At 35.9% G+C, this 70,455-nt stretch overlaps 8 protein-coding genes across 12 annotated transcripts in view; 2 read left to right on the top strand and 6 right to left on the bottom strand.

Moving 5' to 3' along the window:
• Positions 1-17,051: 17,051 nt before the first annotated feature.
• Positions 17,052-19,875, bottom strand: LOC130232125 (low choriolytic enzyme-like). 2 transcript variants are annotated; one of them, XM_056461844.1, is made up of 9 exons: positions 19,777-19,875; positions 19,187-19,271; positions 18,865-18,874; positions 18,662-18,727; positions 18,431-18,574; positions 18,122-18,239; positions 17,741-17,919; positions 17,572-17,653; positions 17,368-17,500 (listed from the first exon to the last, which is right to left on the bottom strand). In XM_056461844.1, exons 2-9 carry the CDS (start codon positions 19,256-19,258, stop codon positions 17,368-17,370), a joined length of 804 nt encoding a protein of 267 aa, XP_056317819.1. In that variant the 5' UTR covers positions 19,259-19,271; positions 19,777-19,875. The 2 variants fall into 2 exon arrangements, with proteins under 2 accessions (XP_056317818.1, XP_056317819.1); XM_056461843.1 differs by lacking the exons at positions 19,187-19,271; positions 19,777-19,875 and adding an exon at positions 17,052-17,155 and having other exon boundaries at positions 17,376-17,500; positions 18,865-18,889.
• Positions 19,876-22,741: 2,866 nt separating this feature from the next.
• On the bottom strand, positions 22,742-24,857 carry LOC130231441 (low choriolytic enzyme-like). Its single transcript, XM_056460776.1, has 10 exons — positions 24,847-24,857; positions 24,646-24,721; positions 24,500-24,506; positions 24,327-24,330; positions 24,139-24,227; positions 23,908-24,051; positions 23,484-23,601; positions 23,129-23,307; positions 22,953-23,034; positions 22,742-22,874 (listed from the first exon to the last, which is right to left on the bottom strand). Exons 1-10 carry the CDS (start codon positions 24,855-24,857, stop codon positions 22,742-22,744), a joined length of 843 nt encoding a protein of 280 aa, XP_056316751.1.
• Positions 24,858-27,540: 2,683 nt separating this feature from the next.
• On the bottom strand, positions 27,541-32,883 carry npsn (nephrosin). 2 transcript variants are annotated; one of them, XM_056461846.1, is made up of 9 exons: positions 32,779-32,883; positions 32,652-32,685; positions 32,467-32,526; positions 31,535-31,687; positions 31,333-31,450; positions 31,049-31,227; positions 29,507-29,588; positions 29,289-29,410; positions 27,541-28,102 (listed from the first exon to the last, which is right to left on the bottom strand). In XM_056461846.1, exons 1-9 carry the CDS (start codon positions 32,845-32,847, stop codon positions 28,098-28,100), a joined length of 822 nt encoding a protein of 273 aa, XP_056317821.1. In that variant the 5' UTR covers positions 32,848-32,883; the 3' UTR covers positions 27,541-28,097. The 2 variants fall into 2 exon arrangements, with proteins under 2 accessions (XP_056317821.1, XP_056317820.1); XM_056461845.1 differs by lacking the exon at positions 27,541-28,102 and having other exon boundaries at positions 29,251-29,410.
• A 2,167-nt stretch (positions 32,884-35,050) lies between these two features.
• c6ast1 (six-cysteine containing astacin protease 1) lies at positions 35,051-38,972 on the bottom strand. The gene is made up of 9 exons (XM_056461847.1): positions 38,891-38,972; positions 38,505-38,592; positions 38,355-38,385; positions 38,193-38,258; positions 37,931-38,083; positions 37,730-37,847; positions 36,796-36,974; positions 35,621-35,702; positions 35,051-35,521 (listed from the first exon to the last, which is right to left on the bottom strand). Exons 2-9 carry the CDS (start codon positions 38,568-38,570, stop codon positions 35,389-35,391), a joined length of 828 nt encoding a protein of 275 aa, XP_056317822.1. The 5' UTR covers positions 38,571-38,592; positions 38,891-38,972; the 3' UTR covers positions 35,051-35,388.
• Positions 38,973-40,544: 1,572 nt separating this feature from the next.
• On the top strand, positions 40,545-51,376 carry mtch2 (mitochondrial carrier homolog 2). The gene is made up of 13 exons (XM_056461848.1): positions 40,545-40,696; positions 42,354-42,438; positions 42,568-42,674; positions 43,406-43,429; positions 43,570-43,626; positions 43,859-43,916; positions 44,010-44,061; positions 44,154-44,213; positions 44,383-44,476; positions 45,684-45,731; positions 46,958-47,025; positions 47,792-47,867; positions 50,517-51,376. Exons 1-13 carry the CDS (start codon positions 40,610-40,612, stop codon positions 50,601-50,603), a joined length of 903 nt encoding a protein of 300 aa, XP_056317823.1. The 5' UTR covers positions 40,545-40,609; the 3' UTR covers positions 50,604-51,376.
• Positions 51,377-53,280: 1,904 nt separating this feature from the next.
• psmc3 (proteasome 26S subunit, ATPase 3) lies at positions 53,281-58,346 on the top strand. 2 transcript variants are annotated; one of them, XM_056461849.1, is made up of 11 exons: positions 53,281-53,350; positions 54,103-54,183; positions 54,269-54,394; positions 54,490-54,594; positions 55,039-55,101; positions 56,147-56,284; positions 56,372-56,515; positions 56,626-56,871; positions 56,955-57,100; positions 57,607-57,688; positions 57,998-58,346. In XM_056461849.1, the coding sequence occupies exons 1-11, from the start codon at positions 53,309-53,311 to the stop codon at positions 58,106-58,108; spliced, it is 1,284 nt and encodes a 427-aa protein (XP_056317824.1). In that variant the 5' UTR covers positions 53,281-53,308; the 3' UTR covers positions 58,109-58,346. The 2 variants fall into 2 exon arrangements, with proteins under 2 accessions (XP_056317824.1, XP_056317826.1); XM_056461851.1 differs by having other exon boundaries at positions 53,289-53,344.
• Positions 58,347-59,024: 678 nt separating this feature from the next.
• On the bottom strand, positions 59,025-62,311 carry aplnr2 (apelin receptor 2). The gene is made up of 2 exons (XM_056462874.1): positions 62,147-62,311; positions 59,025-60,802 (listed from the first exon to the last, which is right to left on the bottom strand). The coding sequence occupies exon 2, from the start codon at positions 60,601-60,603 to the stop codon at positions 59,377-59,379; it is 1,227 nt and encodes a 408-aa protein (XP_056318849.1). The 5' UTR covers positions 60,604-60,802; positions 62,147-62,311; the 3' UTR covers positions 59,025-59,376.
• A 7,044-nt stretch (positions 62,312-69,355) lies between these two features.
• LOC130232898 (CD59 molecule (CD59 blood group)) overlaps positions 69,356-70,455 on the bottom strand; it is a 2,840-nt gene continuing 1,740 nt past the window's right edge. For both annotated transcript variants that reach the window (XM_056462875.1, XM_056462876.1), the window contains exons 2-4: positions 70,415-70,455; positions 70,217-70,318; positions 69,356-70,121 (exon numbers count right to left, since the gene is read on the bottom strand). The exon at positions 70,415-70,455 is cut by the window's right edge and continues 39 nt beyond it. In XM_056462875.1, the coding sequence (XP_056318850.1) occupies positions 69,922-70,121; positions 70,217-70,318; positions 70,415-70,455 (343 nt within the window). In that variant the 3' untranslated portion in view covers positions 69,356-69,921. The remainder of the gene's footprint in view (positions 70,122-70,216; positions 70,319-70,414) is intronic.

The following is a 70,455-nucleotide window of genomic DNA, read 5'->3' on the forward strand; positions in this document are numbered from 1 at the left end:
TAACCCCACAAAAAAACTGAATAATTGTAATTCATGTATTAATATTTGACATCTTAAAGACAATATGTACAATAGATATTCTTATAAAATGAATAATGTTTTCTTTGGGTCCATTGATACAGCCATAATCTTTTTATGATACAAACACAGATTAAACTGCTCTGGTCATGCGAATGTTTGCACTAACTATTGACCTTATTCTTCAATGCAGAAGTGCGCTCGGTTTTCCGATTGTTTTAGAACTTCCGATTCAGCTGCCTATGGAAATAATGACTAGGAATAATAAATGGCAGAAAACAGTCAAACTAGTTACTCTACAAACAAATGTTTTCATGACTATACATACAAAGTGGAATAATATAATATGAAAACATCAGTTTGCAACACCAAGCAGCAAAACGAGCTGTTTTTAACGTCTAAAAATGAATGGAAGTGAATGAGACCGGAAGTCGAGCCAAAATTATTCCAATAACTGCGCCCACTCGTACACGGAGAATAAGGTGAATACTGCACATTTTTATTAACTTAACATTAACTTATTAATAACTCCCTATTTCTGCAGCCCAGTGGGAAAAGATTTTTTTCAGCTCGAAACCAGATAAAAAAATTCAACAAGAAGCTGCCTAGGCATATCCACAGCTGAAGATTACTTCAGAAAGGCCTTCATAGCAATTTGATCCCAGTTCTGCTGTGGACGCTAGCTAAACTTCATACAGCTTAAATTATAAATAATTATTAAACACTATTTAAAAATACAGCTGATGTCACAGTCAAATAAAACCTAGTGTACTTGTTGTATTCAAACAACTGAAACTGCTTTGTTTTTAAAAATCTCCTTGTGTACATTTATTAGGGAAAAACATTATTTATTTTATACATTTTCACTGTGCTCCTAAAATTCTTTAATGTGCTCCTAAATTTTTCAACTTAGAAGCACATGTGCTCCTTCTGAAAGAAGTAAGCGTCAAGCCCTGATATAAAACCTTATATATAAAGCCTTAAAATAAAGTAATAAAGAAAAACAAGACCTATCTGGAACTACTTGATCTGTGCATTTACTGGAAATTAAATGCAAACTCTTTAGCCTTTCTCAGCTGAACAGAATCAAGTATTACCGAGATTAATCCAACTTAAGTATTTAACTTTCCACCATACTGTGATGCATTTGCATTTATTTTGATGCTTTGATTTTGAACACAAATGGCCTGTTTTGCCCTCCGTGTCTGTTTCTGTGTCTTTCTCTTTCACTCTCTCTCTCTGCAGGCACCATATGGACTGGGTCTATGTTCCTGTTTGCATCAGTGCCCCCCACCCTCCCCATCCTGATCGTTCTGGCACTGAACAGATTAATCTGTTTCCATTACACTCATTCTGCTCCTCTCTCATTGTTTGCTAGGATGATTGCTTGTATCTACTCTGGAAAATGAGCATTTGGGACAATAATAGCTATATTTAGTTATTATACAGTAGGGTCTTCTTGCGTAATTGATTTGAAGGTGTTCATTCGGATGTGAAATTGAATCGCTCCCTTTTAAAGTGCATAAGGCCGCCGCAGTCTGGAGGATTTCTATGACTTTCACATGGGTCATGTGGTAAGATGAGCTCTCGCTCTCGTTTCCACTCCTCCTGTGACTCAGTGCTGCTTGAAATGAGCATCTGAAGAAAACAGGTTGCTCAAACCCGTCCTCAAGCAGACTCGGCCGTGAAGACTAAACTGAAATGCTATTATGATGAAAGACTCTTTTCTGAACTTCAGTCGCAGCTACTTTAAAGCTCCTCAGCCATCGAGGCTGGCCGGTCTGAGCTCTTAATTGAACCCCTTCGCTGGAACAGGTGTTTATACAGCGATATCATTCTAGCTGTCAAACTAGAATCATTCTCCTATATTATTTACCCTTCCAAATTGATCTGTGAGCTCTACTGACAATAATGTCCTAATGTAAACTGCACTGATGAATCATTTTTGTTTAATTAATGTGTAACTATACGTTGGTCAAATACAAACAGAATAAAAACCTAATATGAGACTTCTTAAGTGGTACAGAAAAGGGTGTTTATTTGTAGATCTGACACTTTGCCCACACTTTATAATACAGAAATTGAAATAGTTAATCAAATGGGTAAGTGTAAACTTATTTTGCTTGCAATATATACAACCGAAGAGCACAAACTGAAGACAAACTCTAAGTTTCCCTTTAACAAACTGAGGAGGATTTAGATTGTGCTGAAGAATTTTTATAAGAATGAGGTAAGATGCCATTTATATGTGCCTTTGTTGTGATTGACATGACAAACAGACAAACTCTTCCAGAAATGTCATTCAGTTGATTTCTCTACATAAAAAAAGTTGGAGCAGAAGTCCCATAATGCAATTCAAAACACTTAAAACGCTACTAAATATAAAATGTTTCGTGAAAATCTGCAGTCGTAGAACTGTAAATTAACAGATTTGTTTTACAGTGTATAATCCATCACTTCCAGCGAACTGTAGGGCATTTATGACTTCACACTTGACCAGCGTGTTGGAAAGCTTGAGAGTAAAGTGACATTCTTTGAGCTTCAATGTCACTTTCATGTACACTGCATAATACACTTATAGAACTTAATACTTTCAACAGGTGTTGGAACAGTTGGCTTATACATGTGATGTGATGTATATATTTCTACAACAGTTCTGTCTGGCTCTCGAATCTGATTGGCTGATAGCCGTGCGGTATTCTGCAATAACAGCATTGTACAGCCTCTTCACCCTTCTGTATTACTCCGCCCACATAGAGTGACAGTAGATTAATGAACTCACCAGAGTTTGACAAATATTGCAGCAGTTGGACAACATCATGTTCTTTTGAGGCTTTTAAAAGTGAGAATGTAATTGTTTAGATTGCAACTATGCAGTTTATTTATAAGGATAGTTTAGATTTAAAAATATTTATAATTTCGGAGATACAGCACATAGGCATCCATCAGCCTGTCTTACTGAGCAAAGCAAAGATGGTCGACGTTCTGCCACAAGATGACAACAGAAACCGCATAATAAACCCTTAGAGAAGAAAAAAACATATCATTTCAAACTACAGTTGATCAAATTATTGTTAAACTGGTAAGTGAATTTCTAAGTCGATCTCTCTCTTTTGTATGTTGTAGTGCTTATACCATAGTCTGGCAGTTTTTTTGGTAGTGTTTGCTTTGCTTTGGCATTTTCAGGATTAATTATTGTGATATCCTGAGTGCAAAAGAGAAATACTGGGAAATGTCTCTAGACTGATGTCATTTCATGCCGTTCAGCTTTATAATCTTAAAATGTCAGCAAAATCACCTGTTTTGTCATCGCTTAAGACATTACGCTAGAGAATCATTCAAATACTAGCTCTAAAGTGATGTGTGTGAAGTAGCAATAGTTTCTGCTGTTCTGACATCAGCTGCAGATGTGAATGAATGGTGGAAGAAAGTAGTTCTTCTTACAAAAGGATTTTGAGACTCTCCGTGTTTGATTTTCTTTTTTATATGCACGATTATGCCATCGAACTGTTGTATAAACACAATATCACACTCGTAGCAGTGCAATATGTCTTTCGCCTGTACTGTAAATTGCTGTATATATATATATAATTGTATATCGCCTGCCACAAGTGCTGATATACAGCCATATAGCACTGCTATGGGTGTGATATTGCTCATATATACACATTTTCTATAGGATGCTTTCCAAAAATGTATTAGTATATATATTTTAGATTAGTCAGTACCAAAGCCAAGACTGGAACTAATCTAACAAAAAACTAACCAAAAATGACTACACCCAAATTAATATGTTGAGGAAAATATTAAATAAAATTTTAATAAACAGGAAAAATGGAGAGAAACATAAAAAAAGTAGAAATTTTTGCAATCTTTCTATTCCTAAAGATATTAGGCGACCAAACTCTTATTTTAATGGATATAACCGTAGAATAGTTGTTTACATTAAATTATATGCGTGTGTGTTGCTGAAACATTCTATTGTTTCCCTTAATAGTATTCTACACATTGGTTCATCATCCACTGAGTTCATCCGATTACAGTCATAGTAAATGTGCATGCTTAATGATGCTTTTGATTTACTATCCATTTGCATTATTTGGACCCCAAATAATGTCCTAAACAAAATTAATTTGTGTTAACAAAAATGTTAGAGCATAATGTCAACTGTTAAAATAACAAAGAACAGATGTTTATGATTCTATTCATTTTAGACAATAGTACACACACACACACACACACACACACACACACACACACACACACACACACACACACACACACACACACACACACACACACACACACACATATGAGGTGACTCATGGCTATAAGACAGCTATAATCTGTTTAGTCAAGAGCCAAACGCAAACTGGTGTTTAGCTTATTAGCATTGCTAGCAGCACTACTTGAGCGTGGCAGCCAGGGGAAGTTAACTGAGCAACATGAAATCAGTAATACATCCCCTCAATTTCACGCTCAGACCATGACAAGCTGCTCTGGAACGAGAGGTGCCAAACCTCATGCCTCATGGCAGCAGTCCATGACAGGAAATGTGCCTGTTCGTTTGTGCGTGTGCATCGAGTAGGGAGTGAGTGACGGAGAGGGAATTTTCCTTGACAGATCTCGCCAGTTACGGGGATTAGATGGAACAAATTTCCTGAGCTCCAGTTCCCCACCATCCTCTCTTTCTGACGCTGCTCATTTTCTCTCCATCTCCTCAGAATAACTCCTTCAAAGACAGTGAACGACCAAGATAGCAAGAGAGAGAAAGAGAGACGGAATAAAAAGATGTATGTTCTCAAGCTTAATCTTATGGAGAAAGAAATCTCTCACCTCTCCCTTTCCTTCTCACCTCATCAGTTTGTCACTTCAAGCAAAGGTGACTTTGTGTTATTGAGTGTTTGTGCCTTGTCAGGTGCTTTCTGTGAAGATGTGTGGAATTTTCTTTTCTCTGTCAGGAGGAATGCTCATTTTGTGACTGATTTATTTTTAGTTATTTGTGGCTGTTTATTCATTTTTCACTGAAAAAATGCAAACAAACTGTAGGTAGCAGAGTAGAAACTAATCTAAAAGTAACTAAAAGCTGGAGTTTTCTAAGTTGATGACACCCTGAAGTAAATCAACCCTCTTGAAAAAGGCCTTTTATGAAATGCAATGTATATATACTGTATATTAAGGCTGCACGGTATTGGAAAAATCGGACATTTTGTTTTTCTGCAATATATATTGCAATATGAATATAATTTCACAAGATGAATTGAACAGCTCTATTTGGAAAGATTTTATTCATTTAGATAGATTAGGATGATCAAGTCTTTTTCTAAGCAGTGCATTTGCATACATTATAATAAATTACAAGCATATATAAATACAACAGAGCAAAGATAAAAGTGAAATAAACAGTGCTTTATGGTTTTCTGGAGAGTCTCAGTAATCAGGTACAGAAATTGAACAATTAAACATAAAATAACATGGTCATCATTGTACAAATGATTTTAAAATAATGGCATTTGATGATGTCTTCATCTTTTCATCTTTAATAAATAATCTAATCCTGCAATGTGACTATTACAGAAACCCACATTGCGATATTGTTGCTAAAATGATATATTGTGCAGCCCTATTGTATATTTTCAGGTTTGAAAACCAATTGATATATTGTGATGTAATTGTTCAGCATCATTTTATATGATTTACTTTTATATTACCCTCATAAAGTGAAAGTAAATTATTATATGGACAATGTTAGCTTTGTTTTAAGTTGGCAGAATGTTTTTTTACACATTCACTCAACTATTCAGAAACATTTAAAACAAGCAGAACATATATATTTACTATTTAAAAAACAGAACTGTTAAAAGAATGCAATTAATTGGAATTAATCTGATTATTTATCTTTAGAAATGAATTAAATCAATGAACTTGATAACAAAGGCAATTTGTAGTGACAGTCATGGCCACCATATTGAAGTGTCATTCCAAACTGAAGTGTTCAAAACTGGCTACTTTGAAGGGCCCTTCAGAGTGAAGGCGTTAGAAGGGTACAACTGACGGACACTTCAGGCCCCAATGATCCTTTGTAAAGACGTTGTTTGTTGTCATAATCCATGCTTCATTTGGAAGGGCTCACCCCTATGCCCTAATCTAGGGGTGTCCACACTTTTTCAGCATGCGAGCTACTTGTAATATTGCCAAGTTAAAATTGTTTGGAAAGATAAGATAGAATAAAGATAAGATTTCAGTGATGATGGATGATAGGATGACGTCCATTTTTTAATGCCATGAGATCTACACACGCTTAAGAGCGGGGTGGGGGTGGTATGCGGATGGTTGCCCGTTGGGTTTGGTGCGCGAACATGCACCTGGTTTTAGGCTGGACTGTACCAAAAAGCTGAGGAGCGGGGTGTGGAATTCTGGGAGTTTTCCGGGAGACAGAACAATATGGCAGATGGGTCTGAAATATGGGAGACTCCTGGGAAAAACGGGAGTGTTGGCAGGTATTCCCTTTATGATCAACTGGTAGATTGGAATCAACGTATTGGGCACCCCTGCCCTAATCCCTTCAAAGCTGTCCCTGTTCCTCCTTGTTCGGGCACAGCGATGAGCCCTTCCAAATGGAACACAGTGCTAGAATGTTTCTATAGTTATTCATTGCTTAACTGATTATGTTCACCTGTGTCTGGTTTAGTGACTCGTCATCTTGTGTGCCATGTTTTTGATAGTCTTCTTTGCTTTTATTTTGTTTGTAAATAAAATTTACTAGCTGGAAATTAATCCTCACCTCCTCATCTTTGCCTGCCCTGCTGAAACATCTTACACATACAGTACATTGATAACTAATCATAATTATTCATGAGACTACATGTTCTTATCCTATGAGATCCGTATACTTTCTAATCCTTTGCTAAATTATTCATGACATCATTCATGTTGATTTCCTTAGACAGATATTCAAAGTATTACACATCTTACAGTGAATGAGAGATGATTACAGTGGATGAATCAAAATGAGTTGTTTCTGCTTTGTTAGAGCATAAACTGCCTTTACAACTCCTTGATCAAAGAACTCAATTGTTGTCAAATATGAAAAAGCAAGTTAATGCATATTTTTATGCAGAGTACAAATTTAAATGGCAGAGTACATATCAGAGCAAATCTGCTTTACATTATATCAATCAATGAATTTTTCTAGCCTACAAAACTATATAAAATATAAATGCTTTTTTTTTTGTTCTGTGTAAAACTGAATTGCAGAGTGCTATGTGGTGACGATTTGAACTCAGTAAAAGTGAAATGTTACTGACTGAAGCTAAAGATACTGTTATGCTGACATTCTCCCCAATTTTCCCTCCACTCCACAGACTTTTGTAGCATTTTTTTTTAAATATTGTGGTGAAAACTACCAAGTGCTAATATGGAGTTTCATGACCCTTTAAGTTCAGAAGATAACTTTAACTTAATTTTAACTTAACTTGAGTCTTGTGTTAAATACTTTTTCACAAACCACCAAGCGCCCCTGTCGTCCCTGTAATCTAGTTTTAAACAACATAGGCTCATTCTGAAAATGTAGCCCTATATACATTTCTGGAGGTTGTGAATTATGTAGCCAGAGCTACGTATGGCTTCATTTCGTCTTTAAAACGAACGCTACTGGGCGGTATGACGCAGTTCATTTTCTCGCTTACCAGCTGACTGCTTACCTGCGTATGGATGGCTTTTTAGTTGTTAGCAGTTTGTCTGGTAGCTGGACATGTACATTGGCGGACTTGAGACACAGAGAGAAGTTGAGCAAGACAATGGGGTTCGAGTCCGGCGAAGAATAATTTCAGAAAGTGGGTAAGACAAAAACAAATGCTAAAAAATAAAATAGAAATTAGGTAAATAACAGGGTGAGAATGTGGTAAAATCTGAAAACGTGGTAAAAACCAGGGGGCTTTTTTTTCTGTATTGCTTTTAAAACACTGCGTTGGGCCTAGGGAAGGGGGTGGGCGGGTCAATTGGTGCTTTTAAAAACACAATTGGTCGGGTTTAGGGAAGAGGGAGGGTCGGGGGATCGGTCGATTGGTCAGTCATTCATTTGACAGCAGTTTTTGGTGGGTTAAGGTGAGAACTCCAGGCACGAATGGCACTCACGAGAAATTTGAGATATAAAAAATTGTACACAGCGGCCTCTGGTGGATTCACGAAAACAAAACTGCAAAAAACATAGCTCCTGGGATGCATTTTGCTCTCTCCAGAAACGTATATAGAGGAATGTAATCAGAATGAGCCTGGGTTGGTTTTAAAATGTCCAATTATAGACCATTAGAATTGGGTTTACTTTTGTGAGTTTACAGGAACTAAATCCTACCATAATTGATTTACACAGTTATGGAAATGCTGTTTGTATTTCTAAGAGTGAGTCCAGTCAATGTAGATCAAACTGCAATCAATAACATTCATTCATTATTTTTTTTTCAGTGTAGTCCCTTTATTAATCTGGGGTCGCCACAGCGGAATGAACCGCCAACTTATCCAGCATAAGTTTTACACAGCGGATGCCCTTCTAGCTGCAACCCATCACTGTGAAACATCCATACACACTCATTCACATACATACACTACAGACGATTTAGCTTACCCAATTCTCCTATACCACATGTTTTTGGACTTGTGGGGGAAACCGAAGCACCCGGAGAAAACCCACGCGAACACAGGGAGAACATGCAAACTCCACACAGAAATGACAAATGACCCAGCCGAGGCTTGAACCAGCAACCTTCTTGCTATGATGGTGCTACCCACTGTGCTACAATTCTTTTGTATATAATGTACTTTAAATTGTCCACATAAATATGCACCTTCACATCTTACAATCAAAACTGCTAATAATACTGATCAGAGCAAAAACACGCCTCCCACTAGGCCAGGAAATCTCATTGATGTGTTCATGTGGAGTACTAAAAAAAGTCCCCTCAACAAAAATAACGAATCAACAGCTTCCCTGCCAAATGAAAATGAATAGAGAAGGAGACTTAGGGGACTCGCGATTGTTATGAGCATTTGTTTGAGTCTTGATCTGGTGCTCTCACTGATAAACCGCCATCTGCCACAAAGTGAGAGACAGAGAGAGCGCGAGTGAGCGCAAAAGATCAGAGAGAGAGGGAGGTAGCTTATCCAGTCCCCAGGGGGACTTCTCAAACCCATTCTCACCTCCTGAGGAGCAGATGGGGGAGGAAGAGGGACAGCATTGGATGAACTGGAGCACACTGTTGTCTAGAAGGAGCTGTAGAGGATAATTGAGAACCAGCCATGATATTCTGTGATATTTGCTCTATTTATGGAGAAGCTAATGAAAAGAGAGGGAATGTGCTCCCTGTATAAAAAGTGTGATGCGTGTGTGTGTTCATTAATTGTGTGGTAGGTGTGAGTAAATAGATCATGAAATTTTGCGTGCACATTTCATCGCCTGACCCATTTTTGACGGTAATTTGCTCATTGCTTTAAAACATTTGCAAATCAAGGCATTAAATCAAAATGACATGATCCTGCTTCTCAATTTTGTTCCACAGCAATTAATAGGAAGAATAATTGTTTCATCATCATAAAACTAAACGAGTACACCTGCACTTCAGCCTAACAGATGATGCCATAGCAAAAAATACCCTTATTAAAACTTAAAAGAGATACACACAAAGATGAACATCTTTTCACTGCCATTTCTAACCTGTATGGTGTTCTTTCTTCTGTGTAATATTAAATATATCTTTAAAGATCAAGATCTTAAAAGTATATTAAAGGTGCCACATTGATTTGACAGTGCATTGATTTAATATGTTAAATTGATATCTATGTAGTAGATATATGGCTTAGGTAAGTTTAAAAGTTTTCCAGAAATCCTTTTATATGCTCATTTATAAATAGCAGAAATACGTCTAGAATCAGAAGCTAAATACAGACCATATTTGAAACGGTTGTGAACATTAATGAGCTTTGATCTGAGTCAGCTTATCTCAGTCTTATACAACAGTTTGATAGCATCATCATGTAAATAAAAAAGAAAATCAAACACAGAGAGTCTGAAAATTCTTTTGTATGAAGGACTACTTTCTTCCGCTATTCATTCACATCTGCAGCTTACGTCCAAACAGCAGAGACTGTTACTAATTTACCCACGTCATAGAGCTAGTATTTGAATGATTCTCTAGTGTAATGTCTAAAGTGATGACAAAACAGGTGATTTTGCTCACATTTCAAGATTATAAGGCTGAACGGCATGAAATGACATCAGTCTAGAGACATTTCCCAATATTTCTCTGTTGCAATTGAGATATTTGAGAAAAAGCCAAAGCAGCGCAAACACTACCAGATTACTGTTGTGTTTGTGACAAGGAAAAATGCTAAACACATGCAGGCATTTCTTGTTTCTTTCTTTTTACTGAGCTTGTCTGCAGTAACACAAGAATACATACATTACTGATATGTGAGTCCCATCTCACACTCAATACACTACAATAACTATGGTATAAATACAGCACTGCAAAATAAAAAAGAGAGAGATCGACTTAAAATGCCACTCACTATTTTCATAATGTTTTGATCAGCTGTAGCTTGAAAATACGCCGATCCTTTCTCCTCCATGGGCTTTTATATCTTGTGGATGGACCACGTCAACCATCTTTGCTCTGCTCAATGACAGGCTGATGAATGCCGACGTGCTGTATCTCAGAAATTATAAATATTTAAAATAGGCACTGACCTTATAAATAAACTGCATAGATGCAATCTAAACGATTACATTCTTGTCTAAAAAAAGTGCATTATGTTGTCCAACAGCAGCAATATTTGTCAAACTGTAATGAGCTTATTGATCTGCTGTCACTCTATGTGGGCGGAGTAATACATGAGTGAAGAGGCTGTATTAGTTCTGATATTGCAGAATATCACACAGCTATCAGCCAATCAAATTCGAGAACCAGACAGAACTGTTGTATAAACTGAAATAAACGTGCAACATAATCAAACTTCATTTGTCAAAAATTATTTTAACAAATTGAGTAGATGACTTGTTAAAGGGCACATAGTTTACCTCTTTATTATGATTTAATATTAATATTATGGTTCTTCTGAGTGTGCCAGTTTAGGTTCAGTTCAAAACACAATTCAGATTTTTTTATTATAATGTGTTAAAAAGTGTCATGTTGGGGGCGTGTCCACAGTTCGTTGATTTATGGGCAGTGTTGCTTCACATGTAAATTAGTTTCGGCTTCCTGCCCAATGTAACAAGGGGGCGGAGCCATGAGCTCACCCGCTCTGTGTTTGCAGACAGGCAGACTGAGAGAAGGAGCAGGTGTGAGAGGATCAGCATTCACGGACACTGACCAAGCAGAGAGTACAAAATCATTTGTGTCTTTGTATAGTTTTACAGCCAACTGTGTGCTAGTTTCAAGTGCCGAGCTTGTACACAGAAACTAATAACCACGCACACTGAATTAACTTTGACTGAGGCACCGGATGCGCCGCTCGAAGCTGCGACACGGCACACCAGACACTCTCTGTGGAGCGGCAGAAACATGAAGTGTCCCGAATCGTCGCACCACGCATTTTTGAATTCTTAAACATAGGTTTTTATCAGGGTACACACAACGACGCTTCAAGTCGCCGGCTGTCCGCAGTGCCCAGCACCTAGTTAAGATCACAGGGAGCTTCTGTGATCGCGAGAAATGCAAATGGCTGAAGTATAAGGTAGACTCAATGAGAAGTACACATGTTTGCAAACCTACCTAAAGATACAACCAATAATTCCGATTACAGCGATAATGTGGAGAATATTGATCTTGTGTTGAGCCCAATGAGCCTTGCATCTAAAAATAGAGCTAGGGTGTTCCTTTAGTGATACTGCTTCGACTCACGCTGAAAATGGCAGACGTGAATCAACAAACTGAAGATATGATGACGTGCCTGTCAATCAATATTGGTGGGCGGGGGGACCCCTCTCCTACGTAAAGTTGCGGTTGGTTTGAAAACTGCTTCAATTGGTCCACCGTTTTTTATGTTGTTAAATTGAAAAAAAAGCACTGGGTGTGCTTATATCACCCCAAATATGACGATCTATACACCATACATGCACATATGTCTGTCCAAACAGCTTGAAAAGTAGATTTTTTTACCATAGGTGCCCTTTAAATCTTTTCAGCTTAAGTGGAAGAGAGGTTTATTTTAGCTATTTGTCTGTAATCCCCCAGAAAAATTTTTTTTAGTTGTGTTGCAGATGAAATATAGGCTAAATAATAGTTGCACTTAACAAAAGGGATCAACAGAGATGTATTTAGTATTATATTTTGAGGCTTTAACATCTATATAAACACAGCCAGGAATTAATATCAACCTCTGCATTAACAGATGACATTTAATAAAGTGTTTTGATATTCTTTCGCAAGAGCTAAGTGATATGGCACGAAGTATAAAAGTTTATAAAACATTTATACTCAGCAGTCAACATGTGATGGTTGCCTCATTACAAACAAACATTGCAAACTTCACAATATACACAATAAGCTAACAAAAGATACAATTGAACAAACGTTATGACTCTTCGTGGTGGCGATGAAAAGTCACATTTCTGTCATGAAGCGACTGGGTGAGTAAATGATAATGGGATTTTCTTTTTTGTGGTGAACTGAACAACTAATTAGATAGAGATCAAGAATGTTCAATGCTATATGTCACTCAAAGGTGAAGTATCTTTAGTCCTTGATTAAAATATCACAGACACTGTTAAAACTGTTATGATAATGCCATTATGTTAGGCCAGCTGTTGTGAGTGATGTGATGTTTAGACAAGGAAATCCCTCCTGTACTATCAACGTTATATCTCGTTTTGAAGATGATATTGTCATATCGGTAAATGTAAGATATATCACTTTGAAGAGAGAATTCATCTCTCATCTCTCCTGTACGTGTGCTGTTGCTAAGAGACCAGCAGTCTGCCACATACCACCTCATGCATCCCCCGCGTGCGTTGTTTCACACCCTCTGCCAGGAGAGAGGGAACTGTACCTTTCCTTCACACCACACACAGAATCTCATCTTACAGTCGAATCATGCTGCACAGTTCGCACACGCAAACATTCTCTGACATGCATGCATTCTACAATGAAGACATTTCTAAAATTCACAAGAAAAAAATGCTAATTATACTCACAAACAATGCTAAAAAAAGGAATTTTCACTGCAAAATCAAAACATGTCCTTTTTAAAGATATACTGTATAATTTATGGATGTCAATGCTTAACTTTTTCCCTATTTTTATTCATAAATTGGCTCAAAATGTGATGCAGGCACCTTATTCTCTAGGCCACAATGACCTCAGTGCAGATTAAAATTATTATTTGTCTGCTCTTTTTTTAAAAGGATCTTTCTTCTGTGTAAGTAGTGCCTAGACTACTCATTATTTTGAAGCTGAGAGCAGTGTTTTGGACAGCGTTTTGGAGTTTTGTTGCCAACATGAAAATGCTGTCAGTTCAAACTAACAGGATCGCTCCAGGAAAATGGCAAAGCAATCTACAGGGTGTCATCAAGAGGACAGACATCAGTGTCAATAAGGTTTTTTATAAACACAAGAAAATGGCTGTAATAACAGTGAATAAATGTCAAATGCTCTCTGGCTGAAAAATAAATTCTTGACATTTCAACTACTTTCAGATTTTATGCCACCACACGTCTTTATTATGGACCTTGTTTAGACCTGGAATTAAGAGTTTTTGTCAAATCTGATCATAAGTGGCCAACAATAGAGGCGTAAACAAGGTCTGAAACATTTTGAGCTTTTGTCACCATTTCCAGAGGTCCTTAAAAATGCATTAGACAGGACTCCTTTCTTATTGCAGATGACCATGAGGTTGAAAGCATCCAAAAAAGAGCACTACCACCTGCTGTCCAACTATTTTATTCTTTAAAATTACATCATATCTTGTTGAATTGCCTAGCCAGAGAGAATTTAAAGATGCCCTATTATGGGTTTTTAAAAATTATCTTCCCTGCAGTGTGTAATACAACTATAAGTAAATGCTATTAAAGTGCATAAAGCTATTGTCTTTTTAAAGAGTCGACTCAACGTTGTTTCAACAATTTCAAACATATTCCATTTTTATTTAAACCTTCAAGGAGCTTGCACATGCAGCAGTCAAAAACTTTAGATGAACTAATACTGAATGTATATGTCATTGTTATTACTAGGAGTTATGGTAAGAAAAGAAAAGTGGGTTGCATGGTTTGGGACTTGTGGAGCTGTGCATCGATGGATTCGCTCTTTAGTGTTTGGACTTTCAGCAGTGAAAATTAAACGACACTGAACTGAACTTCAACTCCAAAAATTGAACTGACAGTTTCAATCTACTAAAACTTCTATGTTCAGCTGCTTTGACACAATCTACATTGTAAAAGTACTTTAGAAATAATCATGAATTGAACGGAATTGAAAGTATGCTGGTGTAACTGCATTGCTTATAATGCGTTTCTGCAATCCCGCTCACACATGTACTCTGTAACATGGCTGCTTGTGCTTCAACATTGCCTTGACAAGATGTGATGGGCGTTTCTTTTCCAACACACACTACACACAGTTGGCCAGTCACAACAGACGAAGTCATCAGATCAATAACCACAAATTAGCGTTGTGCAATGGATGGGTTTGGAAAAATGAACTGCCTGCTGGACAAATCATATAGGAGGATAATTAGGGATAATTAGGTAAAACTAAATGCATATCATAAGACAACGAAAGTGTTTTTTGTCCTTGCATGCATATCAGCCTGTTGTTGGGGATCTCCAAAAAAAACAAAATATGACCTTTTATAATGCATAATAGGCACATTTTGAACTTTGCGATCTAAGTTTGGTTCGATAAAAAATCACAATGTTCTCTCGCCAGTCCTGATTTAAACACAAAACCGACAGCAGTTTTGTGGCTGTCAGAGGAGAAACAAAAGATTCTACTTTCCATATAATTTTCAATTGTCTCCTTTCTTTTCATTCATATATAAACCATGAAAGCCTATTTTTACAATATTAAAAATAAATATCACAGAAGGCTCATACACACGCCCACCCATAGATATTCTGCTCAAAAAAATCAGAAAAATGGAAAAAAGAAACTGAATAAAACTAACATGTCTGCCTCATCTTCCAGCTGTACAAAAGTAGAGACAAACAAGTAAGATTTTTGGGGTAAGATATGAAAATGTACCTCCCACAATACTCTTCTGGGTGACACAGATGTGGTTGTAACAGAAACTTCTCTCCCGAAGCAAACATCCAGATGATTTCTAGATCAGATCAGGATGAGGACAAAGGCCAGCATACATAGATCAATTTCCCCTTCCAGTCATATTAAAATTTAGCCTAAACAGTACAAATCATTTTACGATTTAATTTTGTAAAGAAATGACATTCTGTACATTCTGTAAATGATGGTGCTATACATATAAGCAGTATGTACTTATTCTCCATGTTTCCTGCAGTCAGATATACTAGATTATTTTTCAGAAATGCAGTTTTGCTTCATCTAGACAGCTCCATAGGTCATTTGATAAAAATACAAATTGCATGGGTGTTGACATTTAGGAGTATTTAATTAAAGGAAATTCAAAAACATTTTACTGTCTTTGTCATAAACCAAAGGCATATTTACTATTTATTTAAAAAATATATTTTACCCATGAATCATGCCATATCAATTTGACCATATTATACTTTCGTTTATCACAGTGTAACTTTTTATTTTTCTAACATTTTTAGCAAGTTCAAAAAACAATTTTATCGAGTATTTCTGACGAACTAGGTTTTGGGGAAAAGGTCAAGATTCCCGCTCAGTAGGTCGCGGTCACAAACAATTCATAACAATTAGAGAGCTAAATTAACAAACAGCAAGACATTTACACCCGTAGTTATATATGTCATTTATTTAGACACTTTAGTCAATATAATTTACATTAAAATATGAATGTCAAAAACTCACATTTATGGCAATCTGGTGATTGATGATCCCTGAGTACCAGGCTTTGAGCAGAGAACTGTTTTCCGTCGCTCCGCTTATATACTGCACATGGACGACGAATTATATCAAAATTTCAGAGCTACAATATCAGTTTTCCTACAATATCATTAAAATAAAATGCAATCTTCAGAGCACTAAAAGCGATGAGACTACTAGTCGTGGAAGTCTTCAGTATTAGCTGTACTGTAGGCTGCTAACTGTGTGAAATTAGCCTAATCATGGAGGGTTGCAGCGTCAACGTCAGTGATGGAATTATGGGAAAAGTTTTAAAAAGTAGGCTAGTACAATTTTTTTTAATTTGTATTTTGTAAATGTGTTGTTGTTGTTATATTTATTTTACATCAGGAATCCCTAAATAAATGTTTGATGTTGGTGGCACTTCCGAACAGGTTTTCTGTCAGGTTGTCTTTCACTGTGCTGAAGTGTCTGCTTACCTATCTTCGATACCTTCATGACTTTTATAGATAAGGTAAGTTAATAAGTTTTTACTTTTTTTCTGTAAGAATTAGGTAAGAGGCAAGCATTTAGCCCTTGTGATCAGAGAGACTTTAACAACACATTTTACTTAAACGGTCATTTCATTGATCTGCACAAACATTTATTGTTTTTGCAAATGAATTTTATATTAAGAAATTTACATTGTTGTCTGCTGTCTTCCTTTATGACCACAAATATATTATTTAATGTCCACTGTGTATTAGCAAAGGCCAAAAATTATCAATACTGAGAATTTTTTGTGAATTCACATTTTTGATGCATCAATGAGATTTTCTGTCTTTCAATTAAAAAAAAACTTTGCTCTGTTGGATGCCTGGGCTGGTCAACGATTCATTCACTCATTCATTTATTTATTCATTCGTTCATTTTCCTTTGGCTTAGTCCCTTTATTTATCAGGGGTTTGTGCGTGTGTGTGTGTGCGTGTGCGTGTGTGTGTGTGTGTGTGTGTGTGTGTGTGTGTGCACTAAGCATTCCTTCACAGAAATTTACACAAATTATTTTGGTTTTAAACATTTATTAATGTTTTGAGCTTAATCCATCTGATAGACGGATGGTTGTTCAGCAAAATCAGTGAGACTTTGGATCCTTTTTGCTGCTCCTAAAAGATGGATAAATTGGCAAAAGTAAATTTAAAGTTCCCCTCCCTTAACACTTAAACATAAAGTACAAAAAAAAAAAAAAAAAAAAAAAAAAAAATATATATATATATATATATATATATATATATATATATATATATATATATATATATATATATATATATATATATATATATGTTTTTTACAAACCATGGAAATGTAAATAAATGTGTTACTCACAGCACTGATAGAGTCTGTTAAGCCTGGTGATGTCATTCTGGCTCATCTGAGTAGACTTGCCCAGCTCAGCATTGTTGTTGGGAATGGGAATCATTGTGGGATAGCCGTTCTTGGAGAAAGCATATCTGAAAGCAATTGACAGTTGGATTACAATCTGGGAGACTTTAGAAAGAAATATCATCTTGAGCTCACCCACCTCTCGTACTGCATCACAGACTTGTAGTCATAAGGAGTTCCCTGGTTCAGGGTGTTGATTTTGTTGAAGTTGTACTTCATGTCTGATGAGAAAACAAAACACATACTTCTAGTCAGTAAACATACTAGAGTATGGGCTCTCCTTAAATAGTTCTGTGACTGAACATTACCATCAAGGATGTTCTCCCAGACAACCTGGATGTGATTGTCACGGTCGCTCCGGGTTTGTTCATGGTTGAAGCCCAGAGCGTGGAGCAGCTCATGCTGAACAGTGCTGTGGTAAAGACAGCCACTACGGGCCAGAGACACTGTCTGTGCATTACCCTGACGGCCAACGTATGAGTAGCATCTGTAAGATTAACAATATGTCAACATTTAAATGTCAAAAAGAAATTTGTGTGTTAATGTTTCTCAATAATAATGACAAGAAATGAGAAGAGTTCTAATTTCTTGTTATTATTAATGTGAAACATTCATTCTAACTTTTGGTGAAACATATTATGCACTCTACTTTGTGTTTATCTAATTCAAATTTTGGCTCAGTCACGTACCCGCTGCGAGATTCAATGCTGATGTAGTCTCTCTCATTGCTGCGGCGGAAGAAACGGATACAGGAGACAGAAGCAAAGGAGTCCAGACCACGCTGAATGATCTCCAGCTCACGGGAGGCTGAAAGGGCAAAGTTCAGACAGGTTGCTATGGAAATATCTGCCTTGTTTCACACTGACAAGCTTTTGCACTCATTAGAAGTCTCAAGTGTTGCATTCAGCTCTTTTCTGAAATCGCCAACAGAGTCTACCTTATACTTTATTGTGTTTGGACTCTAAATGAAGACATAAATCAGATCATTAATGACTTACAGTAGTGGTTGGCGATGACGTAAGGCACATAAATCTTGCCGTCACTGTATTTGGGCCAGAGACAGCTGTAGGAGGTGCAGGGATCAGCGTTTTTCTCATTCACAGCGATGTCGTCCAGTAGCTTGGGCTCATCAGCTTCAGGAACTAAAACATGAACAGGTCATTTTGGGTCTTTCAGTCATGAACAGTTGGGATATACTGATGTTGTGAGTAAGTGTGGAGTATACGCACTGATGCCTCTGTTGGCTCTAAACAGCAGTTCAGACACAGACAGCTCAGCAGACTCATCCACAGCAGCTATTATAAAAACACATTAACATGTTCAAATGATCCATTACTTCAATCAATCCAATATGCAGCAGCTGTCAGAACTGATCTGTTTCATCCCAAAACTGTCATATGCGCAATCAGAGCTGCTGAAGCGTTTGACTTACCAGGCTGCATCTGAATTATGCCAAAACACCAGACACAAAATGGACATGGAAAAGAAAGATACATGGTCAGACTCGCTCATTCATTAATTTTCCTTTGGCTTAGACAATTATTTATCAGAGGTCTCCATGGCAGAATGAACCGCCAACTATTCTGGCATATGTCTTACACAGCGGATGCCCTTCCAGCCACAACCCAGTACTGGGAAAATGGTCATTATATTTCATTTTTCTTTCAGCAGTATATAAAAGCAATATATTTGTGTATATCAATAAGCGCACTTGGGTGTGTGTGTGTGTGTGTGTGTGTGTGTGTTTGTCTTACCATCTCCTCAGCTCTAACAGAGGAAACCAGCATCAGGGCCAACAGGCCGAAAGTCACCTTGAATACAAGCATGGTGTCCAAAGACCTACGGAAAGAATCAGGGCACAGATGTTTAGGCTGAATGCCTCAAATAATGGTCAGCTTCAACTCTTTTGCTAATATGCATCAACACATGATAACATTTACGCTTCTAGCTTCTCCTATATGGTAATCATGAGTTGTTAGTCCAGTACAGAGCTCATATAATAAAAATGCACAAAATAAAAACAACTCTATATAGATTTTGGAAGGTACTGATCACTTATTTAAAACCACTTATAAAATACCAGTATATAACATGCTGGGTTGATTTAATCCAACGTTTTGTCCATAACTGACCCAATGTTGGGTTAAATCAATGCAGCATTTTGGTGTGTAATCTACATAACATCTAATGAATTACAAATAAGAAGACATTATTAAAATCTGACTTAGTGAAACAGCTCTACATTCTTCTAATCAATTAATACATAACCATTATAAATGTGTAATGTTACTCATTTAACAGTCAGACAATGTGACAGTTTGATAAAGTAGAGAGGGAAACATACCAGTTATTCTGTCGTAGATTTCCAAAGCCAATGCAAAACGTTGACCAGAGGCTTTTATAATGTACCTAGACTGTATCGATGCAATTTTTGCAGATAGTAGCACAGTAAACACGCTGACACATGGTTTGAAAGAGAACAGGTGTGAAATTCCCTCATTGGTTGCTCCATCGGTTCATATGTAAGACTCAAACCTGATGAACTGTCTGCCTGTTTCCTTTCTCAGTTGATCATATATTTATTACAGCACTCCAAAATAATATAAAAAATGATAGCAAATAGTTTAACAAAATTGTATGACAAGTTTAGGATATTAATATTTTGTATTATACAGAATACAGAACATGGCTTATTTTTATGGCTATTAAGAATAAAGAGAATAAATCTATTAATAATAAAACTGTATAACAGACTGCTTTTAGACATTTCTAATAGTAGGTTATTATATTAAGTTTCATTCATTAATTCTTTCATTGATTTTCCTTCAGCTTAGACCTTATTTATCACTACAGTGGAATGAACCACCAACTATTCTGTCATATGTTTACACAGCGGCAACCCTTTTAGCCGCACGCACACACACTTATACACTATGGCCAATTTAGTTTAATCAGTTCACCTACTGTATACCACATGTCTTTGGACTGTGGGGGAAACCAGAGCACCCAGAGGAAACCCACGCAAACACAGGGTGAACATGTAAACTCCACACAGAAACGGCAACTGGCCCAGCTCAAACCAGTGAAGTTACGCAAGCTGTTTTAAGTCAGTTTAACATTCAGTTGGAATATCAGACTCATAAGGTTAATTTGATTCAACTTAAAATTATATGGCAACCAGGATTTTTTACAGTCTAGTATTGTATAACTGTTTTCATTTCATCACCAGTCTGATATATAAATATATGAACGTTTTCTTTCTCTTTTTAAAAGATTACACATTTAATCTGCTGTTTTTTCAGCAAATATTTCTGTGTTGATTGTTTGATCTTATTGTGCTGTTGTCTGCTGGTTCTGTGTCAAACCATGGGGCTAAATGCTCCAAATGGATGAGGAAACAGTGAATTTTAAAGAATCTAAGCCATACCACTAAATGCTCCCAAATGGATGAAAAAAGCTGGATTTTGATGAATCTAAACTACACCAGAATCTCTAGTTCATCTGAGTTTTTGAGGGCAAAGGGCAGATGAGTCGATCAGTTTATGCTCACTTTCACTCTAAAATGCAACAGAAAACTAAAGGTTCTGGCCTCTCTCCCGCTACAGAGTCTGGCCTACGTTTTGTAATTAGCACTGCATGAGAACATACATGACTTACATACTGTAGTGCATTGTTATTCTCAGCAAAGAAGTGAAGAGGTTGAGCCTTGAGTCATGACTACCATTACAGAGCTTGTTGAGATCAACATCATTCAAATCTTCTGCATTTTGGACTCAGGTTTATGAATCTTAATACTAAATTTAATACATAATGGAATCATGTTGATCTTGTTTTTATGTTCTGTTTATATCAAACCACAAAGGTCAAAAATATGGTCACAGAGCAACAAGGGAATGTACATCCTTAATGATCAGAGTGATTAACAACTACATAGTGTGTCCCAATTAATGCAGTACACCGTGAGCTTATGTGCTTGTTTACTAAGCACTCAACTGTCTGAGTCTATGTGAAGTTTATAAGGTCACTTTTTCATTCAGTGCTGGAGTCTGAAACGTCCACCACATCCATCTACATCCAGTAACTAAATCTGTGATTATTGAGTGCATCAAGTGTAAAACATTTCACACTTTTTTGTACAAAATGTGTGTCATCTGGGTATTTAAAGTGCACTCTTTATTTTTGGGATTCTAAACACATTACTTAGATTATTTGTGCTTAAGTAGGAAAAAGAATAGTACTTAAATACACAAATTGGAATGCAGCTTATTTAAAACATAATTATAAACCAGTAATGGTAGATTGTGGCTGTTAAAATATCCTTTTTCACAATCACTTTTGATGTTTTTGTGACTGAAAGCAGGGGTGAGAGTAAATTAATCTATTTTAAAATAAATTAATTTATAATATGAGGAGATGAGGTTCTCAAAGTGAATGCGTAACTTGGCTCTAGGCATCAAACAACAAAAAATAAGGTCAAGAATCTTGCTGTTATTCTGAAGTCAGATCTGAGTTTCAGTAGTCACGTCAAAGCAGTAACTATATCAGCATACTATCATCTCAAAAACATTGCAAGAATTAGATGCTTTGTTTCCAGTAAGAACTTGTTCATGCTTTTATCAGCAGCAGGGTGGATTACTGTAACGGCCTGCTCACTGACCTTCCCAAAAAGACAGTCAGACAGTTGTAGCTCATCCAGAATACTGCTGGCAGGATTCTGACCAGAACCAGAAAATCAGAGCACATCACACCTGTCCTCAGGTCTCTACACTGGCACCCAATTACATTCAGAACATATTTTTAAAGTATTATTACTGGTCTAAATCACTAAATGGCCTAGGACCTTAATACATTACCAATATACTCACTGAATACAAACGTAACAGATCACTCAGATCTTTAGAATCAAATAAAGAGTTCCAATTACTCAAAAATTTAATTCAATATAAATCCTGGAAAATCAGCTGACAAAGGATTTTAATTTCTCTTTATTGGTGATTCAAGTAAGCACAGATTTAAACACCATCCATACTCCAGTTAACTTTTTTGTACTTTCAGATGTAAGGCATGGGTGCTGAAGCCAAGTTCGGTTGCTCCTATGAATGACAATAGCATCAATGTTAAACTGATGAAATACGAATTTTCTTGAACTATATTTTTTCATTTAAATAAGCCGTGCATTCACATGGCTTTTGATAATGTAATTAAATGTTTGTAACATCTATTAAAATCTTCAAATCCAACAAACATAATAGATTCTTTTGCAGGCACGTTATGATTTCTAGAATTAATAATCTACAGTATGTGTTGAGTCACTTACAGCACTGGTAGAGCCTGTTGATTCGGATGATGTCGTTCTGGCTCATCTCAGTAGATGTGCCCAGCGCAGCATTATTATTAGGAATGGGAATCATAGTGGGCAGGCCATTCTTAGAGAAAGCATATCTAACAGAGCAAGTGACACAAATTCAGTTAGTTTCAACTTGGTACATCATACACAAAGAGAAACCTCATCTCACCCACCTCTCGTACTGCATCACAGAGCTGTAGTCATAAGGAGTTCCCTGGTTTAAGGTGTTGATTTTGTTGAAGTTGTATTTCATGTCTGATGAGTAAGCAAAACAAGTATTGTTGATCCAATGAATGTAATGAACATGACATATACAGTATACTGACATATGCATTGAGATGAACATTACCATCAAGGATGTTCTCCCAGACGACCTGAATGTGATTGTCACGGTCGCTGCGGGTTTGTTCGTGGTTGAAGCCCAGAGCGTGGAGCAGCTCATGCTGAACAGTGCTGTGGTAAAGACAGCCACTACGGGCCAGAGACACTGTCTGTGCATAACCCTGACGGCCAACATATGAGTAGCATCTGTAAGATGAAGATCCATAAAAGGTCAATTTTTGACCCAGATGTTACCTCTTCATGTAACTGCATTCTGAATGTAATTCTGATGAAATTTCTCTCATTTCCCACAATGCTCATGCAAACCTTAATTTTGACTTCTGTGTTGTCTCTTTGCATTTGGTTTTAGATCAGTCACGTACCCGCTGCGAGATTCAATGCTGATGTAGTCTCTCTCATTGCCTCGAGGGAAGAAGCGGATACAAGTACTGTAGGAGAAAGAGTCCAGTCCACGTTGGATGATCTCCAGCTCACGGGAGGCTGAAAGAGCAAAGGTCAGAGGTTACTACAATGAAAAGGTAAAATTTTTTCATTATTATAGGGATCTGAGAGCAGGAGATTTGTTTTTCTGTTCAACAAAAGAGAAGGTATTTTGAGTAATGTTGGAAACCAGTAACCACTGACATCCATAGTATGAAACTAAATTACTATGCAAGTCAATGGTTACCGGTTTCCAATTTTTTTCTTTTGTGTTTGACAGAAGAAAAAGTAACTCAGGTTTATAACAAGTGGAGGGTGAGTATCACAGAGTTTTCACTTTTTCTTTCTGTGTAACTAATGACTTACAGTAGTGGTTGGCGATGACGTAAGGCACATAAATCTTGCCGTCGCTGTATTTGGGCCAGAGACAGCCGTAGGAGGTGCAGGGATCAGCGTTTTTCTCATTCACAGCGATGTCGTCCAGGAGCTTGGGCTCATCAGCTTCAGGAACTAAAACATGAACAGGTCATTTTGGGTCTTTCAGTCATGAACAGTTGGGATATACTGATGTTGTGAGTAAGTGTGGAGTATACGCACTGATGCCTCTGTTGGCTCTATGCAGCAGTTCAGACACAGACAGCTGAGCTATTATAAAACAAATCAACACATTCACCAATGAACCATTACTTCAATTCAAAATAAACTCTCAATATTTGTTGATTCATTTGTTTATTCCAAAAAGCTTTTAGACTCTCTTAAATAGCTGAACTAGGCATTTCACTTACCAGGCTTGATGTGAGTTATGTAGAACATCGACACAAAATGGACATAAATGAGACATAAATATTTAACAAACATTAAATAAAGTCAAAACATATTTTTGCAAATTCTAGTTCAAGTTCAATTTAATTATATAGCCCGTTTCCAAATGGCCACAAGGCCGAACAAATTGCTTTACAGAGAAACTACAAACAAGCAGTACGAACATAAAACAAAACAGCAATAGGCACATAATGTAAAAATGAGCATAAAAGATGTAATTAGATTAGTTAGTATATAAATACCATTTGCAAGCTGCTATAGATGTGTATTACTGTTTTTTACCTTCCCTTCAGCTGAGTAGATCAGCATCAAGGCCAAAAGGCCAAAAGTCACTTTTGTCACAAACATATCCAAAGACCTGTGGAGGGAATCAGGGGACAGAATTTACAGATTACAGATAAATTTGTCATGTGAAGTCTGTGTATGGAACAGAATACATTATAATTCATAATAAGTATAGTTTGAATAAAATATAAAGAATACTTGTGCACCATAGTCTTATTAAATGGCACCCAACCTATTCAAGTTTCCATTTAATACCTTTCTTACGTCCTAAACAATGCAAACAATGTAAAACGTACCACTATTCTCTCCTCAGTACCTTAAAATTCATGGGGCAACTTATTTTATACTCTGGTGTGAGTTAGTATCAAAATGATCTTTACAAATATGGGCAAAAGAGTTTGTTTAACCTTGTTTGAAAAAGAACAGGTGTGAAGTTCCCCTCATAAGAGCACATGTCAAAACAACTGTATTTGTATGTGTGCCTGAGTTTGCGGACGAAGGGAACAAGTAAACATTAAGAAACATGTACTAGAAATGTGCCCTGGCCCCTTTAATATAAACTCTAAGAATTATTCAGAGCTTTATTATTCTGATTTTATATTCTGTTCATCAACATACACTTTTTAAATCTTTTATGTACCCACCGAAGACTGAATACTGATGCAGTCTATTTTAAGGATGCAGCTCTTGATACAGAAGCTGGATTTATCAGAAGAATTAAACTCACACTGACTCTGTGCTTTTTTTTTGCAAACAAAACTACAATAATATCAATAACTATAAAGTTTTTGAAATACTAGTTTTCATATAGACATTTTAAACAAATAATAACAACGCAGTAACATTTGAATTATGATTATGATTTTCTCCATCTGATGAATAAAACTTTTATTGACAAGCAGTCAGAATCAGTCTATCAGTCCACATTTAAAATAGCTTGAACATTTAAAGTGGCAGACAACATAACCTTAGTAAACAGAGTTCTACTCTTTGTTGTAGACACTAATATAATTATCATGATTGTGATCATTCTTGAAGTGAATGCTCATATCGTGTTCACATGTGGAGTATACTCAAAAATTCTGTTCATTCTGGTGTAAATAGACCTTTAAAAGGTTCAAGGTAAACATGATAAACACTCAAGTGATTTTTTCCCTACAGTCAGTCTTGTGCAACATTCAGTGTAGAACAGGTGTGAATTTCTCTGTCACAGTATGGTGCCTTCACATGCATACGAGACAGAATCAGTGGAGTCTTTACTTCATTAATTAAGTATCCTCTCATCCTTTCATGTGTTAAGTTTGTCATTAATTTTATTTCTTGAATTCAATAATCATTCATTAGCTTAGATGCTGTGGTGAAGTTATTAAAAAAAAACAATTATTGCTCGATATTCAAATTCATCTGTGGCTCAGTGGTTAGCACTGTTGCCTCACAGCAAGAAGGTTGCTGGTTCGAGTCCCAGCTGGGCCAGTTGGCGTTTCTGTGTGGATTTTTTCGCACAATCCAAAGACATGTGGTGTAGGTGAATTGGATTAACTAAATTAGCCGTAGTGTATGAGTGTGTGTGTGAATGCGAGAGTTTATGGGTGTTTCCCAGTACTGGGTTGCGGCTGGAAGGGCATCCGCTGCTTAAAACATATGCCGGAATAGTTGGCGGTTTATTCCTCTGTGGCAATCTCTGATAATAAGGGGCTAATCCGAAGGAAAATGAATGAATGAATTCAAATTCATATGAAATTAATTAGTGGGGCAGCACGGTGGCACAGTGGGTATCGCTGTAACCTCACTGCAAGAAGGTAGCTGGTTTGAGCCTCGACTGGGTCAGTTGGCATTTGTTCTTCCTGTGTTCGTGTGGATTTTCTCTGTGTGCTCCGCTTTCCCCCACAAGTCCAAAGACATGTACTCTATGTGAATTGGGTAAGCTAAATTGGCCGTGTGTGTATGGATGTTTCCCAGTGATGGGTTGCAGCTGGAAGGGCATCCGCTGTGTAAAACATGTTTTGCGCTTCATTCCGCTGTGGCGACCCCGGATTAATAAAGGCCGAAAGCCGAAAAGAAAATGAATGAATGAAATTAATTAAATAATTAATTAATGATAAATGTTTCATAATTAATGATAATTTTCAGTTCAGATTATATTAATTGACTGTGAATAATACAATAATTTGTGTTTGTTAATATTTTTATAGCTTTTAGCATAGTGGAATTATGAAAATAAATGATGAAAGAAAATGGGTTTTATAAGGAGTGTATTAACTAAAAGAAAGCATGCTTTGTAGTCATTTGTAGTAGATAAAGAGAGTTGGGCGGTATTTGCTTTTGTAGGTAACTGCGTGTCTGAAAACAAATACTAATATATAAAAACTGTAAGTGTTATATCTGTGTGACCTTGCCTTTTATCACGACGTTGATAACCTTTATTTCACTAAATATAAATAAATTCATTCCCCGCAAGCATCTAAAGCTTCGGCTTCACTAATAATAATAATTTTAAAAACTCCTCAAGCATGTAGTGTCTAGGAGGATATGGGATATTTTTGTCACTTTTTTGGTTGAAACTGTATTTGTGGATCATTTTGTGTTCAATGTATCAGCATTTCTTGTCATTTCCTGTGTGCCCATATTTGTCTTCTAATAACTTTTGTCTCTTTTGTTTATTCTAAGCATTTCACTCAGTAAGCTACAATAGGGCGATAAGTTCTTCTATATGACACTTAGGAAGAGGTGGGTGTACTTTTATACATGGTGTAATTCACACATATGAAAATGTACCTTTCAAAGACAAAAGAAAACAACACTATATGTGCTTTTTGTATCTTTACAACTCAATTGTAGATTATTACTCATTCAGTGATTTGGTTATTCATGTAATAATGTGTTTCACACAAATTGTAAGAATCTTTTTATTAAAAGTTTTAATTGATGCAAGCTTTCATTTTGTCATAAAAAAAAGAGTGGTATTGCAATGTGTACTGAGAACATTACTGTAATCCTGGTTATTGTTCTGCAGTATCAGTCAATGCAGTAACAATTCTTAATACTAATGAACATAACATAACTTTTTATGCATGACCTACTGGTAATAATAACACAAGAACACATTGTTTTATTCACACACCGATGTTACAACTGCAAAAGGATTACCAAATACCAAAAGAGAGAGAAATTTACAACAATTCTGTCACAGAAGCCATCAATCAAGATTGTTGCATTTTAGCAACATATCATTTTAAAGAACATTCTGAGTTCAGACTATTTGCTCATTTTTCTGATTTGTTGGAAACTGAGAGGTGTCTGGTTTAAAGATGTAGCACTTGGCTTAAGTAAAACCATGAGATACAAAGATGTGCTAAAATAGATGCTAAAAAAAGAATGCTAAAAAAAAAAACCGATGAACTGTGAACTGACATCAAAAATGTCCTCCTTACGACCCGGCAGCAGTTTGCTCAATCTGAGAAAAAAATAAACAATGAATATGAGAAAGGAAAAACATGATGTTGTTTTTATAAGAGTTACAAACATTTTAAATCCCACTGTAAAGGCCAGATCATGCTGCATTCGCCACTAATGCAGACAATCACCAGAATACAGTAAGACATTTCTTAGACACCCTAACAAACACCTAAACATGTTCAGTTTTCAAACACAAGTGTGACCAAGAGCTGCAGAAAACGACAGTAACATAGTGGCCAAACAAAACCTGAAAAAAAGTGTCTGATTATAGTTGTTGGTCGGCATCTAGTGGTGCAGTGTGAATTGGGCTTAAAGGGATAGTTCATATTAAAGTGAACATTTTTGTCATTGTTTACATGGCCTCCTGTTTTAGTGTTAGTTTTGCAGTAGTTTTCATCCACCTATTTTTATGTGCTTTTTGGACTAAAAACATATTTTATAGAACATAAATAATGCTTGATGGAAACACCAGGATGCACATCAATCTTGAAAATGCGTATTAAAAAAAGTATGCGCACAACTATAAATATAAACTTATTATGCACTAAGACAAAATGCACATAAACTATGATGGAAACACATTTACTAAATAAATTCCTGCATGTGCATTAAAAAAGTCATGTGATAACAAAAATGGGTGCAATAGGCAGCATTATTGGACATATAAGTGGACCAACTACGTTGCAAGCAATTTATTATAAGAAAAACACAGTGGCTTCTTCTATACCAGCAATTTTTCTTTCTTTTCTTTTTTCTTTTGATATTTGGCACCAGTTTATCAGGATGTGATGATTATGTTTTCTTATTCACAAATGTCTCATGCAATGTTATCATGATTTGCGTGCAAACATAGCTATTGACTTCTATAGTATTTTTTTTTCCTTTTATGCATGCCTACCAATTGACTACCAGTTTTATTCTTCAAAATATCTTCTTTTTTGTTCAACAGAAAAAGGGAAAATTTGAGGGTGTGTAAATGGTGAGTACATTTTTATTTTTGGGGTGAACTATCCCTTTAGAAAGCGCCAGTCTGCTTTACTAGGATTAGCCTGGAAGACTACCTTGCAGCTTCACCAGAAAGACCAAACACCAAGGAACTGCATGTAAATTCAAGGTGGCATTTTCAGCAAGGAAACACAAATGCCTTAATTGCTTTAAATGTTAGTAGGAAATGTTAAACGTACTGCAGTAGAGTCTGTTAATGCGCAGGATGTCATTGGGGCTCATGCTTCGAGCTTCTCCCAACACAACATTTGCATTAGGAACGGGAACCATGGTTGGCTGATTGTTCATGGAGAAAGCATACCTAAAGCAAACACATCAAGAAGCAACAACAAACATGACTTACTAGATTTGTTTGCAAATAATAGTAATTAATAATTATAACTACAAGAATACTTACCTTGAATATTGCATCACAGAGCTGTAGTCATAGGGGGTGCCCAGATTGTTGGTGTTTTGTCTGTTGAAATTGTACTGCTGTGCTGTTACAGTACACAGAAAAGCATTAAGTATAGATTTTAAATATAAAATATTAAATAGCTGACTACACAATAGGGGTTAAAGTATAAACATTAATTGTGACAATCTGAAATGCTATGTTTACATGCTACTAGTGTCTACTAGTGTCTATTGTTTTATAATTTAAAGATACAAATAATTAGATACTAGTTCTTATTAATGAACTCATAATCATTCATTAGAAAGTGTACTTACTATTAAATACTAATTTGTTTGTAATTAGTACCCACTAAATAGACATCAGTAACTGTTTCAATAGTGACTGTTATTGTTACCTAATACATTTTTATACAGCTGATTTGTGTTGAAATCTGTGAAATTCAGTTTTAAATAGTATGCTTTTTGATTGTGACATACAATGTTTTATATACTATAGTTTAAATACTTATTAGGTACTTGCTCATTTCTAAGTTATTAGAACTTATTAGATAATAGTGCTTAATGATGCTAGTACTTATTTTTAGATACTCATACCTAATAAATAGATACTAGATTTGATCTATTACATACTCGTATGCTATTAAGTGATTGTAACTGGTCACAGCAATAACTAGTATCTATTAAATAAGTGCTAGTATAATAATAGGAATGGGTGTCTAATAAGTATCTTTTAAATAGGTATTGGTACCTATAGATAAGTAGCTAAAATACATCTAATTGGAAATGTGTTATATGTGTTACGTGAAAATATATACTTGTAGGTTTGGCATTTCTCTTGTATTCATAACCATTTCTTAATATTCACTTAGAACTTCTTATTGGCCTACACAATTATTATATATATTAATATTTACTTATCACTTTTTAATTTATATTTTAATAATACTTTTTAGGCTATGTTTTGTCTGCACGGTGGCGCAGTGGGTAGCATGTTCGCGTCACAGCAAGAAGGTAGCTGGTTCGAGCCTCGGCTGGGTCAGTTCGCGTTTCTGTGTGGAGATTGCATGTTCTCCCCATGTTCTTGTGGGTTTCCTCCGGGTGCTCCGGTTTCCCCCACAAGTCCAAAGACATTAGCTACAGGTGAATTGGGTAAGCTAAATTGTCTGTAGTGTGTGTGTGAATAAGTGTGTATGGATGTTTCCCAGTGATGGGTTGCAGCTGGAAGGGCATCCGCGGAACTGCAAGAAGCATATGCTAAAACATATGCTGGATAAGTTGGCGGTTCATTCTACTGTGGCGACCCCAGATTAATAAAGGGACTAAGCAGAAAAGAAAATGAATGAATGAATGATTTCTTGTATGGTAAAACATTTTATAAAACTCCTGTGTTGCAAAATGTTTTCAGAAATCTGTGTGTGTACTGAACTAAAAAATTTAAAACACGCTTTGTAAAGTTTGCCAGCAGAGCAGCACAGCCTCGTTTAACACAAGACGTTACCCATTTCCCTCATATTTCTTTCAGGGGACTTCTAAACAAAAATACCTGGTATGATGTTCTGATAGAGGATCCGGATGTGATTGTCTCGGTCGCTGCGGTTCTGCTCATGGTGGAAGCCGAGAGCATGAAGGAGCTCATGCTGGACGGTGCTGAAATAAACACAGCCTTGCCGCTGTAGAGACACGACTTGACCTCCACCTATCCGCCCTAAATATGAATAGCAGCTGCGGATAACGCACAACACACATCAGAAATCAGCGTGTATGCTTGTGCGACACGAAAACAATATTATTGTAGACAGGAAAGAGACAGAAAATGCAGAGATTCACCCAGATTCAGACTTTATGCTGAGATAGTTCCTCTCTCCAGTATGAGGCACGAAACGAATGCAGGAAACCGTCGAGAAGGATTGCAAGCCTTGTTCAATCACTGCTACTTCCCGTGGAGCTGTGTGGAAACAACAGATGACTATTGAGCAGAATATGAGGTGCTAAAGAGAAAATGTCAGGAAAAGTGTACATTGTCTCTTACAGTACGCTCTAGAGATCTGGTAGGGAACATAAACTAATCCATCTCTGCTTCTGTCCCATTTGCAGCCACGAGCTGTACATTGATCTGCATTCTGCAAACCTCTGGGAAAGGCGATGTCTCCAAACAGGATTACTGGCCCATCTGTGTTCTGTCCTGTAGGATAGGGGTCAACAATAAAAATAAAGATTTATTTTTGCTAATATTACTGGATTCATCACTTCTACTGTATTGACTACAGCAAAATTAGTAAGTTGTATTCATTTATTGAAATCAACTGTAGCAATGCTGGATTACTTAAGCTAAACACAGTAATGTTTTGAAAAAGCTGCTTACACTTGAATTGAAATCATATTTTTTTTTAATAATTGTGAATTTATAACAAAATCTGCCTCATATTTTAAGTGTGATTTATAAATAATTGGCATATTACCATTAATGGTTTATTATTCCAACTATGAAAATCAGGGTTCAAAAAAAATCTAAATTCAGAGAAAATCGCCTTTGAAGTTGTCTAAATTAAGTTCCTAGCAATGCACATTACTAATCAAACATTTAGTTTTGTATTAGGAAATGTACAAAACATTCACAGAACATGATCAGTTTTAATATTCTAAATGATTTATAGCAATAAAAATATGAAATTCTTTAAAAAATTGATTAACAAAATTGCCAACAAAATTGATATGCAGTTTTGGCTATATATAGCGCAACATAAAACAGCTTTTGTAGTTTAGGTACCCAATTTATACATTTTTCATTGTTAATGAACTGATTTACCAGTAAAATGAGGAGCTGAATAACAATTTGTTGCAGAAAGCAGGTTGCACTGAATTCAATTAATTTATTTTATATGTGATGAAATCTGCTCAGTCTGTTGATTCTGATAACAACCCATATTATCTGATTTATAGGCTTCATGTAGTAACACTTACCTGCATGTTTGCTGGTCTCGATTATAGATGAGACTAGATTACCTTTCTTTGTAAAGTTACCTGAGATGCAAATCAGTACAAGTCACTTATTAATAAGAACCTACAAATGTACAATTTTTTTCTATTATTATTATTATTATTATTATTATTATTATTATTATTATTATTATTATTATGCATCTTACCACCAGTCTTCTTGGAGATCTTTTCAGTTAAATCCTGTTTAAGAATTTTAAACACATGTGTAAACCATTGCTTATAAAATGTTGATGATACAAATTTCCTTTTTCAACACCATTGTTCTGTTCTCACCTCAACAGGACGGCTCTGAGCAGGACCAGAGCTCAGCAGAAGAGAGATGACCACTACCAGCAGGTACATGATGAGAACTTTCTGAAAAAATGAACTGGCTCAATCTGAGCTGAGAGTTTTATACGCTTCTGTAACTTCCTTTTCTGTGCAATAACCAGCCTTCATGAATCCTTGTGGTTTAAGATTAAGAATGGCTTCTTGGACTATTTACATTTTATATGCATGCATTTGTTGATTTACTTTTAAAGCAATTATTTTATTAACAGAATTAATCTGAAGACCAAATCATATGTATAAACTGTATATTATGATAAGGTATATTACAGCTTATTATAAACTTAAATTAATTCATTATTAATAAATAATAAAATGCATTAATTTTTGAAACCAAATTGAAAAATAAACATGCTGCAAGTTTTTTAACAGTCCAGTTCACTTTATTTACCTGCTCTTTTTTAAGTGAATGTACATATTTATTTAATAATTTTGTAATTGATTAAACCATCAATCAGCCATTATTCTCCATATCCTTATTTTTTAAGCTAAAACAACCACAGTAACATCTTCTGCAGTGACTCCCCACAGAAGACCAAGGCCCTGGTTTACAAAGAGGAAGCATTTATGTCTTTGGTTTTTGGTTAACCAGATGTTGAGTCATGTGATGAACCTTTCCATCTAAAAAGAGGATGTTTAAATATTTCAAAAGGTTTCTTGCAAAAACATGGTTCTAGATGAGGGATTGGCATTAGCACACAAACCAACAGAAAAACTATATTACGTATTTTAGTCTTTTCTTTCTCTTTTTAGATATATTCCATTTGTATGCCCCTAGACTAACTCTCAAACAGGATGTTAATGCATTTTTCTCTACTGTAAACTAACAACCAAGAATGGTATAGTTAGCATTGTTGATGAATAATGTAAATACTTCCCTATTTTCCAATCAAAAAACACAAACGTTATACACCACTAATTTAAAAATCTAATTTGATAAAAATCTTTCGAACCCTTTGAGCATTCACAACATAAATATTTCACAGCAATAATCAGTCTTTGTGCTTCACATGTTAAACACTGTTAAGGTAACAAACCATTTTAGGGCAAAATTGCATTTGCCTCAGATGAAAAAAAGCTCAAAGAAGTCAAATGTCTTGCAATTCAGCTGCTAACAATAACTTAAGCACACATTCATGTGCTAATGTATTTAACATTGAAACAACCACCAAGCTGTAGCATGCACAAGCATTTAAATAAACCACCAAACTATACTTTTAGCATTCTTGGGCTATCTTCTATGTCTTAACCACAGACTCTTTCTCCACACGGCTGGCAGGAAAAAAAATAATGCTGTAACACGTTCAGTATGCATGGCATGTATATAAACTCTTTTTGGGGGATGTGTCAGTTTTTCTCTATACTACAACAAACGTAGTATCTGAGTATTAACTTGTTGATTCAAAGTTTGACTGTTATATTCACCAGTATGAAATTGTTCTGAACAATTTGCACCATTTGACCACACAATTGCATTTCACAATTTAACTGACCATTTCAAACTCTATTTCAAAACAAGAGGACCTTGCAAAACCCTTCAGTTTAAGAGAAACGACTGTATATGGTTGTGGAGTAGAGAACAGTTGCTATGTCGGTGATAATAGCACAAAACAGATGAAGAGCAGAAAATGTATTTATTCATTTGTATGTTTCATAACATGCCATCACATCGACATGCTAAACCAACAACCCACTTGATCATTGAAATCCCTCAATAATTAAAAACAGGCGAATTAACTAGGTACAATATTTCTACAGAATTTATTACATGTTTTTTCAAAGCAGAAGTTGAATGCAATGTGGACTAACATGCAAAAGCATTAAACTATTTCACTAATATTTAAGGCTCGGTTTAACACTAAATTTTGCCAACATTTACTCACCTTTATACCATTCCAAATACATAAGAAATTTAGTTTCAAAGAAATTTAAAAGAAATGTGTTTGTCTTTGGAACACGAATTAAGAAATTCTTAATAAAACCTGAGAGATTTCAGTCCTTTCGCCCAAATCTTCAAAACATCAGTAAAGAGATCTAAAAACAACTTAAGAGTTTTATTAAATCTTCTGAAGAGATATTTATTTATTCATTAGGATAAACCCCTTGAGATGTCATTTTCATTTCATTTTTCATATTATCATTTTATATGATTTATATGATTTTAACCGATTAATGTTTGATTTTTATTCACATATAAACTTTGATCTTGGTAGGTTCTTGGTAGGATCAAACATGACTTTCTGGAATAAACTTCACAGATTCTTACCTATCAAGCTTTCACACTTGAGCTTCTGTGAAAAAATGAAGAGGCTGTAAACATTGTTCAGTGATATGTGAATAAATCAAAAGTTAAATTTCATCTTATGAAGCAATCAAATCTCAGAAAACTTGAATTAAACTACTTAAAATAAACAGATCAGAGATTTGAACTAATGCACTTTCAACAGAGTTTAGTTCCCTTTAAATCACCTTCATGAATATGAAAGTGTTAATTCTTATCAGCGTTATTCATAGAAGATAGCATTTTCCCTCTGTGTTGACGAAGCTTTCAAAGTGTTATTTATTTCCGCAGTAGAGCCTGTTAATACGCAGAATATCATTTGAACTCATTCTCTTAGCCCGGCCAATAGTCATGCCACTGTTAGGAATAGGGACGATGGTTGCCTCTTTGTTCTTGGAGAAGGCAAACCTGAAACCACACAAACACAAAAACTCTTAATCAGACACACCCAGAGGCACAACTGTTTAGTCTTTACAACATTTTCCTTGTTATTCAAAGAAAACTTGCCTTCCATAGTGCATCACAGAGCTGTAGTCATACGCAGTCTCCAGGTTGTTAGTCTTGATTTTGTCAAAGTTGCGCTCCTGACCTTTAATTACAGTGGATAGAAATTTTCTATGACAATATTCAGCAGGGATGCACTCATATATCAGGCGCCAATATGTATTGCCCAATATTGGATTAATTATATTAATATGGTTTATTAATTACATTGAAGAAATGAGCTGCATGTAATTTTATAATCAAACTTTAACTCAAAGTAAAATCATTCATAATAACACAAAATATCAGAGTCTAGTTCGTACAAAATGTCATGTGCATTGGAAAACCAACTGGCGTGCACCATGATCAAGTGTTGGCACAAAACCATAGGATTATTTGGGCTAAAACAATCTTAAGCAATAAAGAAGCCACCGGCACTTTAGTGGGTCAATATTTTTTCTGGACCTGAAAAATTTGTAACATACATATTGCAACATCACTGGCTTTATTTATTAAGTTTATTAAATAAAAATGTCAAATAAAAGTTACTGTTGTTAAACAAAATATTGAATAGCAAAAATCTCATTTGAATTATATCTTGTCCCTTTTTTTAAATATTTAAAAGTTGAATGTTAAACGGATTTAATTCACGCTTAGTAAAAGTGGAGAATAAATTTAGCTAGTACAGTATGTAACTGACCATTTAACCAATATCAGTATCAGTATTGGAATTGGCTGAATTTTTTTTTTTTAAATTTCTGATATGTAGTCATATGGAAATGTATAAATGCTCTAATCTCTTACATCTGCTTTAAAACAGAATGCTGCTTTTTAACAGGAAGACGTTTTTCTGTTCTTGTTCTTAAAAACTCTTTTTTAAAGCATTTATGTGCACAATCTTTTACATCTATGGATATTACTTTTACACAAAAGGCTCCTAATTAAACTAACAAAAAAAAAATATATATATATATATATATATATATATATATATATATATATATATATATATATATATATATATATATATATTATTCTCACTTAAAAGAAAATAGTTCTTTAAAACACTTCTCTGAAAGGCTCTTTGAGGAACCAAATCAGTTTTTTCTATGCATTGCTGTGAAAACTCATATTTAAACCCTTTGCTCAATGAGAAATTATTGTGTAAAGTGTTCAAAAGAAATGCCAAAGAAACATACCAGGAATGATGTTTTTATAAACTATCTGGACGTGACTGTCACGGTCACTGCGGTTGTGTTCATGATGAAAGCCCAGTGTGTGAAGCAGCTCATGCTGCACTATGTTCAGTTTGATGCATCCATCATGGTCCAAAGACACAGTCTGACCTCCAGTGCGACGACCCACAAAAGAGTAGCACCTGTGCATCACACATAGGACAAACATCACATATAGTTTTCAAAATGCTCACCTCTACTTATAAAATTTAAGATTTATATCATATAATATATTATTACAAAGTAATGTCAATTAAAGTTACTTTGTTGAACTGCAGAGTTGCATTTTTAACATAAGTAGTTATTGGGGAAGAGATCAAAGTCCCAAATTGCAATTCAAAAGCACAATTAAACACACAACAGCCATAAATCACAAAATATGTGAAAATGTATAATTAACAGATTTTTTACAATGATGTGATCAAAATATAGTACCGATTTTTGATAACTTGATGCTTTTCTTGTCTTTATTGTTATGCCAGTAGGCTGTGACAAGTAAAAAGGTTGTTGTATTGACTGATTTGTTCAATCTGGCAACTCCTGATAAAGAAGGGAATAAGCTGAAGGAGAGAGACTGTGTGAGTGAGTCATTTGATCGAAAGATTTGTTTTAAAATGCAGATTTGCAAAGGAAAAAGCTTTTAAAAATTATTTCATTCATAATAATTAAATATTTTTCACAGACTGCAGCATTCAACTTTTAATTTCAGCATTCAACATTTAACAAGAACCTCGTAATAATTTAATTCAAAGAAACCTTTGCAGTTTTCTGAACAATAAAAATATTTAAAACATAACTTAAAACTAATGAATTACAGTAAAGCACTGATTTATAATTAAAGTGAACATAAAAATAGAGCAATGGTGATGGCATCATAAATGCAACTGAGATTTTTTACCCTGAATTAGGCTCTATATTGATGTAGTCCCTCTGTGTTGTGCGAGGTCTGAAGCGAACACAGGTCGACTTCTCCAAAGATCTGAAGCCTTGAAAAATGACATTCTTCTCCTGGGTGGCTGTTAGAAAGTTCAGATATTACCACTGTCTAAACAGTTAGGAGACATTACAGGGTGTTGAGTAAGTTAGAGCTGCTACTCACAGTATTCATCAGAGATGATGTAGGGCACAAAGACTTTTCCATTGCTGCTTGTCTGCCATTTACAGCTCTGACCTGTGCATGGAGCTGTGATTTCTAATGGCGTGGCTACAGCAATGTCTCCGAACATGATGGAGGGCTCGTCCAGTTCCTCTCCTGTATGGTATTAAGCATACAGAGAAACTCCAGGAGAAACTCAATGATGTTATAATTCTGGTTAATGCTTGTTAATGTTACTTATCTCTGTTGACATGAAAAGACATACCTTCAAAGTTGCTGGGCCTTTCCATTAAGGCTGACGCTGAAATAATATCACGCTCAATGCTGGTATCTAAGAAGACGTGACAGTTTATTGAGGCATTAGTAAAAATAAAAGTTAACTGAATTATACTGAACACTGAATCTTCATCATATTGCAGTTTCTTACCAGTGTCCTCTGCACTCTTCACAAGAATATCCTGCATACACAATAATATGTCTATTAGAAACAACTGACTAAAAATAAAAAGGGTTTAATATAGAGACTGCTACTGATAGTTTTCTATATTCCTAATATTATTAAAATATCTCCTCTTACCTCAATAGTACGACTCTGAGCTTCAAATGAGCTCAGCAGAATACAGACGACCAACACGAACATCATGATGAGAGTTCACCAGTGATTTCTAGATCAAACACAGATATGCAGAAGGACTGCATCAAAGACTCACTCTATAAAACTTTACTTTAATTTAAAGGATCAACATGAAACATTATTATTAAGATTGCATAATGTAACTTTGAACATACTTGTGTATTGTAGCATTAGGATTTTTTAAAAATATTATTTTTTATTTAGATTTTGATAAATCACTCTAGCTTTCTGAAATGAAAGCTGAAATATTCTCTGATTCACCCAATTAAAATCATTTCTTTACATCTCATCCCTGTTAAATAAAAAGGATCAAACGGAAAGACACTCACCTGCACTGGTGTAAAAGTTCTGACTGAGCCCATTTTCCTGCTCAGTCTTTTAAGTGCTCTGCTCCCCATTAAAATTTCATTCCACTGCTGTCAAATTGAAATTTACAGACAATCTGAGACAATTTATGAAACCACTTAATGATTCAGAGATGTACAGATAAGCTCTGTTCTGTCTGAAACACCAGCCTCTTAGCGCATAAGCATTAACCCATTCATTCCCAAACAAGAAAAGGACATACACTAGTCAATTTACAGTATATGGCTCTATCAGGGTCACAAAACTGCAAACCATAAAAGCGTTAAAGGGAGAGTTCAATGGAAATGATGAGGAAATGAATATTTTTGAGTAAAATATACCTTTAAGCTGACATTCGGTTGGCATTTTTAAAAATTATGTCACTTAAAGAAATGCCATGATTTAATATTAACATTTGAATAATGAAAAATAAATCAAAGAAATTAATCCACATATTAAATTTACAAATAAAAAACATGCTTTGTCATGGCTAAAACACACTAAAATATACGCACAATAAGCAGAACTGTACTTTTAAATACATATTTAGGTTATTTCCTACTCTGTTTATAATATATTTTCATTTACTAAGTAAAAACGCATTACTATTCTGCTCAATGGCAGAAACCTGCATTCAAGCATATAACCCAACTGAAAATCTATTCCACAATTATTAATATGATGTAAAAGTGCGGCACCTGCCGGAGGATGAAGAGACATTCTTATGATAGATGTAGACGACTAACCTCATCACGTGATAGGAATTTGTTGCCAAGTCCGCTGTTTTTGAGCAACATTTTTCTTGCTTTAGGTAAAGTAAAATAAAAAAAAATATTTTAACAACAACAACACCAACAACATTATTTTTGACGTTATTTTTATTCATGTTTACTCTTTCACTCCTGAATATATATATATCACTCCTGTATATATACTCCTGTTCGAGTCCCGGCTGGGTCATTTCATTCGAGTGCTCCGGTTTCCCCCACAGTCCAAAAACACACAGTATAGTTGAATTGAATAAGCTAAATTGTCTGTAGTGTATGTGTGTGAATGAGTGTGTATGTATATTTCCCAGTACTGGGTTGCAGCTAGAAGGGCATCTGCTGCATTAAACATATGCTGGATAAGTTGGCGGTTCATTCCATTGTGGCGACTCATAATGAATAAAGGGACTAAGCCGAAGGAAAATGAATGAATGAACGAAAAATAAATAAATAAATAAATAAATAAATATATATATATTAAAAAAAAAAAAAAAAAAAAAAAAAATATATATATATATATATATATATATATATATATATATATATATATATATATATATATATATATATATAATTTTTCTTTGTGTGTGTATATATATATATATATATATATATATATATATATATATATATATATATATATATATATATATATATATATATATATATATATATATATATATATATATATATATACATTTTTTAATTAAAAAAACATGCATACAAAAATGAAATATTCCAGTTATAATAGTCCGTGTAATGGCACAAAGATCGTGTGTTTAGGTGAAGTCTGTTGTCCGCGAGGAGTATCTCTTATTTTAGGTTTAGCTTGGAGAACTAAATCTAGGTTTATGCTGGATCTGGCAACACAGTTTTTCGCGTATTACCATCGGCAGTTCTCTGTCAAGGAGGGGGACGTTTCGGATCGTCTTGGTAATGGCGGACACATGTGGCCAAGTCCTCCTTGGGTCTGGATTAACAGTCCTTTCCCACCCTCTTATGTACATCAAGGTTTTAGTTCAGGTAGGATTTACACAATCCGCACAAAATAACAGCATTTGCATGTCCGGGACTGCACATGCGCTGCTGTCGGGCAGTTTCGATAGCATGTTGATAACGTTAGCCAGCTGGTTTATAAACAGTAACCTGTTTAACATTACTTCTGCTACACTGGTATGTTTGTGTGAAGTAGATGTGTTTACACGGATAAAGGTTTCAGTAATCACTGTATGGTTAGTTGGCTGTTTTACCAGGGTTATTGACCACTGTCGATCTAGTGTATGAGTTAATGCTCTGAAAGGTCAACCCGTAAGGTCTGTCAGGAATCATTATTATAGTATTTTAACAAATATACTCACAACTAGTACTGTTCTAATGTGTCATGTGTCCCCTGAAAACAATACAAGAAGCATATTCACACCAGTGTCTCGTGCCATTTAGTTTTGTGGTAAAACTCGTCTGTCTTCCGGGTTATTGATTAGATTACAGCAGGCTATTGATGTCTTTATTAAAGGGAGCCATTATGCTTGATATTTGAAGAGTTTAGATGCATAAACCTCTAAATACCGTCTGAAAATTTCCTGTAAAATTAGCATTTTTATCAGGCTCCTGTGTGTATGTTTAGTATTATCACTTTTATGCCAAAGAATAAGTCCCTTTTTCCTGGTCTTTGAAGTAAAATATCTCAACATAAGCAAAGGAGGCTGTTTATTTTTTATGGAAATTTGAGATGGCACTTAGAGGTTTTTTCATCTGAACTTTTCATTTCTTTTATATGATGACAAAGGTGGCTAAAGTATAACAGGCAAACGGATAAAACATTCATTTATAAATATATATAAAGTAAATGTAGATTTTTTTATTAAACATTCGCTTTTTGAAGTGTTAAATCAATTGTAAAGTGTGTATATTATTTATATGAATAAAGATTTATAAATTAGGGATGCTCTGATGGGTATCGGACGATAATCACATTTTATGACTTGAATATTTAATAACATACCTTTTTGTAATGTACTTACTGCAATGAACAAATATGAAATTGTAGGTGTGCTGTTTAACTTTTTATGCATCAAATATGCATAGGATGAAATTTGCTCCAAACCTTTTCTTCATTAAGACATGTTGAATTTTTCTTCCACCATTTTCTTACCAATTTTTTGTCTGTTTTATCTGTTATTTTCTGTAAAGCTGCTTCTGACCATTATATGTCCACATGAAATAAGAGACATGTTTAAGGGATTATATGCAACATCTTTCATTTATTCTCTTAGGTAAGGAGAGATCTCCACTTATGTGTCAAACTTAGAAGAAAAATGTGCTTCATGCATTATAAAGATTAAAGCATCAGAACCGGTACTTGGTATCGAGGATCTGTGTTCAGAGCATCCCTTATATATATGTATATGTATATATATATGTATATGTGTGTGTATATATGTGTGTGTGTGTGTAGATTATCTTTTTATCTTTTGTAAAACAAATTCACAATATAGAAAACCTGTAAAATGCTGGATATGTTACAATCAGCTCTTTTTATAAATCGTAAAAGGCAGCCTTGTGGCTACATTTGTTTACTTGTATGGATTATAAAATGTGTTGTAAATCAATTTATCACTTGCACACCTACCTCAATAATATGCAATAAAGTGCAATAATATGATTGTATCTTTGTAAATAGGTCGGACATGAACCTCTCCCTCCCACCCTAGGACGGAATATGTTTGGTCGACAAGTGTACCAACTTCCCGGGCTTTTTGCATATGGTAATTTCAAGTGACTGGTTGCTTTTCGTTTTGTTAACATAGCCATATGCTCATACAGTATGACGTCCAGTTGATTTGAAGAATTCTCAGAAACGTATTTCGTTTTCACACTTGATTGGTGTTTTTCAGCCAAACACATTATCAAGATTGATGGAAAAGCAGGTCTGTTTAAGGGTCTCGCCCCAAGGCTGTGTGCTGGGACCATTGGCACCATTGTCCACAGTAAAGCCTTGCAGGTACGAAATGCACAGTGGGATCTTTAGAGGTTGTTGTAAACAGTTTTGATAATAAATGCTAAGAGGAGAGCTATAAGGATATCATTCTTTACGAGCTAGGAATCTGTTGGGAAAGACCCATATTTTAAATATCTGTAACTGAGGTTTGGGTGATGGTCAGTACATTAAAGTTAAATGCTGCTTTTACCCAGATCTCTCCACCAATTACAGAATGAATGTGCTGCTGCTTGTAAATGAAAGCTTATCCAGTCTCCTGATATTAGCGAGTTGGAATTGAAAGATTGTGCTGTAAATAGTGTTACACATGATGGCGACAATTGTTTTATTGTTGTTCTTTATCTTATTATTATTATTAATCTGTCAGAACAGGTCAGACATGTTCAATATTTAAGCCAATTTTACAAAACATTGTCTTTGTTTGTTGGATGTCTATTGCTTAGCAGTGTCTATTGCTGTATTTTGTGTTGTTATACTGTACTTGATAGTCTGGATTTGTGTGACCTTTAGTCATAGTGGAGTAAGATTCAACCATTAACAAAGTCAGCCACTATATTCAATGTCATGTAGTGTATTTCTACCTTTTAGTTAGCTTTCTGTAAGCATGATCTGTGCCGGGTGTAGTGTTCAGACTGTCGCAATGTGACTTTCATGTTTATCTGGCTGGGCACAGTTGAGCAGAGGTTATTTATACTTTGTTTTATCTGGCTCTAACCTTCTGTTTTAACCCACAGAAGTGCCAGGAGGAAAAAATTGAGGTAAGAATACGTTCATGAATGTTCAATATAGGTTATATATGTATCCAGCACATGCATTTCCTTGATTCTTAAATTTTGTCTTTTAATTCTGGAGTCTGTTACACATTGATAATGCCAATCTTATCTCTTCGTCCTCTCAGGTGTTGGGAAGCAGTCTGAAATCAGACGAAGGGTCTCTGCAACGTGTAGTAAATGAGGTAAGACAGCTAAAGCAGAATCTAAGACTGGCCTTTACACTTTCTTTCTGTAAATAAAGACTTGTTCACAGTCACAGTTTGATGTGACAGACACAAGCAGCGCATATTTTATCAACATACTTTTGTGGTTGCACTGGTCATAATATTTTATTATTCAGAATATTTTTGTGCATGTTTTGATGTTGTTTGTTTGTTTGTTTTAATTTTCCTGGTTATTTATCTGTCTTGTCAGACCACTAAAGAGATGATTGCACGCTCATGTGCTACAGTTGTCACACACCCTTTTCATGGTAAATACAGTTATTAAATATATATGTTTTGTAGTGGTGACATGAATCTCAATTTCTCTCAGTTTGAGAATGTGTTTTTTCTTTTCATCCCAGTGATCACACTCAGATGTATGGTCCAGTTTATTGGCAGAGAAGCCAAATACAGGTCAGTTGTTTACTTTTAATAGTTTTATACTTTTTCATATTTCTTAATGTATGTTTTTTCTGTATTTATTAATGTATGTATGTTCTGTCCAGTGGTGTTTTTGACTCCATAGTTACCATATACAGAGAGGAGGGAATCCTGGGATTTTTTGCGTGAGTGCAAAATTACGATCTCAAATAATTTAACCTGTGGGTTTTCATTTAATAAATTTTTGTTTAAATGCTAAATAAAAAAAAGCTAATGATAGACCAGCATAGAATGACTCATGTGAAACCTCTTCATCCTTGTCTTTAACTCCATTTTTATGTTTGTAAAAAACAGTGGCCTCATTCCTCGTCTACTGGGAGACGTTCTTTCCCTGTGGATCTGCAACATGCTTGCTCACTTCATAAACACATACACTATAGATGAGTCGGTACGTAAACACACACACACATTCTCCTGTACAAACTACAAAGCATCTTGACCCTCGATTTGTACACCATTATACAAGAACAGCTGCGTATGTATCAATCATTATAGCACACAGGGTTCCCTCGGGTCATACAATTTCTGGAATGTCATGGAATTTTATAAGGTCTATTACAGACATTGAAAGTCAGGGAATAATGTATTGTCATGGTATTTCATGGACTTTTGTTTGACTTAATTTTAATTATCGTTTATAATTTTTTTTTAATGCTTTATATTATTTACACATTTAACCTATTGTTTTGGTAAGGTTATTTTAGTGCTATTTCGACCTGAAAAACATGAAAGACACTCTTCAAATTTTATTTTTCAGACCAGGCGCGAATAGACTTGAGACTCGGTTTATTCTAGATGCCAAATTGGTCCCTCTAGGTTGACTCATTTGTATTTATTGAATAATGATGCATGAGCAACATGTAATTATTGTCAAGCTGCTCTCAATATAAAACATATATCATTAGAATGTCATACTTAAGTACTATTAAACACATTTTTTTATGATGAAATCACTGTGATGGGTGTTTTTAAAAAGGTATCACAAGGATCAATTTTAACTCATTTGTCAAATATTGAATTGAAAAATCATTTTTAAACTTTAATATACAATTTTTGTGAATTTAGTTTATTATTATATATTACTTTGTGTATCATTTCTTATTGAAATGTAAAGTTGTTCTTATCATGTAATGTTTTATGTATATTTATCTTGCCATAAGTTGCTGGTGTGGCAATAAATAAATTTAGCGCCATTTTATTTTTTTTCCACTCGTCATACGGCAGTCACTTAAGTCAAATGCAGTCTTCAATCTGTAAAATGGCCATCCTGTTTACTAAGGCAGAAAATTTCAAGAGCTTGGCCCACAAAATGACCTTTTCTCAGACTGGGTGTTGGGATACTCTTGTTAATTTTAATATCTTTTCAAAATATGTAGCAACTTATTGTTGCTCTCATAATAGCTATTAAGTTAATGATAAGCGATATTCAGGCTCAAACTTTTAAAATATTATTTAAAGCACTGTTTTCCCATTCATTGTAGGTTATGGAAATTCAGCTTTTTAATTTGGGAAAGTCAGGTAATTTGACATTTGGCTAGAATGGGAAACCTGTGCATATTTTATACTGAGCTAATCATGTTCTGCTTTTTTTTCAGACGAGTCATACAGGAGAGATCAAGAACTGCTCTCAGGCTGTGACTGGGGTGAGTCTTCTGACTTCATTTCTTTAAGAAACACTCTTCTTGTACAAAGTATGTAAATACTTCCATTTGCAACTAAGTTTTGTTCTAAGTGGATTATAAGTTGATAATTAATCAGGGCCGTTGTAGCAGTTATTTTGCAGTTATATCACTCGTTAGAGATTGAGATAATGAGCGGACATTAGCACTACAGATGCTGAGCTGCTGACAGTAAACTGTCAACCCAAGGAAATATGTGGGCACGGGCCTTATGACAAATAAAATAGCAAATATCCCTATGTATTTTCAGTCATATGGTTTTAATTGTTTGTTCAGTTTTTAGTTTATTAAAGTTGGCTGATACTGAATAATGTGGTTTAATTCCTAGCCTTCAAATATATTTAGACAAATGTATATTCTTAGAAATCTGCATTGTCTACTACCCACCATCCAGACTGTAGGATGGGACTAGCTGGAAATAATCTGTGTTGGAAATGCAATAAAGAAGAGGGTACTTATTTACACATGATCTGGGAATGTTGTTTAGTTAACCCATTCTGCTGTAAAATTTTAAGAATAATGGAGGAGTGGCTAGGCTGCGAATTACCTGTAGAGCCACGGCTATGCCTTCTGGGTGTCTAACTAGTGATACCTAATATAGGTAAAAATCCAATTCTTTTTAGAATTGGATGCATTACAGCTGCTTGGATGATCCTGCGTAATTGGAAGTGTCCCAGAATGCCAGAAATGAAAGAGTTGATTAATGGGATGATTGAAATTGCATCGTACGAGTGTATGCTGAGGAGATTAAAAATTAATATGTACTTACAAATATACCACAACCTTAATTTTCATATACGTTTACTATATATTGTTTTTTTTTATAGCTGAATTTTCTTGGTGTGACAGGTGGCTGAATATGTAATATGTATGTGTAGTGTGAAGTGTGTTCTTTGTTTATGACTATTGAACAATAAAAAAAAAGAAATCTGCATTGTTTTTTATAGGCTGCATAAGCTGCTGCTATAACATATATTCTAAAATTAAAGGGAAAGATGCAACACAGCATCACCTGAAAGAGAAATTTGAGAGAGGATTTGTTTGTTTCATCATTAAATAAAAATAACATACAAGCCAATTGCGATTCTATTACTAGTATGTTTGTGAAGAACTGTTTTGATTAACTGACTTGATTAACTGTGTGTTAACTCTTAATAACATTATTTCTTCCTTTTTTGACCTTTGCTCAGTTTTTCGCAAGTATGCTGACCTATCCATTTGTATTGGTGTCCAACATGATGGCAGTAAATAACTGTGGGTAAGGGAAGTTGTTTTACACTAGTGAAAGAATTTGTGAATGAGTCTTTACTGAGCATGAATAATAAGTCTACAGTCAAAGAGATTAAATCAAAAATAAGACTTAAAAACTGTTTTAGCGTTTCATTTTATGTAGTATTTATTGTTGTGGATGTCTGTTTGTCGTTAAAAACCTATTTATTATAGAAAATTGTTATTTAAAAAAAAAAAAAAAAAACTTTAGTAAATTGTATTCGTTTTTGCCATGAAATAGCCAGAGATGCTGATGTATGCAGTAAAATCAAACAAGTTTGGGTTTTTAAAGGGATAGTTCTCCAAAAAAAATGAAATTTCTGTCATCATTTATCATCATTCACTTCTTTCAAACCTGTTGGAGTCTGTTGAACACAATGGAAGATAGTCTGAAGAATGTTGAAAAAAGGAGCCATTGACTTCCATAGTATTTTTTGTTTCCACTGTGGATGTGAATGACTGAATATATTTTATTATCAGAATATGCCTTTTTTTTGATGAAGAAATAAATACATACATTTAAATGTGAGTGTGAGTAAATGGTGAAGAAATTTTACCTTATAGATGAACTATCCCATTAACCTTTCAAATGAAACATTTTGTGATGATTTCTATCTTTTATTCACTCATCTCCTTTGCCAGAAGTGGCATATACTGGCCTGCGAGCTAGAATTATCTGTAGATTAGTGACTAATGGAGGTGTTGTTGTAAGCAGATAATACATTGTAAGTAATGTTTCTCATGTTGTGATTCAGGCTGGCTGGAGGTCTGCCACCTTATGCTGCCATTTATCCCAACTGGCTGCACTGCTGGAGTCACCTGAGCCGAGAGGTGAGCTCTTCTTCTGTAACTGGGATGAAACTTTTGCTAATGGTTCTTGAATGTCTCAGTTCTTCAGCTGATTGAGCCTCTTATGCTAATTGGAATCCAAACAGGCTAATCGAATTAAAGGTCTAATAGTATTAAAACAGCATACTGCTCCAACAAGGTGATTGCATAAAACAACTGCAAAGCCAACTAGAGCTGCTTTTTGTTTATTATTTTAATGCTCAAGATGTTTCTCCTGGCATTTGAGTAAGCTCATCTATTGACTGGATGAGCGTAGACATATGCCGATATTCAATATATTGTGATAATGAAACATGTAGAATACTGGTATTGAACACTTCAAAATACAGTGAAAATTATTTACACATTTAAAGAAGTGCTTTTAAAAATACTCATTGTATTTGCAGCTGTCGTAACCGCATCGAATGCTGAGAGATTGAATTGGTTATTTAACTTAATTGTTCAAACATGACCATTTTCACATGTTGATCTGGTCTACTACATGCTGAAATGTTGATTGAACGTTTTGTGACTATTTATAGGGCTATTGCACATTAGCACTGTACAGTAAGACTGCAGTAAATAAGATTAGTTCGTTTAACTAAACTCACAATGAAAATAGCTTATAGGTTAAGCAACATATAGTTCTCACCAGGCTCGCATCTAGGGGGGTTTGGATGACACGGGTTCAGAATTTGTCCTATTCATGAGCTCATTTGTCCTATTTTGACTGCTACGCCATCATAAATAGTAAAAATAACACATCGAAAAAGGTTTTTAAGACCAAGCAGAATCCTGGTGTGACTTAAGTTAATCAGTTTTGGCCAATGCAAAAAATTATTATTCAAGAGTCCGACATCCAGCTGTGTAAGAAAACATCTGACATAAGGGAAGTCATGTTTCACACCTGTAGAAAACATTTGACAAGTAACTTTTCTTCTAAATTTGGATCTTATTCTTGAAAGAAAACATGCCCAATAAAAAAGTGTGAAGCACTTTTACAAGAGAGGCTAGACAATTTGTGAAGCTCAATTTGTGAATGATTTTGTGTTATTCAAATGACCAAATTCTGACTGAGGAAAGTTGAATGTGCTGGCCAGTTTGTTATTTGCCTAATAAATTACAATAGGCTTCAGTTTTTAGTTTAAAACTCTTTTTCCAATGCTATATGATGTCATAAATTTGTATTTTAAAAATAAATGTTTGTCATATTTCTTTATTTTAAGTATTTAGGAAATATTTTTGGTACATCAAAAAGTGGTTATGATGACCATCCGACAAGCTAATTCAGCTAAAAATAGTGCTTCAAATGTCACAAAAATACAGTATTTAAATCCTAATAATTGTAGTAATAATAATAATTATTATTGCAAAAAAATAATAATAATAAAAATCACTTTTTGATTTAAAAAAAAAAGAAAAAAAAAAAAAGAACCACCCCTTCCACCAGGCTGGCTTTGGGCCTGCTCACGGTGACCTGAGTTTGATTTCCGGCTTGAGGTCTTTTGTCTATCTTGTTTCTCTCTCTCTGCTCCCCACACTTTCCTGTCTCAACTCTACTGTCCTATGCAATGAAAAATAAGGTTAAAAAAATCATAGTAATAATCTGATTACAAGGCCTAATAATTTTGTTAAATGAAGTTAATGACTAATAAAATTCTGTTCTATGGTTATAAATGAATATTAACATGGTAACTGTAACAAGTGTGGCCTTTTCTCAAGCTTCACTTTAATGCATAAACTAACCGTTACTAATGAGACTTTTTGTAAAGTGTTACCTATTGTACTCCATAACCATTTAGCAAATGAATTTGTTTACTTGCATGTATATTAGGCCTGCACAATATATCGTTTCAGCATTAATATCGCAATGTGCACACCTGCAATGAACACAACGCAAAGATATGCAATGTTAAGTCTGGATTATAGTTCACCAGGAGCTACAGAATTGTATTTAATCATTGTTATTATACAGAATTTATAAAGTTTATGTAACAAAAAAATTTTTTTTGTCTTTGTTTCTAGTTCAAATATCTACATTTAAAAGCGAAAACTAGTTATTAAACTTCGCCCACTGGCGGATACTTTTGCTTTTTTTAAGTAAAAACTCTTAATTTTGCCTTATTTCATCTGAATTTGAAAATAAAAACAAGATTTTTACTTGATCTTAGATTTTTTTTTAGATATTTGGACTAGAAATGAGACAACACAAAGTAGGAAAAGCACTGTTTTGCATTGAAATTTATTAAATTTATATACCTGAATACTTTCAAAACTGTCGAATATAGTGTTATATCTTGTGAAACTATAATTATATCTCAATATTTATTGCAGAAATATAAAATATCACAATATCAGTTTTTTCCAATGTCATGCAGCCCTTATGTATATAAAGCAATACACCAAGTACGTTTTATTTATTATACCTGTAAAAGTAACAGCTTAGGTCAAGTTGTGATTATACCATGACAAAAGGTTTTGCAATTAATCTCAACAAGAACACTTGAGACCATCATAAGCCTAAAGTTTCTCCATCTAGTATTGGCTTTCTGCATTGAACCACTAGCATCGTTCTTAATGATTTTTTTTGCAGCGTGTCCATTTGTGAAACCTGTCTGATTTCCTCCTCCTGTCTCTCCTTGTGTGTTTCAGGGCAACATGAGCAGAGGCAACAGCCTGTTCTTCAGAAAGCTGCCCGCTGGGAAGACTTATGCCATCGAGCAGAAGAGATTTTTTTGAGTGGGGAAAGCCATGAGCATAGTCTATAATTCTGATAATATAATTGAGCTGGCCCACAATGTTGGACTCCTAACCCTTCTTATGCACTTGTTTAAGATGACAACCGTTTTTTGATAATCAGTTTCCAGCATCAGCCTCCAGGATTATTACTGTTAATTTTATCAGTACATTTTCACTACATTGTCGTTTGCTTTGATTTCGGAACATGAAGAGCTTTATTTTAATACCCAGGGATTTGTATACATGACCAAGGAAAATAAACCGCAGTATAACTTCAGCAGAGCACCTGAGGGCGCTCTAGACCATCTGTGCCTGGATCCAGTACAGGCCCCTTACATCTCCTTTTGTTTTTTTGCTTGGTAATGCTTGTCAGTAAAACAGTAATTATTATACATCTGTAGTTGTTTCTACTGGTTCATGCACTGACTGACTGACAAAAACCTGAAGTTCTCTGCCCTGTTAATAGTTAATGATTTGTGCGTGTGTGTGTTTATGTGAGAGGAAGATTGTGCAGCACCTTGAGCCACTACATTGTCTATCTGATGTCTACCAGATGTGTTTTGCGTAAGTTTGCTAAGCTTGACCCCACCCTGGTTGTTTTGATAGATAAGAGACTGTGGCTTCATATCAGTGAGTGATTTAGGACAGTGTGTGTGGTGTGGTTGTCAACTTCTACACACATTTTTCATCAGAGCTCTGGTCTAGTCAGAATAAATATGAGATTTTTATTTCCGATGATGTTATAATTGACCCAAATAAATGTGAGAATGCTTGTTTTGGTCCTTGTGTTTTATTTATCCATCATCCGCATCACAATTTTGCTAACATGTGAAGATAATTTAAGAAGGGTTGTGCTTTGTTTTGTTTTTATTTACCGTCTATAATAGGTACTTGTTATTTACTGTGGATTAATTTGAGCCAGGGGTCTTAAGCGGGGGATATACCTGTTATTTGCAAATGAACAAAAAAAAATCTATCGAAGGGTAGCTAAATTAGTCAAGCTTTCACTTTTTCTCTTTTTTTTTTTTTTTGACTCCGCTAAAGATGATCCTACATAATACATAGTTTTAAATAGATTTTATACAGGAATGTATTACTAAACAGTACTGACATTAACCCCTCATTAAACTATTATTTTTAAAGGGTTAAGCTTATGTCACAGCCTTATCACCTTGCAGCCCAAGTCCAGTTACGCACTGATGCTAAGCGGGCTGAGCTTGGTCAGTACCTAGATGATAGACCACATAGGAAAACTAGGCTGCTGTTGAAAGTGCTGTTAGTGAGGCTAGCAGGGGGCGCTCAATCTGTGGTCTGTGAGTCCCAATGCCCCAGTAAAGTGAAGGGGACACTGTACTGTCAGTGAGTGCCGTCTTTTGGATGAGACGTTTAACCGAGGCTGGCTCTGTGGTCACTAAAAAATCCCATGGCACTTCTTGTGTACTTGTTGCACGTCTTGTGGGGTGTCACCCCTGTGTCCTGGCCAAATTCCCTCCATCGGCCCTTACCCTTACATGACCTCCCAATCCTTTGGCTCTATCACTGTTTCTCCACTACACCAATAGCCGGTGTGTGGTGAGCACACTGGCACCATTGTCCTGTGGCTGCCGTCACATCATCTAAGTGGATGCTGCACACTGGTGGTGGTGTGGAGAGAACCTCCTCTTGACGGTGAAGTGCTTTGGGTGTATGGCCATACACAATAAATGTGTTATATAAATACACATTAGATTACATTACATTTAGGTCCATAGAAGCCAAAAGAAGGTATTTTGAAGAAACCTGTGACCATTGACTTAAATAGTATTTGTAATTTGGTTACAGGTTTTCAGCCTTTTTATGAATATGTTTTGATGTTCAACAGAATAAAGAAACTCTTAAAGGATTGGAACTGCATTTTTGGGTGAGCTATCATTTTAACATAAACTTTAAATATTAATAACAGATTTTAAACCTTTAAATGACAGTTTGTTAATTCATGTAACATTATACTAAATGAAAACATGCTGATTTTTAAATATGTTTATTATTTGAAGTCTTGATTAAGACTGCAAGATAGGGAACCACACTGATCAGTTTAGAATTGTTTTTGTAGTCTCACATTATAAAGTCGTATTAAACGCATTTATGAAAGAAAATAAGAGTGAAATATTACAATTTGACAACAAATACAACAAGATATATGCTGTTGCAGCCAAATAAAAATAAAGAAATAATTTCTTATGTCTTTAAATCCACAAAGCGGTTTCTGGCCTGAAGAGATGACGACCTTTGATATATGAATACATTCATTCACTTTCCTTCGGCTTAGTCCCTTTATTAATCTGGGGTCGCCACAGTGGAATGAACCGCCAACTTATCCAGCATATGTTTTACATGACAGATGTCATTCCAGCTGCAACATAGTACTGGGAAACATCCATACACACTCATTCATACACATATGGCCAATTTAGTTTATTCAATTCAACTACACCGCATGTCTTTGGATTGTGGGGGATACCAGAGCACCCGGAGGAAACCCACGCAAACACTGGTAGAACATGTAAACTCTAGAAGTATTTAGGGTTTAGAAATAAAGCCTGAGAGCTCACAGTACGGATGAGCGTGAGTCACTTTTCATCCGCGCCGAATGAGGGCAGTGGCGCTTACCGAGGGTCATAGACAAGAACCACAAACACTGTCCTGAGAAGAAGCGGCATTTCAAGATGTCGTCGCTGAATGACAGATCAGTTTGGGATGAGGTGGAGGTTTGTTTTACGTTTCTGGGGTTTTGTCATATTTTGATAAAAGTAAATGGTTGTACATATGTGCAGAAATGTGCTTTCTTTGGGATGTAACGTTTTAAAGTGGCGTTTAACCGCTGGCAACGGGCATGAATGGTTTCTAATGGAAGAGCGCAGCATGACACAGTGAATTTCATTCCGCTTCATTCATTTATTTTAAGTTTGTGCATTCACTCTCGAGACAGTTCTGTGTGATAATTAATAACAGAACAGCTTTTAATTTTAAATGGGTGCCGAATTACACGAAGATGGCAGTAACGTTAAATATTTAGGAAAAGTGTGACGGTGGCTTGCTAGGATAACATTAGCATTTGTGAGCTAACGTGATCATGGTGACCGATGTTTTCTTCCGCTCAGGTCCTTTGATCAGGGGGTGTTGTCTGACAATTACTGTTTATTACACTAATTAAATGCTATTTGGTCACCCTTAAGTTACATCAAACTTGTATGTTTTGAATGTGAAAGAACATATTTTGATGGCCAAGCAGTTGTTGGTCCCAAGTTAAGGAAATCACTGGATGTATGTAGAAGGCACTGGTTTTTTTTTCTGTTCAGTAAAAATAAAACGTGTTTGAAACAACTTGGGGGGGATACAACTTGTGTAAATTATGTCAGAATTATTTTAATTAATTTTGTTGTACAAACATGGATGTTGTAGTAAATAAAGGTTCTTCTTTTACTACAATTCACAGAACTTGTTTTATTGTATTTTATAGGATGGAATCGGAGAGGAAGTCCTTAAGATGTCCACTGAAGAGATTGTTCAGAGGACTCGTCTTTTGGACAGTGAGATTAAGGTATGCTTCATACTGTAATTCACATTCAGTTGTATTCGTGTCTGTATGCAACTTTGTACCTCATTTATAATCTCTGTAATTCCAGATCATGAAGAGTGAGGTTCTACGTGTCACACATGAGCTGCAAGCGATGAAGGACAAGATCAAGGAGAACACAGAGAAAATCAAAGTGAACAAGACTTTGCCCTACCTCGTCTCAAATGTCATAGAGGTAAAATACTTGTTCATGTTTTTCAAGCGTTTTAAGCGCCTAACTTTTAAGAGTATGGTGTTAAAGCTTGTATGTTTTGTGTGTTTAAATGGAAGCTGCTGGATGTAGATCCTAATGACCAAGAGGAAGATGGAGCCAACATTGATCTGGACTCACAGAGAAAGGGCAAGTGTGCCGTCATCAAAACTTCCACACGGCAGGTGAGTAATATATCTAAATCTGCAGGTTTTTTGTGGCCAAATTCTTCCATAAATCTTTTTTCTTTTTCCACAAATTGTAGTTCCTGTATGAATAAGTTGTAGTAATTTGTCTTAAGGATTTGATAGTGTATATAAATATATATATAAATAAAATGAAAATTGTTTTGGCAGGCCAAAGTAGCATTAGCAATAGTTTAACTAATCACATTGTGACTTCAGCATCTATTTTATACAGTCTGTTTAAGTTAGAAAAGATTAATATGTCAGTTGAAAAATGTACTTACCTGAGTTTAACAACCAAAACAGGATACTGAACTCAGCTGTGCAAATTAAATGACCAGAATTTTGTCTAAATGAAAATTTTACTTTTGCTTTCAGTTTTATTTTAAGTAATAATTACTTAAACTGTTTCAATAAATCACTAATATTTAGTTCTCATTGCAGACGTATTTCTTGCCTGTGATTGGTTTGGTGGATGCTGAGAAACTGAAACCTGGTGATCTGGTGGTAAGTAAAAGATAATTTCTTTTATTTGACAGATTTGTTTAAATAGAAATCAGTGGTTACACAGGGTGTTGGTGATATGGTGAGGTCTTTTAAGCTGAACTAGCTTTAGTTTAAAAAAAAAATTGAAGACCATTGCTGGCAGTGTTTCTATTAGGGGTGGGATGGTTCACAAAATTGTCGGTTTGGATTGTATCATGGTCATGTGGTCATAGTTTTCGGTTTACATTGCTTAAAGCTTTTTTGAAAACACTTAGGAATACCATCGGTGTGAAATACATAGCCTTATCTATCGTTTATAGTATTTAAAAATGATTCCCATATAAGGCCATGTAATCAAAAAATTAAAAGAACAAGATAGATTGATCTTAGTAATAGATGCATTATTTTTTTAAATGACGTGTAATTCTGGTGCTGCAAGAGGGGAATTGTAACGTAGGAGTGTCATTTAAAAAATTTGTCCAGAAATGTTTACTTTCACTTTGTGCTCAGATTAGGCAACTGATATAGATTGGTATTAGGGTGTTATGTTACATGCAATTTAAGTCTCTTCTGAATGCAACTGTTGAATTTAGTTTTTTTAAAAGACTAAGGTCCGCTGTTTCGGCTGTCTTTAATGTTTTTTATAAAATAAAAGTTTGTATGAACTAAGCATGGGCCGGTATAGCATTATGACAGTATGAAAAACATTTAAAATATTTTGAAGCAGTAAACATGTTGGGCGAAGTAATCCGAATAAATCATTGACTTCTGCTGTCTCCAGTTATTTAAAAACACTGTTTTCTTTATAATTTAAAATGGCATATTTGGAGATCTTTTCTGCTGGAGATACTGTTGTCCTGAAAAAACAAAAACAAAAACAAAATGTAAAAAAAAAACCCAAAACAAAACAGAAAAGTTTGGTGGTTTTAAAACCTTGATATTTCCAAACTGCAGTATACCTTGAAAACTGTTATAATGTCATGCCTAATATTAACTATCCCTTTAATGTTTAAAAAGCCTGTTTTGCCTGGAAATGTGTTGAATGTCTTGTTTTACCTGTTCACAGGGTGTGAATAAGGACTCCTATCTGATTTTGGAGACTCTACCCACCGAGTATGACTCTCGAGTGAAAGCTATGGAAGTGGATGAGAGGCCTACAGAGCAGTACAGTGACATCGGTGGCCTAGACAAACAAATCCAAGAGGTACATGCTGATTAACTGCCTCAAATCATAATCCTTTCAGTCACAATAGCAGTTTTTTTTCTGAGCTCACTGCTTGTCTCTTTGCAGCTGGTGGAGGCGATTGTTCTGCCCATGAACCACAAGGAGAAATTTGAGAATCTGGGCATCCAGCCTCCAAAGGGAGTTCTTATGTATGGACCACCAGGCACAGGAAAGACCCTGCTGGCCAGAGCCTGTGCAGCCCAAACCAAGGTCAGAGAGAACTGACGATGATCAAAATAAAACTGTTGTCAACAATGTTCACTTGCAGAATTTTGTTGCCGATGCACGATCTCACATTTCTGTTACTGTCCTTTTTCCAGGCAACATTTTTGAAGTTGGCTGGCCCTCAACTGGTCCAGATGTTTATTGGTGATGGTGCCAAATTGGTGCGCGATGCATTTGCTCTGGCTAAGGAGAAGGCTCCCTCCATCATCTTCATTGATGAGTTGGATGCTATTGGCACCAAGCGCTTTGACAGTGAGAAGGCTGGAGACCGAGAGGTGCAGAGGACCATGCTGGAGCTGCTCAATCAGCTAGACGGCTTCCAGCCCAACATGCAAGTGAAGGTACATGCTTGTGTCCATGTGTTTTAATTTTACTAACATGCCCTTATGAACTTATATTCTAACTTTGTTTCGTGTCATTTAAGGTGATTGCTGCCACTAACAGAGTGGATATCCTGGACCCAGCTCTGCTTCGTTCAGGTCGTCTGGATCGTAAGATTGAGTTCCCTATGCCCAACGAGGAGGCTCGAGCTCGCATTATGCAGATCCACTCTCGCAAGATGAATGTCTGGTAATGGCGCTTTTATTGTTTGCATCTAAGTTGGGGTTGAACAATATATCGTTATAAAAGCTCATTTGCAATTTGGCAAAAGATGCGATTGTCTTGCACATCATGTGAGGAAAGAGTTGATGTGATCAGTAGTAAATTTCCTCAGAAAAAAAAATGGCGCTCTCTCGAGTCGCATAGTAAAAACCAAAAATGCCCAAAAGAAAAACAGGAAATTACATAGGATGAATAAGATCTAATTGCTTTCATTTAATGGTATGACCATGAGAAAATATGTCTTATCCGAGTTCTTCTTATAGTTTTCCTAATAATAAAGTATTTAATGATGCAACACATTTGTCACTGCTTAGAAAGTTATCATGAGATATGTTGCATGCTTTAATCTGTCTAAGACACATAATTTTACAGAAGGCTTAATTTAAACACTCGACTAAAATCATGACGTTGAGTAAAAATGGTATTTGCACACTTTTTTACTGACGCTATCCTTTATTTCCTATGTGCTATAGCCCTGATGTGAACTTTGAGGAATTGGCACGATGTACTGATGACTTCAATGGAGCTCAGTGTAAAGCAGTTTGTGTTGAGGCTGTAAGTATGATCTTTATGACTATTGATTTTAACTTGGCTGCTTGTATCTTGTTTGCAAGGGGGTTTTAACATTATGGTCAAGGCCCTTGACTTGGAATTTGTGTGACAAGTTTAATTTTGAAAAAGGGAGGCAAATGTACTCTCCAGTCCACTCATCCTCTTAATGCAAGATGCAGTCTTGCTTTGGTCTGCAATAAAATTTTGTAAAGAAAAGAAATTGCACACAAATCTCTGCTTAAATTTGACTTTTAACAGAAAAAGCCATTGTTTCTGATTGAGCTAAATGCGCATTGTTCATTTGTGTGTTAGGGGATGATTGCGCTGCGACGTGGGGCAACTGAACTTAACCATGAGGACTACATGGAGGGCATTCTGGAGGTGCAGGCAAAGAAGAAGGCCAATTTGCAGTACTATGCTTAAAGAGGAGGACTGTATGTGTGTATTTGTGCGTATGTGAGCATCTAACAGCAGGATCCAGCACTCCTGTAAACTTGTGCTTATCAGATCCAGTGCTGCTCTGAGTAATGACCCATGTTCTGATGGAGACAGATCAGCCAAATTAGACTGGACTGCCTCACAGGGAAGACTTATGGAATTTTTTTCAGTTAACCTTTATGTTTGTTTCTCAGTTCATTAAACACCAATCTTTTTTCCACTATTTGTGCTTTTTATCCTTATGAAGGTTGTTTGATGCATATCTGCTGTGTTTTGTGTTTTAGTAGTGATGGAAAAGCAGGGAATGAGTGATCCTTGATTTTATTTTTCATCAGTTTGGAGGGTTTTTGGAGCATAAAAGCATTTTGCACGCAAACATGAACATTTACTCACCCTGAAGTGGTTCCAAAGCTTTTTGTTTGTTTCTTCTCTTGAACACAATGTATTTTGGAAAAAAAAGAGATGGAAACCTGTAATTTTTCCATAGGTAAGTTCCATAGTAGGAAAAACAAATACTATGGAGGTCAATGGTTACAGGTTTTCAGCATACTTAAAAATATATTATTTTGTTTTGGGTGATCTAACCTTTTAAGTGCTCTTTATTGCACCTCTAGTGTCAAATGTACAAAAACATTTCAAACATTCCTAATCTGACACCATTACTCCCAGTCCTACCACAAACTCATGCTACTTCTGTTAATATGTTGAGATCATTAGACAAAAAGCAAACATTTTTAAAGGATCAACATTGCTGAGGTAAAAAAAAAAAAACACATTTAATATTTAATTTTGTGTTTTTATTTATTTTATTATTTTATTTAGCAAAAATGCATTTTTAAATATAAAAATACTCAAGTTAATTTTACATCTAATAATGATTTCAGATAAGGGGAAAAAAACAGTAAAAAAAGAACAGTATCTGTTTGTTGTTATTCAGCAATATGCCCATGCTATGCAGTTTGAATTGCATCATTATACTGAGATCGGTGAGCCAGCATTTTTTTTCTACAACATGTCAGCTCCTCTTCATTCTTCAGGCATAATGTCATGGGAAAACTTTCTGTGAATCCGGTCTGTTTATCAGTTCCCACACAATGCTGGCATCTTGTTTTCTTGAGGGGGGTGAAGTTCATGCTAAATCTCACAGATGAATGGAAAAAGTCATCAGAATTTAATAAGTCGTCTTTAAGGATTTTCCACACAAACAGTCCCAGCTCAGCAAGGTCCATTGAGTGTGCCAGATGAACCTCTCTTCACTGCTCGTCTTTACTGACTGTCACTTCATGTGTCCCAGATGGTATTGCCGAACTTTGATGTTGTTGTTTCTCCTCTTCTGCCCTCTGACCTTTACATTTGACCCATAGGCACAAAAGCAGGCCACTGCAGCGCTTCCGAAACGCTGGGTCACAGCATGCGTACAGCAGAGGGTTCAAACAGCTGTTTACATAACCCAAACAGATGGAGTACGGATGCGCCGCCACCAACCACTGGTCGAAACGGCAGGAGAAGGGGAGAATACCCAGCTCCACCATTGCGGAGAGTGTCTTGTTAGTATGGAAGGGCAGCCAGCAGAGGAAGAAGGCCAGCACAAGGGTGATGATGATGCGGAGGAGCCTGCGCTGGCGTTTCTGATCAGGGCGCAGGCCTAGGCTGAAGTGTTTGGAAAGAAGCCGTCCCAGCCAGCCGTAGCATACTAGGAGCACTACAAGGGGTAAGAGGAAGCCAAGCAAGGTTGATTTTAACCCCAAAGCTGCTGACCACATAAGCTCTGCTTGCTCTGCCGCTGCTGGGTCCAGATCACTCGAGATTAAACTAGAATAGTCCATATCACACAAGCAGGAGGACGATTGTCCAGCCTGCCAGTCACCATCATCTCCTGATTCCAGATCTGGCTCTCTAACTGTCCGCAAAAGTAAAGCAGGGAGTGCTAGAACTCCTGCTGCCAGCCACACAATACCCACAATCCACCTGGCACGGGCGCTTGACGTCCTCTGCTTTGAACCGTTGCCACGCTGTCGTGTGATGACGCAGTAGCGCTCCACGCTGAGCCCAGTCAGAGAAAACACACTTGCATACATGTTCAGTGCCACTATGTAACTGCTCGTCTGACACAGAGCTTGGCCAAAGGGCCAGTGGTAGCCCAGTGCTGTGTAGGCAGCCCATAACGGCAGAGTCATGACGAAGGCCAGGTCAGCCAGTGCTAGACTGATTATTAAAGACTCGGTTACTGTTCGAGAAGATGTCGGAGAGGGACAAGGAGGAGAATCGAGAGTCTGGGAAGATTTGGAGCCACTTCCTATCCTCCCTCGCCCTCTCCCTTGGCGGTCCAGGTAGACCCACAACACCAAACCGTTACCCAGAGAGCCCACGACAAACACCAGCAGGTACACGCTCGGGATCAGCACCCATGTTGGAGACCATTCAGTGTAGTCACATGAGGGGAAGGGAGAGGGTGAGGGGAAAGGCAGAGACCCAGACATCTGACAGCCACACACTTGCACCTAGTGCAGAGAGTCTGTTAATGACATCAGCAGGAGCCACTGAGGTTACAAGCTTGATTGGTTTTAAAGAAATGCTTTTTCGTAAATGGAAGGAAGCAACTTTGTCCTTCCCCAGATTTCTTGTTTCCACTGTTTGGGAGTAAGTGCTGACTCCTCCCTCCTCAATCCTCTTTGATTTCTGTGGGGTAGATAAAATAAGAACTTGTGTTATATCAGGTTGGGTCATGTATGGTATAAATACATTCCTTCATAATTGTTCTTCAGACAAAGTAAGTTTGAAGCCAGTGTTGAAGAATGTGATTAAGGCAACTCTACCAAAAGTAAGACAAGCCAGTGTTGACAAGGGAAAAGACCTCAAACTCCATCAGTTGACAATAATACAGAAGAAAAAACTTGGGTATCAAGATTTACATACATTTTCGGTTGTAACATGCTGTGTAGTTACTCAAGACCAGGAGTGCTCAACCCTGTTCCTGGAGATCTACCTTCCTGCAGAGTTCAGCTCCAACTCTGGTCAAACACACCTGAACTAATTAATTAGGACCTGAAGAGCACTTGATAATTACAGGCAGGTGTGTTTGATATGGGATGCGACAAATCTGCAGGAAGGTACACTGTAAAAAATGCTGGTTTTCACACAATCGTTTTGTGTTGGGACAAGATAATCAAAGTAACTTATTATTTTTTACAAATTTAGGTAGATTGAACATAAAAAAAGAATTTTTTCAAGAATTGTGTCGTTTCAACTCATTTTAAGTAAGTAGTTTGAACAAGCAACAACATTTTTTGAGAGTAGATCTCTGGCCAGGACATCCCAAAGTCATTCAATGCGAGTTTTAGCGCTATGAGCTGAGTCGGAGCAAGCTCAACTGCTGCTTTACACTAATGACGATCATGCCACCCTCACTGGGGGAGCCGTGGTCAATATATTTTCACAAATATAGCCATGAGATATGTCTTCCAACAAATGACAGACATCAGTTTGAGTTAAAAGAACTGCTGATCACCACAATAAGAATCACTTCAAAGTATTTGCTAATAATAATTGGCTTTTTACACTTATCTAACTAATTCACATATTAAAATGGTTATTTTTAATTTTGTGACAAGTTGCATGATATATTTCCACTGATAAAAGTGTTTAAGTAAATATGTAAAAAAAATGTTTTAATTGAAATACTGCTTTTCCAGAGATGTCATAGAACATTTATTTTGGTCTCAACAAAGATCCTTTCCATAAAAGTTTTCAGAAAAAACAGTTTTCTTATACTACAGAGGTGTTTAAATAGTGTTTTATAAAACTTTGAGTTTCCATAGATGCTAACGGTTTTTCAAAGCATTTTGATGTCAGTATATCGGACCTTTTGTCCTGTTTATTACACAACTGAAGAATCTTTCCAGATACATATAGCATACTACATCAGAAAAAAATCCACAAAATGGATCAAGCAAATGCAGTACCATGTCACACTAAGGTTAATAATAAAAAAATCCTACTTAAGCCAAACATCTCATACAGTACCTGCTCTTGTGAAGGGTTTATCTCTTATTTCTGTTGTTAATCATGGCCAGTTCTCTCGTCTGTGGAATTAGCGCCTATGTTTTTCCAGATGATCTTTTTGAATGAATGATGTTACTCTGTATCCAAGCTCTTCTCTTGATCTTTCTCTACAACTTCTGCTTGTTATCTTCCTTGTGTGTGTCACCTACAGGGGAAACGTCTGCTCTTTAAAGACTCTCTCCTCTTTGTGTCCTCCTTCTCTACCAAAGGACCACCCCGTAGCAGTTTTGTGAGATCTCCAAACAGTTCCCCTGTACTTAAACACACTAAGCAAACTCGCAACACCTCAAGGCTGAAAGAAGCTTTGTGCACATGACAATGTCTTTCACTGCTGTGAACATCAATCCTTGGCCAACACCACCACTACGTATTCCAGGTTGTTTTAGCAAATACATGTGGATTCATACAAATAATGAGCTAATATTTGACCTAAAACACTGGGAGGTCAGGAAATCAGAGACATTTTGTGTGGCCTGTTGTTATACAGAGCAGGTTTGTTGTATCACAGTGGATGATTATTTCTATATCATGGACAGGGAAAATTAGAGCACTAGCATACTTTGCATTTAAAAATGTCTGAAGAGTGTACAATGTTTGTACTTTTTTTTCTTCAGTTGTGTGTGTGTGTGTGTGTGTGCGTGTGCGTGTGCGTGTGCGTGTGCGTGCGCGTGCGTGTGTGTGTGTGTGTGTGCGTGTGCGTGTGCGTGTGCGTGTGCGTGTGTGTGTGTGTGTGTGTGTGTGTGAGAGAGAGAGATAATGCAATAAAATGTATTGAAGTATGGCTGAAAGAGTGAACACAGGACAAAATAATAACTGATTATAATACTGTCAGTGTATAATTTATTTTCTGTGAGCTGTTTTGGGTTTTTGCTTTCTATGCAGTTGTTTTCAGTTACTTATTTTTTAACTTAAAATTGATTTCTTTATTTTAATATTTACATTTATGTAGACATAGGAATATAAAGAACAGACAAACAGACCCTTGTATGTGAAATAAAGTATAAAAACAACACCAAAAAGGAAAATTGTTATGTGAAAGACAAAATTGACCTACAAACAGTTTAAAATCTTTAAAGATGAAAGACATTGTTAGTGTTTTTTGTAGAAATATCTGGATTCCCAGTGTTTTATTCATTTTTCCAGTGTTCAGAGGTGGTGGATCAATTTTTTTCCAAATGTAAAATGGGTTCAATCTCTTTTGTTGAGACACTCCAACATATCAGACTAAACAAAAAGGGCTATTATTGGGTCAGCGAGTAAATCCCAATTATACTGTTTAGCAAGGAATTAAAATATGTCTTACCATAAACTCTTTAACACAAAAAAACATAAAGCTCCTCTTAGCAGCTTCACACTTGTTACATTTGGGGGAATGGTGACACAGTGGCTCAGTGGTTAGCACTGTTGCCTCACAGCAAGAGGCTGGTTCAAGTCCCGGCTGGGTCAGTTGGCATTTCTGTGGGGACTTTGCATGTTATCCCTGTGTTGGCGTGGGTTTTCTTTGGGTGCTCCGGGTTTCCCCCACTGTCCAAAGACATGCAGTACAGGTGAATTGAATAGACTAAATTGGCCGTAGTGTATGAGTGTATTGAGGTCCTAGGCCATTTAGTGATTTATATACCAGTAATAATACTTTAAAATCTATTCTGAATATAACCGGGAGCCAGTGTAAAGACCCGAGGACAGGTGTGATGTGCTCTGATTTCCTGGTTCTGGTCAGAATTCTGGCCGCAGCGTTCTGGATGAGCTGTAACTGTCTGACTGTCTTTTTGGAAAGGCCAGTGAGAAGGCCGTTACAGTAATCCACCCTGCTGCTGATAAAAGCATGAACAAGTTTCGCATATATGTGTAGAGAAAGCTACAGGCACACTGGGTTCCTGCTTGTTCTGTAAACATCTGATAAAGACACTGTTATCTAAGCAGGCACCTGGACACATCATGGAAAGCTGTTGTGTTCACCAGCTGAAGATGGTGCGTTGTTGTTTGGGCCCTGGTGGTGGGGCAAAAGTCGGAGGGCTCTTTCAGGTGGGCTCAGAGGTGGTTGTGGTGCAGGCCGCTTTTTGGTTGGTAACTGGGGGCTTGTGGCAATGGAGTGTGAAAGTTTAGTTCCAGCATGCACCAGTTCCTCCATCTTTTTCGAGAAACCCAAGAGAGGCAAGCAAGTTTTATGCCTGGATTTCAAAAATAGCCTTGCGTTTACTAACACAGACTATATTTGTGTTTGGAAGTTATTTTTGTTTTCCTCCTGTAGAAAACATGCTGAAACCTATGGGTGATGTCACAGATACTACGTCCATATCTTTTACAGTCTGTGAAACACACCTGAGTGAGAAGCAGCCGTCCACATTAGAGTTTTTACAACATACCTGCTAAAGGTAATGCCATAATTTCTTTAGAGAAATTATAAATGTGGCATTTTAGGATGCAAAAACACTGTAGTCTGCAAAGATGGCCTTCTTCTAAGACACTTCTTTTCACAAATAATTCGTTTTTCACACAGATAATATTAGTCCCGTTTTTCAAGCCTAAAAGGGGCAGTTTCAATAAGTTATTAAACTTTATTTGTAGGATATTTTGAGCTGAAACTTCACATATACTCTAGAGACATCACAGACTTATTTTACATCTTGTTAAAAGAGGCATAATAGGCCCCCTTTAAAGGCATTAACAAATTAGGAGGTTAGGCCTCTAGCATTTGGAAATCTATTCATTTTTCTGTAGGAAAACAAAACTTATTCTGTGGTGAACTGTGGTTTGCCTTTTTCCCAAATAATGCTTTTATCATCTCAATATAACATGTTTCAAATACATTGATGGTTTAATGTAACTTGTAGGGTCCCCCACATTGATTTAATTATAAGTATGTTAAGTTTATTTATAGCCTGTGCGATCAAACAATGACAAAATGTCCATTTAGAAAATATATGCAATTAACACAACATCAAATAAGCAAATATAGATCAAAATTGGTATTAGATCATTCTATACTTCAGTATCTAGTCTTATTTTCTCTACAATCAAATGCTCTCAAGCATAAGAAGCATACCGCCCCCTGCACTATAAATAGATGCTGAAAGGCAGCTAAAATCAATTACTTCCTTACACAATTATTTATTTGTTAAATGTCAAATGCAACCATATATTTGATATAAGTGACTCAGACACTGTAAATATGCTTTCCATTGGGGTAAATGAAGACACAGGCTACAAAACATCAGGCCATATTTCCTAGCTATTGGCTGTTTAAAAATGAGGACTGTCCCATGTTTCAATCAACATGCTGAATAACGCATGTTTTCAAGGCACTCCAGGAGAACTTTAAATAGAAAAATATTTTTGGGGGGAAAATCTCTTCTAATAATAGATGAATTAGTCTCGTAAAATGTCAGTAATATAGTATGTGAACTGTTCACCTGCCTCTGTTTACCTCATACATTCAGTGTGCTAGCTGTATTTGAGCAGTCTGAGTGTTATGTTGTTTAAACACTTCTGAAACTCAGGGGTTCCCCACTGTGGGCTTTGTGTGCACTCTCAATATGAATGAAAAAAGGGAAAGTCTTTTGTCTTAAAGAAAGTCTTGTTGGAAAGTCAACAGGATGGCTATTTATGAGGCAACACCATGACACACTGCAAATATTTAAAAATGCTGTTGTGAAACTTGTGTTTTCTCAGACTAACAAATTGGCCATGTGCACAATAGTCAGGAGATGTGGAAACCACTGCTCTCGGAGATCTTTATTAGCAGTAATACAAACAGATGAAATTTCCTGTTTGTATCTCCATCTGAACTAGTCTAGACTGGTTTATTCAATAAAACAAAAAGCATTCAGCCAGTATTTTGTCTAATGCCTGGTGGTTTTAAGTGACAGGCTTGGTTACTGCACACCATGTAGGCTACATTTTGTAGAATATACACTTCACATTGGCTCTGAGTGTCATAAAGATGCTCACAGATTTTTGTCTCTTTGTTTTTAATTGATTTCAGCTGTACAAACAGCAAAGGGGCCATAAAGAGGTCACGGGGCCATGTATATGACATGAGTTAAACACACTCGGTTTCAAAAGCACTGGGCCAGACTATAAATTGTGTTTCAAAATACAGAAGTTAAATTACACCCATGGGTGATTGTAGAATTTTGGGTACATCTTGTACGTCTCCAAGATAAACTTTTCAAAAACACAAGAAATTAATGAAACAGGTTTTAACCCTTGTGCACTGTTTTAAATTCACTACCCTTTTATTGTGTTAGGGATAAAAACATCCACTGAATTGAACCGCAGTAAAATTGCATCAGACAAATGTTTTTTTTGCATAAATCTATTAATCACCCTCAGTCCTGATCAAAACTAATAAATTGTTTAGAAAGTTACAGGATTTTAACTCTGTAATTGCCAGGTTTATAAATAATGTCACTGATTTGGTGAAAAAAAACACATAAAATGTTGTATTTTCAATATAAAAGTAATTGTGGACTAGATTTTTTTAAACCTTTTATCACAGTCTTGGACATGTAAATGATTAGTAACAACATTGGCTTTGATGTAGTGTTAGATTTTTAATTTTTTTTTGCCCCATTGACTTCCATTATAACCACATTTGATGGTGCAATAATACACAGTCTTTGTTTTATTTACTGCAGTTCTGAGAGCTGAGATGCATATTTTGATTTTCTCAGACACATCGCAAATGCGCAAAGGTCATTCTCACACACTCAAAGACACGCATACACACACTTTAATTTGCTGTTATTCTCCATATAAAATCCAGAAACTATGCTTTTTTTGCACAGGCCTATCTAAAGAGTTAAAGCTGCCAACTGATGATCAACAGTAAAAATTACACATTTTACCTCTTTCCAACAGGGAAAACCACCAACTATCAAAAATGCATGATTATATGATGTCATGGTTTTGAAAAGTGGTTATACTGTAAGTCAATTGGGCAAAAACAACCACTAACAGTAAATTAGGGAGAAAATAAAATTAATAAAAAACCCTGCATTAAAGGCAATGTTGTTTCACATGTACAAGACTTTATTTTAAGAGTTCCCACTTAGCTGATGATTCATCAAAAGCTTGTTTGGCATGCTGTCCCGGGAGAGAACCCCGAGCTCAAGGGATCCTCGAGCCCGGGGCTTCCTCCCGTTTGCAGAGCGAGAGGGGAGACTGAGCTCGGTGGATCTCAGAACTCCCCGTCTGCAGTAGCTAAGGGAACACGTGAGGAATAAAGGGGGCTAGACAAATGCTTGATTGTTATGCATGATGTATATATTTGGATGGTGGGAGGAAACCGGAGAACCCGGGGAAAACCCACGCGGACACGGGGAGAATAAGAACTCCTCACAGAAACACCTACCGACCTGGCAGGACCAGGGCTGGCAGTGTTCTTGCTGTGGGGCTAACAGTGCTAACCACTGGGCCTCCGTGCCGCCCGATCTATAGTGAAGGAGGAGAATGGGGAGGAAGGGGGTTTTCTTCCAAACGAAGATAAAGTGGACTGAAAACTGTGGTTATTTATAGTAGCTTATGGCTCATATGATTGGATGATACTGATTAGCTTAATACGTGACTGGCTGTGATAAATCATAAGCACGTGATCCTCTCGAAATTAGTTTATGAATAAACCCCACTTAATAAAAGGTAAAAAAAAAATCTAGTCCACAATTACTTTTATATTGAAAATACGTCATTTTGTGTGCTTTTTTTCACCTAATCAGTGACGTCATTTATGAATTTGGCTATTAAAAAGTTAAAATCCTGTAATTTTCTAAACATTTTAGTAGTTTTGATCAGGACTGAGGTTGATTAACAAATTCATGCAAAACAATTTGAAAAAATATTTATCTGATGCATTTTTACAGCAGTTTAATTCAGGGGATGTTTTCATCCCGAATATAACAAAAGGGTAGTACATTTGCCCAGAGTGTATTGTTGAGTTCTTAAAACATTTCAAAGCATTTTCTTAAAATATGTGTCAAAATAAGATTTGTCACCAAAATCATTCTGCTAGCTGAAACAGAAAAAGTTATGGCCAAATTAAGACTCAAAATCATCTTCAACAGTACATAAGGGTTAATACTAACACAAATTAAATTAAGTTATCTAAAAAAAACTTGTTTGTGTGTATTAAAGGATATTTTGTGTGGAAAATATTCTCAACCTCCTGAATCATACATTCAGCTGCAATTATCATGAAATAACAAGTCAAATTTTCTTCTTTTACTAAGTTAAACATTTGCATGAACCATCAGAAAATAAAAACAAATTATTTGTAATTTCAGTTATAAAAAATACATTTTGTGTGTGTCACTAAATTATGGTCAACTCTGTTACATCGATTATAAGAAGACAAAACGATCATGTGAGAAGCCATTGACAATTGTCATTTATTCTTCTCACATTAATTTGTATGTTCAGGATAAATAGTAGAGTAATGATTTGCTATTGTGATATATTTGAGCAAACCTCTCTCCTAAAACAATAATATGATAAAAAATACATACACTTCTGTTTTACATATAACATGTGATATCGGGTTTGAGGTCTGCATCTTGAGCTAAAGCACAAACTAATAATGTCAACTCTGTAATTGTCATGTGTTTAAAAGGTTTAGCAATAATTTAAACAACAATTAATAACATCATCAAATGTTCCCTATATCACATCTAAGCATTGTACATTATTTTACATTAATAATAGCTTCTGTAAATTACGCATTTGTTGTATGTCAAAATTTGTTGTATGTACCTGCAATTCTGGAACAGGTCCCATGATAAATTACAGCCATTCAGTCACAGCACAAAAACATGCTTTGTTGAAGAAATGTGAGTTTCAAATGAACTGCTCTATGAAGAGTGATTTGTGGTTTAGGAAATAGATTATGAACATAACATACTGATATCTTTGGTATACATTTTCTAAGTATTGTGGTTGTGCTTGGAGTGTGTACACCTTGAATGTGCTCTGTGTTTCACTTATAATTTGTAATAATTAATCAATATCCTTATTGAGGAATGTGCAGGAGATGGGCTGCTACTCAAATGCAAGAGAGCTTCGACGAAACATTAATAACACATTATATTGCAGTCACTGTATACTTTATTTCCTCTGCATTTTTTTTGCATAGTAGTAATTCGCATTTTTTATTTAACAGAATACTCAAACACTTAGTTTGCATAAAACCTGCATGTTCCTTTTATTGATCGCATAAAGGTTCAGTAAGTTTCACTGGCTATAGTGGTAACAAGAAGCTAATCAGTACACTGAAAAGACTACATGTCTACACACCGCATGCAATGATTTTCAGTACATTTTAAGTTTTAAAATAGACTAGGCAGATGAAAAGCAGGTATAAACAAGGGCATTTGTGAAAATGGCAGATATATGACACATTAACTCTAAAAATCTCAACATCCAAATCCTCACAAGCCACTTAGTTTTAGCTACACCCTTCTACTGTAGGTGACAAGATTAGCTGCGAAAGTGAACACATAGGCTACACAACCTTTTAACAATAAATTATAATCAGACCATTCACTATTAGGTGCGAAACAAAACAAAAAAGAGCTTTAGCTTACAAGCACACACAGTTTTAACATACTTTTAACAGAGAATAAACCTGTGAATGCTTCTTTGACCTCTTAATTTGAGATATATAAGATCTCTGCATTCTCACTGCATGATACCACTACCAGCTATACAAGGAACAATGCAGAAGCACTTGTGTTTGTGATGGTTTAGAAAACACCCCACCAGAAGAGTGCTAGCGAGAGCAGTATCGCCACCACGGAGCGACTGGACACCGACAGGGGTGCTGAGTTACACAGGTCAGAGGTACAGCAGGAGTACTTGAAGCTGGAAAGTTTGGGAAACTTCTCGCCGAGTGAGCTATAATCGCATTCAGAGTACTTTATACACTGCCTGTATGTGTCGCCACCTAGAGGGGGGAGAAAGAATGCAGAAAGAAGACGTGAAGAGTCAAAGTGTCATGGGGGATATTTTGGTAGATTACTGGAAAAAAAAAAGTTTGACCTCTCTCGTAGACGGACACACAGGCATCGTCATAGTAGCAGTCTCGAATTTTAGAGCATGTGCCTGTGTAGTCCTTACAACTGTAACATTTAATGGCAGAACCTTAAGAGACAAACAGAGAGAGAACTTTATTGCAAGAATGATAATGCAAAAATACATCTTATGCACCATAAAATCTGGATCAATCGCAAAACATACCAAGCCCCAGCAGAGCCAGCACGAAAACCACACACACTCCG

This window comes from Danio aesculapii, chromosome 7 (genome assembly GCF_903798145.1).
Source record: "Danio aesculapii chromosome 7, fDanAes4.1, whole genome shotgun sequence".
Taxonomy (NCBI): Eukaryota; Metazoa; Chordata; class Actinopteri; order Cypriniformes; family Danionidae; genus Danio; species Danio aesculapii.

Coding starts and splice junctions, on each gene's coding strand:
- LOC130232125 (XM_056461844.1), bottom strand. CDS start 19,258: ATGCTTGTATTCAAGGTGACTTTCGGCCTGTTGGCCCTGATGCTGGTT. Junction 17,920..18,121: donor AGCATTGAATCTCGCAGCGG/GTACGTGACTGA, acceptor TTAATCTTACAG/ATGCTACTCATACGTTGGCC. Junction 17,654..17,740: donor CTGGGAGAACATCCTTGATG/GTAATGTTCAGT, acceptor TTTTCTCATCAG/ACATGAAGTACAACTTCAAC.
- LOC130231441 (XM_056460776.1), bottom strand. Junction 24,052..24,138: donor TAGAGCCAACAGAGGCATCA/GTGCGTATACTC, acceptor TTCATGTTTTAG/TTCCTGAAGCTGATGAGCCC. Junction 22,875..22,952: donor TCTGTGATGCAGTACGAGAG/GTGGGTGAGATG, acceptor TTGCTCTGTTAG/ATATGCTTTCTCTAAGAATG.
- npsn (XM_056461845.1), bottom strand. CDS start 32,847: ATGTACCTGCTGGTAGTGGTCATCTCTCTTCTGCTGAGCTCTGGTCCT. Junction 31,451..31,534: donor CCAGATCTCTAGAGCGTACT/GTAAGAGACAAT, acceptor GTTTCCACACAG/CTCCACGGGAAGTAGCAGTG. Junction 29,589..31,048: donor CTATCAGAACATCATACCAG/GTATTTTTGTTT, acceptor GTACTGTAACAG/CACAGCAGTACAATTTCAAC.
- c6ast1 (XM_056461847.1), bottom strand. CDS start 38,570: ATGATGTTCGTGTTGGTCGTCTGTATTCTGCTGAGCTCATTTGAAGCT. Junction 38,084..38,192: donor AAGGCCCAGCAACTTTGAAG/GTATGTCTTTTC, acceptor AATACCATACAG/GAGAGGAACTGGACGAGCCC. Junction 35,522..35,620: donor TCTGTGATGCACTATGGAAG/GCAAGTTTTCTT, acceptor GTGTGGTTTCAG/GTTTGCCTTCTCCAAGAACA.
- mtch2 (XM_056461848.1), top strand. CDS start 40,610: ATGGCGGACACATGTGGCCAAGTCCTCCTTGGGTCTGGATTAACAGTC. Junction 40,697..42,353: donor ACATCAAGGTTTTAGTTCAG/GTAGGATTTACA, acceptor CTTTGTAAATAG/GTCGGACATGAACCTCTCCC. Junction 44,062..44,153: donor GGCAGAGAAGCCAAATACAG/GTCAGTTGTTTA, acceptor TGTTCTGTCCAG/TGGTGTTTTTGACTCCATAG.
- psmc3 (XM_056461849.1), top strand. CDS start 53,309: ATGTCGTCGCTGAATGACAGATCAGTTTGGGATGAGGTGGAG. Junction 54,184..54,268: donor TTTTGGACAGTGAGATTAAG/GTATGCTTCATA, acceptor CTGTAATTCCAG/ATCATGAAGAGTGAGGTTCT. Junction 57,689..57,997: donor AAGCAGTTTGTGTTGAGGCT/GTAAGTATGATC, acceptor TTTGTGTGTTAG/GGGATGATTGCGCTGCGACG.
- aplnr2 (XM_056462874.1), bottom strand. CDS start 60,603: ATGTCTGGGTCTCTGCCTTTCCCCTCACCCTCTCCCTTCCCCTCATGT.